General features: G+C 40.4%; 1 protein-coding gene across 1 annotated transcript; it reads left to right on the plus strand.

Moving 5' to 3' along the window:
• Positions 1–2,600: 2,600 nt before the first annotated feature.
• On the plus strand, positions 2,601–43,160 carry LOC142166118 (secreted RxLR effector protein 161-like). Its single transcript, XM_075224537.1, has 2 exons — positions 2,601–3,068; positions 43,068–43,160. Exons 1-2 carry the CDS (start codon positions 2,601–2,603, stop codon positions 43,158–43,160), a joined length of 561 nt encoding a protein of 186 aa, XP_075080638.1.
• Positions 43,161–72,089: the final 28,929 nt, after the last annotated feature.

The following is a 72,089-nucleotide window of genomic DNA, read 5'->3' on the forward strand; positions in this document are numbered from 1 at the left end:
TGATATGAGACATCGAGTTTGAGATGGCTAAAATTGTGCATTAGAAACGATATGATTTATTGAGATGACATTGCCTTCCTTGTTTGAGTACATTTTTACTTGTCTGTGTTCCAGCTATGTTGATGTTAAGTTAATTGGTTATCATTCGTTTTCATCCATGTTTCTCTTTATTGTTTTTAGTGATTGTAGTTTGTTCTTTCCCTGCTGTTGATATTACCTATCATTTTTTTTGGTTGTTAGTTTATTATCAAATTTTGTTCAATCTAATTGACCAGTAGGTGTCTGGACTATTCCTCGTCACTACCCCACTAAGGTTAGTCTTGATACTTACTGGGCATCGCCGTGGTGTGCTCATACTACATTTCTGTATATTTTTGTGTACAGATCCAGGTATTTGATCGATAGTAGCTGTGCGGGTCGTGGCGGTAGAGACTCAAGGTAAACCTGCTGCAGCGTCTGCAGGCCTCGGAGTCACCTTCATTTGTACTTATTTCCATTTGTTCCTCTTGTTTCGGAACAGTGATGTATTTATTTTATGTAACTACTCTTAGAAAGGCTTATGACTTGTACCACTGGTTTTAGGAGTTGTAATTTGTTAAGAGTTATTTAATTTAAATTTAGCAAATATAAATGTAATCTCAGCAAGTGTTAGGCTTACCTAGTTTAGAGACTAGGTGCCATCACGACTCCTTCGGGGGGATTTTTGGGTCGTGACATGAATAGATGCTCATGAACTCAGTGACACCCTGATTTAGGATTTATCTTTCCGTAGTTGTATTTTGGGTTTCACCCATATTTATGAAAACCTTGCTTATTTAAAATTTCTTGATTTATTTTCTGTTAAGTTTTGGAAGTATTTTTGAAAATTGTTTGCTTGCCTAATACCATCGATAGGCGCCATCACGACATGTTAGGATTTAGGTCGTGACATTACCTCTCAATTATCTGCACCTAGAACTCCACAACAAAATGGTGTAGTTGAAAGAAGAAATATGACTCTTATCGAAATGGTTAGATCAATGATGAGTTATTCTAGTTTGCCTTCGTCCTTTTGGGGACATGCCTTAGAAATAGCAAATTACGTTTTGAATTTAGTTCCTTCAAAGTCAATACCTTTGACCCCTATAGAATTGTGGACTGGGCGCAAGACTAGTCTGTGGCATATTCGAGTTTGGTGTTGTCCAACACATGTGATAAAAGGGAAAACGGATAAATTGGATGCGAGAACGGATGTATGTGTGTTTGTGGTGCATCCTAAATGGATGAAAGGTGGTTTATTCTATTGTCCTAAAGAAAAGAAGGTAATTGTTAGCACAAATGCCAAGTTTCTTGAAGAGGACTATTTGATGAATCATGTTCCTAGAAGTAAACTTGTTTTATAGGAACTTAGCAAAGGAATGGAGAGTCATCTGAAAAACAAAATGACCAGATGTAAACCCTGGAAGTCGATTTTGACATACCATTGCATTTTAATAGTGGGAGAAATGTCAATAGACATGATGTCCCGCAAGAACAAGTGCCCGAATTCATACTACCACAAAGTTGTGGGAGTTATGTTGAGCAGACTGCACAACAGGAAGAAGTCGTTTATATCCCTGTGAATAACATGGAGACTCAGGTTCCTGATAATGATGTGGTTCAACCATAAGATCATAATGGTGTAGTTGCAACTAAAGTAGTGCATAGTCGTAGTGGAAGAGAAATAAGACAACCAGTTCGTTATACGTTCTTGGGAGAATCATATGATAGGATCCCTGAGGAGCCAACTTTCGAACTTGTCAATTACAACCAAGCACTACACGATAAAGATGCTGATAAGTGGGTAGCTGCTATGAAATCAGAGATGGGGTCTACGTACTTTTATCAAGTCTGGGATCTTGTAGAACCACCTGATGGGGTTAAACCCATTGGATGCAAGTGGATCTATAAGAAAAAGTGAGGTGTAGACAGAAAAGTGCAAACTTTTAAAGCGAGGCTTATAGCGAAAGGGTTTACTTAGAAAGAAGGGATCAATTATGAGGAAACCTATTCGCCGGTAGCCATGCTTAATTCTATTAGGATTCTCTTATCCATTGCTGCTCAACGTGATTATGAGATTTGTCAAATGGATGTCAAGATAGCTTTCCTTAATAGAAGTTTTGATGAGTGCATCTATATGATGCAACTAGACAGTTTCGTGGAAAGTGGAAAGGAACACATGTTGTGTAAGCTTAAAAGGTCCATTTATGGACTGAAACATGCATCTAGAGCATGGAACACTTCTTTTGACAAGGCGATTAAAACTTTTGATTTTGATTAGTGTCTTAACGAGTCTTGTGTATACTAGAAGTGGGATGGGGACAAAGTGGCATTTTTAATCTTATTTGTAGATGACATATTTCTCATAGAAAATAATGTGGGCATGTTGGGTTCAGTTAAACAGTAGTTGTCCACGCACTTCAATATGAAAGATTTGGGAGAAGCGGCTCATATCATTAGGATCAAGCTCTTGCGAGATCGCAAGAAAAGGATATTAGGCTTATCCCAGGCTCTTTATATTGAGATAATACTCTCCAGGTTCAGCATGCATGATTCCAAGAAAGGATTTCTCCATTTCAGGCATGGAATTTCTCTATCTAAAGATCAATCTCCAAACTAATGAAGAGATAGAAATGATGAAGGCGGTCCCCTATGCATATGTTGTGGGGAGTTTGATGTATGTTATGTTATGTACTAGACCTGATATCTGCTTTGCCATTGGTGTTGTTAGCAGATTTCAGTCTAATCCTGGGAGAGAGCATTGGATCGCGGTTAAGCATATAATCAAGTACCTAAAAAGGACTAGGGATTACATGTTAGTCTACCGTTCGGATGACCTTGTGCCTATTGGATACACTAATTCGGATTTCCAATCAGATAGAGATTCTACAAAGTCTACCTCAGGAAATGTGTTTACTCTGGGAGGTGGAGCCATAAGTTGGAGGAGCATCAAGCAAACTTGCATTTCTGATTCCACCATGGAAGCCGAATATGTGGCAGCCTCTGAGGCAGCCAAAGAAGTGGTTTGGCTCGGGAACTTTCTAAGAGAGGTGGGTGTGGTTCCCTCGATTAAAGCACCAATAACACTTTATTATTGTGATAATAGTGGTGCAGTTGCAAATTCGAAGGAGCCCCAAAGCCATAAAAGAGCAAAGCACATTGAGTGTTGTAACGATCCGACCGGTCGTTTTGAGATTTTGTACTTCGCTCACCAGTTATCGGGCATGACTTACCCCGTGTGGGATATTATGACTTATGTAAATCGTTGGTGTTGGGTTTCAGGTTAATCAGAATGAATTTGGAAGAACAGTCTCAGTTGAAAGCTTAAAATTTGAAAGGTTTGACCAAGATTTGACTTATGTGTATTTGATCTCGGATTGAAATTTTTATGATTTGGTTAGCTCCGTTAGGTGATTTGGGACTTAGGAGTGTGATCGGAATGCATTTTGGAAGTCCGTGGAAGGTTTAGGCTTGGATTGGCGAAATTGAGATTTCGGCGCTTTCCGGTTGATAGGTGAGATTTTGATATAAAGGTCGGAATGAAATTCCGAGAGTTGCAGTAGCTTCGTTGTGTCATTTGGGATGTGTGTGCAAAATTTCAGGTCATTCGGACGAGATTTGATAGACTTTTTGAGCGAAAGCATAATTTAAGAGTTCTTGGAGTTCTTAGACTTGGATGCTATGTTAAATTGGTGATTGGATGTTGTTGTGAGAATTCCGAAGTTTTGAGCAATTTTGAACGATGTCATGGGATGTGTTGGTACAATTGGTTTGAAGTTCCGGGAGTTCCGGATAGGTTCCGGGATGTTTTAGTGCAAATATCATAGCCGTAGCAGGTCCATAGGGGTTGCAGGCCCCGGAACTTACTCACGCGGTCCGCACAAAAATAAGTGCGCCCGCGGTGAGTGCTGTGCAGACCGCACAAAAGCGGAAGCGGCCGCGGTAGGCGTCGCGCGGACCACACAAAAGTGGGCGCGGCCGCGGTGAAGAACCTTCCCACTAGTCCTACTTCGGAAGCTCATATCTTTTGATCTACAGGGAATTTTGAGGGTATTCAAAAACAAAAGTTGTAGCTCTTCAAGTTTAGTTCCCCGAAAGGTAAAGATATCTCAATTTGGACATCTGTAGCAAAAGTTATGATCAAAATACTAAAGCATGTCACTACAGAGGAAGGCCAGTGCGGCCGCAGTTGTTTTTGCGCGGACCGCACTGGCTAGCGCGGACCGCAGTGTTTATGTGCGGACCGTGGAGGTGGAAACCTGTGGGGGTACTCTATAAATATGAGGTTTTGGGTTTTATTTGATATTTTGACCTAGAGAGCTCGGATTTTGGTGATTGTTCGAAGGTTTTTCAAGAAATTCATCGGGGTAAGTGATTCTAACTCAGATTTGGCTAGAGTACATGAATCTATCATAGAATTCATCATTTAATCCGTGATTTGGAATAGAATTTGTGAAGAAAATGGTGAAACCTTTCAAAAATGTAAAATGATGATTTGAAGGGCCAAATGGTATCAGAATTGGATAATTTTCGTATGGTTAGACTCGTGAGAGCATAAGGATTCTAGTTTTGTGAATTTTGTCAAATTTCGAGACGTGGGCTCGGGGCTCGTGTTTTGGTAATTTCAGGAATCGTGCCCTTTATTGATTGTTTTCGCTTGGGCTTTGTTCCCTTAGCATATTGTGACGTATTCGTTTTGATTTTGGATAGATTCATCGAAGCATGAATAATACAACGAAGGCATAATAATCACAATATAAGAGTCACAGACATGCTTGACACCAACGTATAGATACTCGTCACCGTGCCTATCCATCGTACTCGACAAATACCACTTAGCAAATACGACTCGACTCCTAATTCCTCAAGCTAAGGTTAGACCAAACACTTACCTCGATGCCACGAATACAATTCAAGTCTCTACTATCGCTTTACCTCTTGATTTCACCACCAATTCGCTCGTATCTAGCCACAAGTTACTTAATTACATCAATAAATGCTAAATGAATCAATTCTAATGCATGAAAATGAGTTTCCTAAAGTTTTACCCAAAAAGTCAAAAATCGCCACCGGGCCCACATGGTTAAAACTCGAAGTTTGAACCAAAATCTGATTACCCATTCCCCCACGAGCCCAAATATATAATTTGTTTTAAAATTGGACCTCAAATCGAGGTCCAAATCCCTTAAGTAATTTTTGAAAAACCTAGGTTCTTGTCACGACCCAAAATCTAACCATGTCGTGATGGCACCTATCGTGTTACAAGGCAAGCCTATTTTCCAAAATATTACTACTAAATCAATTATAAGAAATTAATAAAACATTTCAACATTTAAATTTTTCATAAACTAAATCAACTCTAAATATAATATAGAAAAATATGGAAACTAGCCCCAAACATCGGGGTGTCACTAAGTCATGAGCGTCTAAAACTACAAACTAAGATATATAAACTGTCTAACTGTCTAAAAGAAGAAATGACAACAGAAATAACAAGGTCCTGCGGACACAAGCAGCTACCTTGCAATCTCCACAGATAGCCGGCCTGAACTCAACGATCGTCGCGCTCTAACTCACCTGGATCTGCACATAAAGTGCAGGGTGTAGTATGAGTACAACCATCTCAGTAGTAACAGAAATAACTAAGGAACTGAGCAGTAGTGACGAGCTAAGTAAAACAATCCAATTATTTATTTTCACAATTTTAAAAAAATAAACATGAATAAACAGGTAAATTTCATAACTCGATAAATGCCACAAAGAAATTAACAGGTAAAATGTAGCAACAACAAAAGTAAATGCAACCTCACTGCAGTGTCCCTCCATCCCTCATCACTCACACTCAACACTCAACACTCTGCGTTCACTGGGGGTGTGAACAAACTTCGGAGGGGCTCCCAAAGCCCAAGCGCTAAGCACGGACAACTCATGTGCTACCATATCAATACCTGGATCAGCACGGTCAACTCACGTGCTACGCGGACAACTCACGCGCTATGGTATCAATACCTGGACCCGCACGGTCAACTTACGTGCTACGCATACAACGCATGTGCTATGGTATCAATATCCTTACAACCAGGCCCTCGGTCTCACTCAATCATGTACCTCACTAGCCTCACCATCATCAACAAATAAGGGGACACAACCCACATCAGTTATCACAAAATATTAGAAAACAATAGAGACTGAGATAAACATTTACAATAATTTGTATGACTGAAAACAAATAATGTAAGCACGAATAAAGCCTAAGCATGATCTCTAACATAAGAGTAAACAAGTTCACCAAGTAAATGCATAAACACAGATAATGGTTATTAGGCCTCACAGCCACACACGACGGACCAAGTCTCAATTCCTCGAGGTATACACCCACACGCCATCACCTAGCATGGGTATCACCTCCAAACAGTCACACGATATCAAATTCTCTGGGTTTATACCCTCAAAGCCAGAGTTAAAACTGTTACTTACCTTAACCGCGCAAAATCCTACTCTGCGATGCCCTCGTCTCTCGAATCGGTCTCCAAAAGCTCCAAATCTAACCATAATTAGATTAACACCATCACCATATGCTAAAGAATCGAATTCCACAATAAAAACTACAAAATATGCCAAAAATCCGAAATCGGACAAAATTCGACCCCCGGGGCCACGTCTCACAATCAGTCAAAAATGGCAGAATCATAAATCTCGTTCTCTCCTGAGTCTAACCATATAAAATTTATCAAAATCGGACTCCGTTTGGTCCCTCAAATCCTCAATTAAAACTCTCCAAAATTCAAAACCTAACTCCCTAAATTTCACTTTGAAATCATCAATCAAATCCCAAAAACGATGATGGATTCATGAAATATAACCAAAACCAAGTAGAAAACACTTACCCCAATCCATATAGTGAAAATCACCTCCAAAATCGCCCAAATCCGAGCTCCCCAAATCAAAATATGACTGAATGAACAAACCCTAGTTTTATATATTTTTCTGCCAAATATTCTGCCTCGTTTCTCATGCCAAACAATTCTGAAACTCGTATTTTATGCCTCCAATGGATTTCTTGTGATATTCTAGTCAAGTTAGAATTTTGAATCACTCAATTTGACCTTATAATGAATGAGATATGTAGGTTTTAATATTTGCAAATAGTGCAGATTTTTAAATACGATGCTAGTGGCAACTTCGTAATTACTCTGAAAAATTTAGCAACCTAATTCTTAGTAAAATGACCATAAAATCCTCATACGATGTCCAAATTTGATGATTCTTTTTTCTACTAAAATTACGATATGGATCTAATGCTTCAATCAAAAAAGAAATCAGAGCTCATTTGTTCAATATGATGTCATTTATGCTTGAAGAAACAACGCTGAAACATAAGAAAAACGAGCGCAACACAACCCAAACCTATCTGAAACTCACCCGAGGCCCTCGGGACCTCAACCAATAATTCAAACAAATCATATATCAACTACCCCAACTTACTCGGACCTCCAGAACACCCAAAACAACACCAAAATACCAAATCAATCTCGAATTCAAGCCTAAGAACTTCTAAACTTCCAACTTCCGCCAATTCAAGCCTAATTCTACCACGGACCTCCAAATTACATTCTGAACACACTTCAAAGTCTAAAATCACCCAACGAAGCTAATCGAATCATAAAAATCCAAATCCGAATTTGTTTACTCATAAGTCAACTTCCGATTGACTTTCTAACTTAACTTTGTAACTAAGAGACTAAGTGTTCATTTCACTCCAAAACTACTCCGAACCCAAACCTACCAACTCAATACAACTCAACATAGCTGAACAATACATAAAGAAGCATAGATGGGGGAAGTGGGGCTATAACTCTCAAAACGACAGGCCGAGTCGTTACAGTTCTACCGAAAACACCCAATTTTTCCCATGAAAATCATTGATTTTGAGTTGAAATCATGTGAAAAGATCTTAATGATTGAAGAAAACGAGTTCAAATTGACTTACAATCGATTTGGAAGAAGAGTTGTCTTTGAAAAATCGCCCAAGAGTGTTTTGGTTTTGAAAGAGTGTAAAAAATGGGAGATTTTTGGTTAAGTATAAAATTGCAAGTTGCTGATATGGGAATTGCGAAACCAGACCTCTGCTATGTTCGCATTTGCGAAGGGGTTCTCGCATTTGCGACGACTGGCTAAAAGGGGGAGTATCGCATTTGCGATAGAATCCTCGCAATTGCGAGGTAGGCTGGCATGGGCTTCTTTCGCATTTGCGACATGCCTCTCGCATTTGCGAGCCAGGCTTCGCAAATGCGAAGCCTACTGGCCTGTAATGCAACAGCTGAAAGTCTGTAATTCCTCAAGTCCAAAATCCACTCTGTGGCTTATCCAAAACTAACCCGAGCCCTCAGGGCTCCAAACCAAACATGCACACCAACCTAAAAATATCATACGGACTTGCTCGTGTATTCAAATCACCAAAATAACATCAACAACTATGAATTTAGTATCAAAATCATGAAATTTTCTTAAAAACATCAAATTTCCAATTTTCTCAAAAACGATCCGATTCACGTCGTTTCAAGTCCATTTCTTACCAAATTTCACAGACTTATCTTAAATCACATATAAGACCTGTACCGGGCGCCGGAACCAAAATACGGGCCTGATACCATCGAGTTTTAAACTCCTTTCATTTCCAAAACTCAGAAATATTTTTAGAAAATAATTTTCTTTAAAAAAATATTTCTCGGGCTTGGGACCTCGGAATTCGATTCCGGGCGCACGCTCAAGTCCCATATTTTCCTACGGATCTTCTGGGACCGTCAAATCATGGGTCCGGGTCCGGGTCCACTTACCCAAAATATTGACCGAAGTCAACTTAATTCATTTTACAGTCAAAATTTATCATTTTTCATAGATTTCACATAATGGCATTCCAGCTACGCGCCCGGACTGCACACACAAATCGAGGTGATGCTAAAAGAGGTTTTTAAGGCCTCGGAACGCAGAATTCACTTTTAAAACAAGTGATGACCCAAAAAGGGTCATCACACACGATCTTCATCATAACTCCGGAACCACTAATAGATTAATACTTCATCATATAGAAATTTTTCACTTAGCTCATTTCAGGAGAACCATAGCAACGCACAAGTGAATTCTCATAACCGCAAAATACGCCAATTTCTAAGTAGTGGTCTAAGCCACCATAGTCCTTCCGGGATCCGCCTACACATAACAGGTCATAATAGCAGAATACTTCTGAATAACATCAACTACGGCGGCCGACAAGCCTCACACGTACCGTCACAAATCACTTGCATATCTTGATCATGCTGAAGGAACTGATCACTACCACCAGTATGCCAATTCAACTATGGCTAACCAATCTATCTTCTTCCAATTTATCCTTGATTACCTTAGAAATAATAATAACTCTAGTCAACACATAACACAATCCATCCGCACTCATCCTGAGTGACCTTGAATCACGAGACCATGTTGTCTCAAATACCATGAACCATTTCATATTTCCCAAATACCACACTGCAAGTCAAAACTTCATAGAACATTCTGGGACTCTCTACTCATAAGCTACTACAAAAGCTTGATTCTTAACCGCACCTATAGGCTCAAAATTATTAGGCACCACACTTTACCCCTTTGAATCCACTAGGATCGTTGTTGAGAGCCACTCGCTCTGACTTGGCCCCGAATATAATCAACTCCATGAATCTTCTAGCACATAAATACCCTTCTCGATGAAGCACCCGGTAGAATCACTTTCCTTGAAACCCGCATCTATACAAGGCATAAATCCTGAATCCTTCCCCAAGTTTGAACATGAGCCAATAAGTCCAACCATGGTGCACCTTTAACAATCCATTTGCTCAAATTACCACCTATGTTCTTTTTCCGTAGCTGAAATAACTTGCCAATACGCCGATAACCTAAAACCTCACAAGAAGATAACCAACAACTGAATCGTAGGTGGCAGGGCTCTCCCACTTAGCTTGAAGCAACCATTAAACAAATCTATGACCCACCAAGATTCTTTCTTCATTGTTGGCATGCTCTTGCATAACCAGCCCGCAATATCCTTCGAAATCTTTCTGTAAAACCCTTTACGAATACTCTGAATCATTAACCACATTCACATGACCGATCTCTTTACCGTATAGCTAGTAGAATTCTTCGCAGAAGCTTCACCAACCACGCGATCGCTAACCTGCTCAAAGGGAATAACCCCCTATGGAAATTACTCTCCGACATCTTATAGCATCGCTGAACGGGGTACAATCACTACGACATCAATAACCCCTCCTGAGCCCGTGCTCCTTCACCAGCTGCACAAGTTCATTCACTCATCGTAGACATCAACTAGATGTTCGAAAATATCCTCTAATTCAAAGTTATGTTGTACCCTCCTTCATATCAAGCAGCTCATTTCCATCATATTAAGTCTCCTACCTTATAATAGTCGATATTTCCAATTAAGCCCGTAGACCCACCCACTGAATCCACATACTGCTCTGCCGCTCTCCAACTTTGGGCAAACTCACTTCTTTAAGAAACTACTCTACCTCCACTTCTTACACCGGGCCTTCTGTAAGTTTAACCACTGCATGACACTCCCCACACGTCCTTTCTCATCCTTTGCTGCTCAGCTAATGCCTTAGATCGAAATTTATCTCGGTAGCATTTGAACCAATAGACCGCTACTCACTTTTAAACCTTTCCGAAGATCATCTTTCTCGAGCCGTCAGTATTAGGAATACATATTCAATCCTGAACCACCGCACCCCGCAATCTCTGACAGTCGTTTCTCCAATATTATTTCATAATATCTTGCCTCAAAGGCGAATTGCAGAAAATCATAACACCGGCGGACTTAACACACTCAATCGAGGACAACAATACCACGTCGCATATGAAAATCCCACCACACTTGAAAATACCAAGTCTCGTTACTCCATCGATCCAAATCTGGACATTCATAGGCCAATTGCTTTTCCCTCGCCGGAGATGAAATACCAAATCTTAGAATCATGCATTGAGAGAACTCCCTTCCAAATCATTCACTGCCCCACATATAGGCAAGTATCCTACTATCATGTCGATACTATTCGATAACCAATCATGAGCAATCATAGCGATTTGTGCATAGTCTCAAAGCTCTCAGGAATACTGATACTGAGCTGAAATGACAAGATATCCTCTAGCAAGGCAACGATAATAGCCCAATCAACAATACCGGGAGAAACATCCCGCACCACATCTGTAATGCCATTACAATCCTTCAATTCTCGATTTATAATAAGCGATTCACGTCGCATAAGATTGAGTAGGAAAGAAACAAAGGCATAAGCCTCAAAGGAATCAAACCGCACGATGAGGAATCAAGACAGAAGGTGCTCCTAACAAACTTATAGCCTCTCGAAGATAAGTACAGACGTCTCTGTACCTATCCGCGAGACTCTACTAGACTTGCTCATGACTCGTGAGACCTAAGGGAACCTAGTGCTCTAATACCATGTTTTCACGACCCAAAATCCACTAAGGGTCGTGATGGCGCCGAATACCAATGTCAGGCAAGACAACCAAAATACTTGATTAAGTTCTCGTTTTAACAATTTTGAAAAACTATGATCTTCCTTCAACTTTTACTAGTAAACGACAATCTTTACAATATCAATAAAAGAATGTTTGGAAGTAAATACAAGATACACAATAATCATCCCAGAACCCGGTGTCACAAGTGCATGAGCATTTACTAGGAATGAAATAAAATACAGTAACTGTCCGGAATACAAAGTGGACAAAAATGAAAATACAGTACAATACTCTGAAGGGGACTTTGTTGGCTGCGGGTCGTCTCGATAAATGCAGCTCACCTAAGTCTCCATATCAACCGTGCCGCTATGCCACTAAGCCATTAGCCATATATGAACCTGTACAACAAAAATGCACAACAAGTGTAGTATGAGTACGAAAATAACGTATACCCAATGAGTATCCCATCTAATCTCGAAGAAGTAGAAACGAGAGGTCGACTTCGATACTTACTAGTGATCCAATAATGATACGCCCGTAATATAATGAATCGAGGATTTATATAAACATGATTTGTAATTCAATAGGGTGAAACATGTAAACAATTCTTTCTTTTATGTGAAATTTCCAAATTTCCTTTTTCATCATTTATACACATATTCTCAAGCCGGGAAGGGCTAATAACAACTTCAATAAGTTTCAAGGCAAGCAATACAAGCATGAGCAAATCATGCCGAGGACGTACGGCCCGATCCAACAATATTTAAACTGTGCACTGCCAGAGGGTCGAATGGCGCGAACCATAGATGCATCTATTTAATCTGCCGAGGCGTTCAGCCTGTTCCAGAATTTAACACGCATAGACAATCAATCAAGAAGTCATTAGGAAACAATTATCCAAAGAAAACCAATTCCCTTTTAACAATTTAGAAAAATGAAGTTTAATTCTTTTTAGAAATCTATTTACTAATTCGATATGATTTAAGCAATTCATCTATCAATAAGGTTACAGATATTCAAAGTATAGCATGCTTTTGGGTCCTAGACTATCCGGACTTACACATATTTGTAGCTACGCACGGACTCTCATCACCTCGTGCGTATGTAGCCCCCACAAATAGGAGCACATAACCAATTATTTCACCTATGGGGACAATTCTCTCCTACAAGGTTAGAAAGGAGACTCACCTCGCTCCGAAGATCCATAACCAGCATTCCACGCCCTTCCGAAGACTCGAATCGATGCACAATGCTCCAAAACTAGCCAATAATTATGCAAATCCATTAATCTATGCTCAATTACTCATTACAATCCAATTTATAATAATTCCTAACCCCGATCAAAAAGTTGACAAAATTGCCCTCGGGCCCAAGTGCCCGGATTCCTAAATTTTTCGAAGATAAAGTTTACCCATGAACTCACGAACTCAAATATATGATTTTCTCTTAATTTCATGTCCAAAATCGTGGTCAAAATTCAAGAATATCAAATTTCTAGGTCTTCCTCAATACCCCAAATTTCCACTAATTTCCATGTCTAAATTCATATATAAACCTTGTATTTACTCAAAACTAGTAGAAATCACTTATCTCATGCTTGGTGGTGAAAGTGGCACTCCAAAGTTGCTCCAAAAATCGGCTCCCATGGAAGAAATGAAGTGAAAATGAGCCAAAACTCCGATTTTAAAAAACACTGCCCTACCCAGACGACCCTTCTATGCGATCGCATACTATGCTCCGCAATCGCATAGGCCAATCCCAGGGCCTCCAAATTCTTGCACAATGCGATCGCAAACACACCCCTGCGATCGATCGCATAAGCCAAAACCAACAGCCTCCAATTTCTTCCTCTACGCGATCGCACATACACCCTTGCGATCGCATAAGCCAAAACCAACAGCCTCCAATCTTGCACTATGCGATTGCAGACCCACTCACGCAATCGCATAGAGTAAAAACCTGTTGCACTCGCACCAGAAAACCAGCAATCCTCACGAAGCAAGAATCGACCCATTGAGCATCCAAAACACACCTGAGTACCCTGGGACCTCAACCAAACCTACCAACCAGTCGCAAAGCACATTATGAACTTGCTAGAGGCCTCAAATCATATCAAACAATGCTAAAATTTTGAATCGACCTCCAATCCAAGCTTAATGAACTTTAGAAATTCAAACTTCTACATTCGATGCTGAAACCTATCAGATCACGTCCGATTGACCTCAAATTTTGCACACAAGTCATATTCGACATTATGGACCTACTCCAACTTTCGGAATTGGATTCCGACCCCGATATCAAAAAGTCCACTTCTGGTCAAACTTCTCAAAAACTTTCAAATTTCTATCTTTAGCCAAATGACTCCAAAATGACCTGCGGACCTTCGAATTCATTTCCGATCGCGCTCCCAACTCCAGAATAACTATACGGAGCTACTGCCAGACTCAAAATCCCAAACGGACATCGATAACACTGAAATGCACTTCAATCCAAACTTATGAGATTCTCCCAAAAATGCTAACTTCCACAATAGGTGTCGAAACGTTCCCAGGTCTTCCAAAACATAGTCCGGATATACGCCCAAGTCCGTAATCATCATATAAACCTGCTGAAACCTTCGAATCCTGATTCTGAGGTCGTTTACTCAAAAATACAACCTTAGTCAATTCTTTCAACTTAAAGCTTCCGAAATGAGAATTCTCTTTCCAAATCAACTCCGAACTTCCCGGAATTCAATTCCGACCGTGCGCACAAGTCATAATACCTGAAGTGAAGTTGCTCATGGTCTCAAACTGCTTGACGACGCGCTAGATCTCAAAACGACCGGTCGGATCGTTACACTAACTTTTCATCACCAAACATTATAAAGAATATTCATAAGCATTATAGAATTAGAAGAGGAAGAGAAAATCGAGAGGATGGTATAAATGGGGCAACTTGGTAAGTAGTATATTTTAGAAATATTTATAAAGTTCAAAATATTGGGCTAGAGATTTATATATATTTTGAGTTGCTACATATTAGTAGTTTTACTTAGTTAAAATATAGAAAGCATTAATGATCAACCTATTTTTAAAATTTCAAAATCCTAAATATTAGGATTTCAAATTCCTAAATATTAGAAAAATATCCTAAATAACAATTTAGTCCAGTATGAAATCAACAAATAAAAGGTAAAAAAGCGACTGATATTATATCCAAACAATAATTTCTTACTTATTCTTTGTTGACTTTGTTATTTTTGATTTCCTTGATCGTCATTATATCCAAACTCATTTTTCTCATTTGAACTGATGATATAATAATTTTGATTGAATTTTTCAATCAAAAGCGAAGATAATATATCTTGATATTCTTGATTATTCTTTGATCCAAAGAAAAATTATTAAAGTGTGTGCAACTTAGTTTGGTGATATTCAACATTCACGATTGTTATTAGATCTTGATAAATAAGGAATTGAATTTAAATTTTTTCTTTTTTCTTAGGATATGAATTTGACTAAAGATTATTTTACGCAATTCAGATAAGAAAATAAATTATATAAGTTAAAATTTTATTCGATGTTGAATTTTTAAATATTAAAACTCCCTCCGAATAATCCAAATAAATAAAGATTAATAGCAAAATGTTAGTTAATTTTAAAGTTTTAATGTTATAAATATAATTTGAATGATATAATATCTGACATAAAATATAACTTACATGTTATCCATCATTAATGATTAAAAAATTTATATTAAAAGTCTTGTGTTATAATTCCAAAAGTGTGAAATTACTTTACTTTTAATGAATATACAATTTTTAAAATTATTTAATGAATATATAATTTTTAAAATTATTTAACTATAATACTGAACAGTGTATTTATAATTTAATAAAAATTAAAAAACGGAAGAAAGTAGCCTATGATTATAAATTAAAAGTTAGTAGTTTTTTTCTTTGGGTGTAATTGCCACCTTCATTATTCTATAAAGATTTTTCTTTTTTGCTTTATTTTTTATTTCATATTAAAGGCGATGTGATAAATTACATATAATTAAATTTACTATTTTTGTGTGAAGATTCATAGACTATTGTGAAATACAATCTGATTAACTAAATAAAGGTACAATTTGTAGGTTAAAGCTATAATGTAAACTTTGAATAAATTATTATTTAAGATTTTGAAGTAAATCATGTATTTGTCACTCCAATTCTAAGTCACGCAAAAATAAGTAAGAATCTCTATTATCATTGGGAAAACCTATTTATGGAAAGGAAAAGAAAACCTTCTGATAAGTGGTCATCATCAAAAATAATAATATATTAATTATCTATATTGTATTAATTTTAAATTTTTAAACAGTAAGACTTCGTACATACGGTAATATTTTGTGAATAATTACAGTTGTTATATTCAATGGTAATTATAATTTACATACAACCAAAAATACCATTATTATGTTTTTTTTGTTGATTCAAATTGTTAATATTAGATGATTATAAGTTTTAAATAAAGAAATAATTTAATATGCAATATTTTAGTTGAATTACATTGAATCACTCATTAGTGAGATTTGATCAGCAATATAAATTACATCGAACCTCAATTTTACAATAAATTATTATAATCAGGTTCAATCATATTTTTCTTTTTCTCGTATTTGGACAACCACCTTTTTAAGGAAATGAATTATAATATATAAAATCTTGGTTGACTTAAAATTCTAAATATTAGGACTTCCTACCTTGTTGAATAAAGAGATATTTAATAACTAAAATCTTAATTTATTTCAAGATCCTAAATATTAGGAAAGTAAATTTTTACAATTTTGTCCAATGTAATATTTATTTTTAAAGGGTAAAAAAGGCAAACGATATTTCACTAAGAGCCTTCGTGCTTTTTCAGATTTTGTTTTGATGTAAATAATTTTTTCAAATCTCAATATAACCATTAAAAAGTGTAGAGTGAATTTTTGTTCCGTGTAAAACGTTTCACTTTAAGTTAATCTTATGGTTAAAACTACAATATGAAAAGACACGAAATAATCTATATTATTATTGATATAAACTAATAATTACCTCTTTCTCAACTAATGTCACAATTTTTCGAATGCCTTGATTTATTTTATTGTTGAACTCTTTTACTATTCTACTCCCAAAAACTAACACTCGTATTACCTAACATGAATCAGATATGCGATGACCCAAAAGGTCATCACTTGTTTTAGAAATAAATTCTGCATTCCGAGGCCTTAAAAACATCTTTTGGCATCACCTCAATTTACGTGCGCAATCCGGCCGCGTAGTCGGAAAGCCATTATGTGACAATTTGTGAAATAATGACGAATTTTGACTTTAAAATGAATTTAAGTTGACTTCGGTCAACTTTTTGGGTAAAAGGACCCGGACTCGTGATTCGACGGTCCCGGAGGGTCCGTAGGAAAATATGGGACTTGGGTGTATGCCCGAAATCGAATTCCAAGGTCTCAAGCCTGAGAAATGAATTTCTAAAGAAAATTATTTTTTGGAATTATTTATGAGTTTTGGAAATGAACTATGTTTAAAATTTGATGGTATCGAGCCCGTATTATGGTTCCGGAGCCTGATACAAGTCTTATATGTGGTTTAAGTCGAATCTATGAAATTTAGTAAGAAACGGACAAGAAATGACGTGAATCGGACCGTATTTGAGAAAAATTGGAAAATTTGAAGTTCTTAAGTGATTTCATGATTTGATGATAAATTCATAGTTGTTGATGTTTTCTTCGCGATTTGATCGCACGAGTAAGTCCGTAGGGTATTTTTGAGGTAGTGTGCATGTTTGGTTTGGAGCCCCAAGGGCTCGGGTAAGTTTCAGATAGGCGTCAGAGTGTTTTTGGACTTAGAAATCTGGTATTTCTGCTGTTGCTGGTGTCTGAGTTTTTAACTCTATGTGATCGCGTGGTAACCCTCGCGAACGCATAGCATAAATTGGGAGGAGGAAGGTTTGCACTATGCGATCACATAGACTTGGGTGCGAACGTGGAGCTTTGGGAATTTACTCTACGCGAACGCACCGGGTCAGTCACGAACGCATAGAGTAGGAACGGGCCTGAGGGCTGGGTAGTTTTAACCCTATGCAAATGCGGCCCCTAGCTCGCGAACGCGTAGGTCAGGAGAGTCAAACCTATGCGATTGCATAGGCTTGTTCGCGATCGCGTAGTGTCTTTTTGCCCTGTCATTTAAAACAATAACAGAAACGAGAGTCTTCATAATTTTCATAACTTCTTCTTCCAAACTCCAAATTGGGCGATTTTTGAAAGAGAACTTCACCACAAATTCATAAGTATGTAATCTTAGACTCATTTCCTCAATTTCCATTAACACCCATTAGATTTCTAGGCCTAAATCATGTTCTTAAGGGTAGAAAATTAGGGATTTGGGTAGAGTTAGGGCTTTTTGTATAATTGGGATTTAGACCTAGTTTTGGGGTCATATTTTGGAACTAATTACATATTCGGGCTTGTGGGTGAATGGGTGATCGGGTTTTGGTCCGAACCTCGTATTTTGACCAAGTAGGCTTAGTGTCGATTTTTGACTTTTTGGGAAGAATGATAAAAAGTCAATAATTAAGCACTGGAATAGGATTATTTATCATTTATTAATGTTATTAAGTCGATTATGTCTAGACATAATTGCTTTAGAGTCAAATTCAAAAGGAAAAGTGGTGTTTGAGATTTAAGTTGGTGGTGGAAGTTCGAGGTAAGTGTTTGGTCTAACCTTAGCTTGAGGGATTAGGAGTCGTGTCTTATTTGCTACGTGTTAATCGTGGAGTACGACGTATAGGCATGGTGACGAGTATCTATAAGTCGGTGTCAAGTATGCTCGTGAGTCTTGTATTGTACTTATTATGACTCTGTTATGGTTTATTGCACTTCATATGAGAATTATCATAAGTGTTCCCTTGCGGGATGTTATTATCATTATTGTTTCCTTGCCGGGATGTTATTATCATTGTTGTTCCCTTGCTGGGATATTATTATCATTATTGTTCCCTTGTCGGGATGTTATTATCATATTATTGTTCCCTTGCTGGGATGTTTGTTTTGATATTATTGTTCCCTTGTCGGAACCCTTTTATGGTTGGTGTTGATAAAAGAAATGGGAGCGGGTTGCAAGCCTGCAATGGTAATATGTGAAATGGGAGCGGGTTGCACGCCTACAATGGTAATATAAGAAATGGGAGCGGGTTGAGTGCCTGCAACGGTATCATATGAAATGGGATCGAATTGCACGCTTGCAACGATATTACGTGTGTACCTGTTTCTTCTATTTCCTTATTTTTGCTGGTGATTGATTTATGGCATTCCTTATGTTTCTCTACTGTCGTTCTGTTTACCTGTTACTCCCCGCAACATGTTTCCCCTGCCCAATTTTAATTGTAATTATCTGCTTCTATTTCCGCTGTATATGATTTAACTGCACAAGTTTATTTAGTAGTCTGATCCTTGCCTCATCACTACTTCGCCGAGGTTAGGCTAGGCACTTACTAGCACATGGGGTCGGTTGTGCTTATACTACACTCTGCAATGTGTGCAGATACTGATATCGGAGCACTTGGACTGCAGTGAGGGTGCTGTCTTCAGTCCACACAGGCGACCCAATGTAGTCATGCAGACGTCTGTGGGCCTTGGCGTCACCTCCTACCTTTCCTCTTTCTATTTTTACTTATTCAGAGACAGACTTATGTATTTCATTCACACTTTGTTTGTAGTATTCTTAGACTGTCTGTGAAGCTGTGACTCCAGTTCTGGGTAGTCTTGTTTAAACAGTTGTATTGTATATACTCAGTAGTTTTATTATTATTTTTCAATTTTGTTGTCTTTAAATTATTTCTCATAATTGCTAAAGGATTAAAAAGGGAAAAAGGGTAAATTGATCAAACAGTCGGCTTGCCTAGCTCACATTAGTAGGCGCCATCTTGACTCCCGAGGACGAAAAATCCGGGTCGTGACAAGTTGGTATCAGAGCTCTAGGTTACATGGGTCTCACAGTTCACAGATAAGCTTAGTAGATTCTGATGGATCGGTACGAAGACATCGGTATTTATCCCCCAAAGGCTACAAAGTTAGGAAAAACTTCACATTTATTCTTTCATGTCGTGCGGTTTGGTTTCTTAATGCTAATTGAATTTCTACTCTGTTCTTTCGCAGATGGCGAGAACACATACTTTCTCATCCACTAACCAGTATCCCGAGCCCCCAGTAGCAGCGCCTACGAGGGGCAGAGGACGAGGCCGAGGTAAGGGCAGAGCTCAACCTAGAGCAGCAGCACCAGCGGCGGAGCCTCAGGTTGACTTTGATGATGAGGTTCCGGCCCCTATAGTCCCGCTGGGCCTAGCTCAGGTCCCAGAGGGGTTTATTGCTACCCCAGTACTCCAGGATGCTCTGATATGTCTAGTGGTCCTTATGGAGAGCGCCACCCGGGCAGGTTTGCTTTATGTAGCTCCAGCCTTCTCCCAGGCTGGAGGAGGAGCCCAGACTCCTGCTACTCGCACTCCAGAGTATATGGCTCCCCAGTTTCAGACTCTAGCAGCTCAGCAAGTTGGAGCAGTTCAGCCGAGTGTGGTAGCCCAGACCGGTGATATAGCAACTTTGTCTGCCGATGCTTTGTGGAGATTGGACAAGTTCACCAAGCTCTTTACTACTACTTTCAGCGGTGCATCTTCTGAGGATCCCTAGGATTATCTAGACAGTTGTCATGAGGTTCTCAGGAACATTGGGATAGTGGAGAACAATGGGGTCGAATTTGCTACTTTTCGCTTGTCTAGTTCCGCCAAGACTTAGTGGAGAGATCATTGTTTGGCGAGACCAGACGGATCACCAGCTTTGACTTGGGAACAGTTTACTCAGCTATTTCTGGAGAAGTTTCTCCCCATCACTCATAGAGAGATCTATCGGAGGCATTTTGAGTGTTTTTGGTAGGGTTCTATGACTGTTACTCAATATGACACCAGATTCATAGACTTGGCCCATCATGCTCTTATCATACTTCCCATCGAGAGAGACAGGGTGAGAAGGTTCATTGAGGGACTTATCCAGCCTATTCGACTTCAGATGGCTAGGGAGTTAGGGAGTGAGATTTCTTTTCAAGAGGCGGCCAATGTGGCCAGGAGAGTGGAGATGGTTCTGTCATAGGGAGGTGGTCAGGGGTACGACAAGAGGCCTCGTCATTCAGGGAAATTCAGTGGCGCCACGTCTGGAGGCAGGGATTCGTATGGTAGAGGCCATCCTCCTAGGCTTTTTCAATCAACACTTTAGGTTTCTCATGGTGCTTCAGGTTACCGTGGTTCTCATATGCATTATTCTGATCAGCAGTCCTAAAGTGCACCACCAGCTCACTGGTTCAGAGTTTTCAGGGTCGTCAGCCCCAGCAATCGAGGGCTTGTTTTACTTGTGGTGACATGAGGCACATTGCTAGATATTGCCCTCTTGCACCGAGTAGTTCTCAGCAGCAGGGTTCCTATGCCATGGTTCAGGCACCGAGTGTTCCACAGCCCGCCAGCCAGCTAGAGGTGGAGGTAGAGGTATTAGAGGTGGAGCTCAGGCCGCTAGATGTGGAGGCCAGCCAACAGCAGGCCATCCTAGAGATGTAGTTCAGGGTGATGGGTCCCAACCCCGATGTTATGCTCTTCTAGCCAGGCCCGAGGTTAAGGCTTTCGATGCAATTATCATAGGTACTGTTCTGGTTTGTAGCAGAGATGTTTCAGTTTTATTTGATCTAGGATCTACATACTCCTATGTGTCGTCTTATTTTGCACTATATCTAGTCATTCCTAGTGATTCTTTGAGTGCTCCTATTTATGTGTCTACACCGGTGATTCTATTGTGGTAGATCGTGTCCATCGTTCATGTATAGTTGTGATTGGGGGTCTTGAGACTTGTGTAGATTTGCTTCTGCTGGACATGGTTGATTTTGATGTCATATTGGAGATGGACTAGTTATCACCTTACCACGCTATCTTGGACTGTCATGCCAAGACTGTAACCTTAGCCTTGCCAGTTTTTCCTTGTTTAGAGTGGAGAGGGACTCCTGGTCATTCTACCCGTAGTGTTATCTCTTATGTGAAGGCTCGGCATATGGTCGAGAAGGGGTGTTTGGCCTATTTGGCATATGTTCGTGATTCTAGTGCTGAGGTTCATTCTATTAATTCTATGCATGTTGCTCGTGGGTTCTCTAAGGTATTTCCTTTAGACCTGCCGGGTATGCCACCCGACAGGGATATTGACTTTTGCGTTGATTTGGCTCTGAGCACTCAACCCATTTCTATCTCGCCGTATTGTATGGGCCCGCCTGAGTTGAAAGAGTTGAAGGAGTAGTTGCAAGACTTGCTTGAAAAAGGTTTTATTAGACCTAGTATTTCGCTTTGGGGTGCGCCGGTGTTGTTTGTTAAGAAGAAGGACGGATCAATGAGAATGTGTATTGATTACTGGCAGTTGAACAAGGATACAATCAAGAATAAGTATCCATCACCGATAATTGATGATTTGTTTGATCAGCTTCAGGGTGCCAAGGTATTTTTGAAGATTGACTTGAGATCGGGCTACCATCAATTGAGGATTAGTGCATCCGATGTCCCTAAGACAGCTTTCCGCACTCGGAAAGGGCATTATGAGTTATTGGTGATGTCATTCGGGTTGACAAATGCCCCAGCAACTTTTATGGATTTGATGAACCGAGTGTTCAGGACTTACCTGGATTCGTTCGTGATAGTCTTCATTGATGATATTTTGATCTATTCCCGCAGCCGGGAGGAGCACGAGTAGTATCTTAGAGTGGTTCTTCAGACTTTAAGGGATAGTCAGTTGCATGCCAAGTTTTCGAAGTATGAGTTCTGGTTGAGTTTAGTTGCATTCCTGGGTCATGTGGTATCAGTGGAGGGTATTCAGGTTGATCCGCAGAAGATTGAGGCAGTTAAGAACTAGCCTAGACCAGCATCAGCTACAAAGATCCGGAGTTTCTTGGGATTGGAAGGCTATTATTGTCGGTTTGTGGAGGGGTTTTCGTCTATTGCAGCCCCGATGACCAAGTTGACCCAGAAGAGTGCCCAGTTCAGATGGTCTGACGAGTGTGAGGCAAGCTTTTAGAAGCTCAAGACAGCTCTAACTACGGCACCGATGTTGGTATTGCCCACAGGTTTTGGGCCTTATATAGTATATTGCGATGCATCTCGTATTGTACTTGGTGCAATGTTGATGCAGGATAGCAAGGTCATTGCCTATGCTTCACGATAGTTGAAGATTCATGAGAAGAACTATCCGGTTCATGATCTGGAGTTGGCAGCCATTGTTCATGCGTTAAAGATTTGGAGGCATTATCTGTGTGGCGTGGCATGTGAGGTGTTCACGGATTATAAGAGTTTACAGTACTTGTTCAAGCAGAATGAGCTAAATTTGAGGCAGAAAAGGTGGTTGGAGCTGTTGAAACACTATGATATCACCATCTTATATCATCCGAGAAATGCCAATGTGGTGGCCGATGCTTTAAGTAGGAAGTCAGCCAGTATGGGCAGTCTTACTTACATTTCGGTCGGTGAGAGACCGCTCGCTTTGGATTTTCAGGCTTTGGCCAATCAGTTCGTGAGGTTGGATGTTTCTGAGCCCAGCCGGGTGTTTGCTTGCACAGTCGCTCGTTTATCGTTATTGAAGCGTATCCAAGAACGGCACTATGATGATCCCCATATATGTGTCCTTAGTGACACGGTGTAGCACGGAGGTGCCTAGCAGGTTACCTTGGGAGATGATGGAGTTTTAAGGTTGCAGGGTCACATTTGTGTTCCTAATATGCATGGACTCCGAGAGTTGATTTTAGAGAAGGCCCATAATATCCCGGTACTCTATTCATCCGGGCGCCGCTAAGATGTGCCAGGATTTGCGGCAGCATTATTGGTGGAGGAGAATGAAGAAGTACATTGTTGCATATGTGGCTCGGTGTTTGAACTATCAGCAGGTTAAGTACGAGCATCAGAGGCCTGGTGGTTTGTTTCAGAGGATTGAGCTTCCTGAGTGGAAGTGGGAGTGGATCACTATGGATTTTGTTGTTGGACTCCCACAGACTTAGATGAAGTTCGACGCAGTGTGGCTCATTGTTGATAGGCTGACCAAGTCAGCACATTTCATTCATGTGGCAGTCTCCTATTCTTCCGAGAGGTAGGTGAGATCTATATCCAGGATATTATTTGTCTTCATGGTGTGCCCGTGTTTATCATTTCGAACTGAGGTATGCAGTTTACCTCACGTTTTTGGAGGGCAGTTCAGCGAGAGTTGAGCACACGAGTTGAGTTGAGCACAGCGTTTCATCCTCAGATGGACGGACAGCCCGAGTAGACTATTCAAATTTTGGAGGATATGCTCTGAGCTTGTGTCATTGACTTTGGAGGCTCGTGGGACCTGTTTTTGCCTTTAGCAGAGTTTGCCTAAAACAACAGCTACCAGTCGAGTATTCAGATGGCTCCTTATGAGGCTTTGTATGGTAGGTGGTATCAATCGTCGGTTGGATAGTTCGAGCCGGGGAGGCTCAGTTGTTGGGTACGGATCTAGTTCAGGATGCCTTAGACAAGGTCAGAATTATTCAGGATAGGCTTCGTACAGCTCAGTCCAGGAAAAAGAGTTATGTCGACCGCAAGGTTCGTGATTTGGCTTTCATGGTCGGTGAGTGGGTATTGCTTCAAGTGTTGCCTATGAAGGGCGTGATGAGACTTGGAAAGAAGGGCAAGCTTAGTCCTAGGTTCATTGGCCCGTTTGAGATTCTCGATCGAGTGGGAGAGGTGGCTTACAGACTTGCGTTGCCGTCGAGTTTATCAGTCGTGCACCCAGTGTTTCATGTGTCCATGCTCCGGAAGTATCACGGCGATTCATCCCACGTGTTAGATTTCAGCACTGTCCAATTGGACAAGGACTTGTCCTATGAGGAGGAGCTGGTAGCTATTCTAAACCAGCAGGTTCGTCAGTTGAGATCGAATAGTTTTTCTTCTATTCGTGTTCAGTGGAGAGGTTAGCCTGCTGAGGTATCAACCTGGGAGTCCGAGTTCGATATGCGGAGCCGTTATCCCCATCTTTTCCCCGACTCAGGTACTTTCTTCTTATGTCCATTCGAGGACGAACGATTGTTTTAGAGGTGGAGAATGTGATGACCCAAAAGGCCATCACTTGTTTTAGAAATAAATTCTACGTTTCGAGGCCTTAAAAACCTCTTTTGGCATTACCTCAATTTGCGTGCGCAGTTCGGGCACGTACCCGGAAAGCCATTATGTGAAAATTTATGAAACATTACAAATTTTGACTTTAAAATGAATTTAAGTTGACTTCGGTCAATATTTTGGGTAAACGGACCCGGACCCGTAATTCGACAGTCTCGGAGGGTCCGTAGGAAAATATAGGACTTGGGCATATGCCCGGAATCGAATTCCGAGGTCCCAACCCGAGAAATGAATTTATAAAGAAATTATTTTTTGGAATTATTTATGAGTTTTAGAAATGAAATATGTTTAAAATTTGATGGTGTCGGTCCCGTATTATGGTTCTGGAGCTCGGTACAGGTCTTATATGTGGTTTAAGTCGAGTCTGTGAAATTTGGTAAGAAACGGACTTGAAATGACGTGAATCGGACCATATTTGAGAAAAATTGAAAAATTTGAAGTTCTTAAGTGATTTCATGATTTTGATGCTAAATTCATAGTTGTTGATGTTATCTTGGCGATTTGATTGCACGAGTAAGTCCGTAGGGTATTTTTGAGGTAGTGTGAATGTTTGGTTTGGAGCCCCGAGGGCTCGGGTGAGTTTTGGATAGGCGTCGGAGTGTTTTTGGACTTAGAAATCTGGTATTTCTGTTGTTGCTGGTGTCTGAGTTTTTAACTCTATGTGATCGCGTGGTAACCCTCGCGAATGCACAACACAAATTGGGAGGAGGGTAGGTTTGCACTATGCGAATGCATAGACCTGGGTGCAAATGCGGAGCTTTGGGAGTTTACTCTACACGAACGCATAGAGTAGGAAGGGGGCTATAGGCTGGGTAGTTTTAACACTATGCGAACGCGGCCCCTAGCTTGCGAACGCATAGGTCAGGAGAGTCAAACCTATGCGATCGCATAGGCTTGTTCGCGATCACGTAGTGTATTTTTGCTCAGTCATTTAAAACAGTAATAGAAATGGGAGTCTTCATAATTTTCATAACTTCCTCTTCCAAACTCCAAATTGGGCGATTTTTGAAAGAGAACTTCACCACAAATTCATAGGTATGTAATCTTAGACTCATTTTCTTCAATTTCCATTAATACCCATTAGATTTCTAAGCCTAAATCATGTTCTTAAGGGTAAAAAATTAGGGATTTGGGTAGAGTTAGGATTTTTATATAATTGGGATTTAGACCTCTTTTTGGGGTCGGATTTTGGAACTAATTACATATTCGAGCTCGTGGATGAATGGATGATTGGGTTTTGATCCGAACCTCGTGTTTTGACCAAGCGGGCCCGGGGTCAATTTTTGACTCTTTGGGAAGAATGATAGGAAATCTATAATTAAGCATTGGAATTGGATTGTTTAGCATTTATTAATGTTATTAAGTCGATTATTTCTAGTTACAATTGATTTGGAATCAAATTCAAAAGGAAAAGTAGTGTTTGAGACTTGAGTTGGCGGTGGAAGTTCGAGGTAAGTGTTTGGTCTAACCTTAGCTTGAGGGATTAGGAGTCGTGTCTTATTTGCTACGTGTTAATCGTGGAGTACGACGTATAGGCATGGTGACGAGTATCTATAAGTCGGTGTCAAGTATGCTCGTGAGTCTTGTATTGTACTTGTTATGACTCCGTTGTGGTTTATTGAGCTTCATATGAGGATTATCATAATTGTTCCCTTGCCGGGATGTTATTATCATTGTTTTTCCCTTGTAGTGATATTATTATCATTATTGTTCCCTTGCTGGGATGTTATTGTCATATTATTTTTCCCTTGACGGGATGTTTGTTTTGATATTATTGTTCCCTTGTCGGGACCCTTTTATGATTAGTGTTGATAAAATAAATGGGAGCGGGTTGCACGCCTGCAATGGTAATATGTGAAATGGGAGCAGGTTGCACACCTGCAACAGTAATATAAGAAATGGGAGCGGGTTGCATGCCCGCAACGGTATCATATGAAATGGGATCGGGTTGCACACTTGCAACGGTATTACGTGTGTACCTGTTTCTTCTATTTCCTTATTTTTGCTGGTGATTGATTTATGGCATTCCTTATGTTTCTCTACTGTCGTTCTGTTGTTACCTGTTACTCCCTGCAGCATGTTTCCCCTGCCCAATTTTAATTGTAATTATCTACTTCTATTTCCGCTGTATATGATTTAACTGCACAAGTTTATTTGGTAGTCTGGTCCTAGCCTCGTCAATACTTTGCCGAGGTTAGGCTAGGCACTTACCAACACATGGGTCAGTTGTGCTAATACTACACTCTGCACTTTATGCAGATACTAATACCGGAGCGCTTGGACCGCAGTGAGGGTGTTGTATTCAGTCTACACAGGCAACCCGACGTAGTCCTGAAGACGTCTGCAGGCCTTGCCGTCACCTCCTATCCTTCCTCTTTCTATTTTTACATATTCAGAGACAGACTTATGTATTTCATTTAGACTTTGTTTGTATTGTTCTTAGACTGTCTGTGAAGCTGTAACTCCTGTTCTGGGTAGTCTTGTTTAAACAATTGTATTGGATATACTCAGTAGTTTTTTTTTTCTTTCGCTTGACTTAAATTCCGCTGTCTTTGAATTATTGCTCATAATTGCTAAAGGATTAAAATGGGAAGAAGGGTAAATTGATAAAATAGTCGGCTTGCCTAGCTCACATTAGTAGGCGCCATCACGACTCCTGAGGGCGCGAAATCCGGATCGTGATAGGATACTCTTAAACTATTTATTGGGACACGTTGGTCTGATAATTCCTTTTCACTAGCCATTGCATGTGTACCTAAAATAAAGCATAAGAGTTTTATACGTTATCAAAGTGACTAATTCAATAATTGGTTATTTTTATGATATAATGAAGATTCTTTACCTGAACGGATATAATTGTTGAAATCTGAGTGATTCAAGCATGACAATTGCAAATAACGCAAATCATTAATATTACACTGAATTAAATCATATAGTCTAATTTTTAATTCTATTTAAAACAAGCAACTTGAGCTGGCATAAGAATAAGTATTTTTAATCATACAACAAAGAAAAAAAAATAATACTAATTTAAGTAATAAGAGTTAGATCGAATGTCTAACCGATTTTCTGTGCTGAATGAATTGCAATTGTTCAATAACCTGTATTAAATTTATAAATTATGTGAGTTGTGAAATTAGACACGTCCAAAACATGAAACAAAAATTATATAATAAAAAGTTGTTAATACAACAATAAAGATGACATTTCGCTTTTTTACCCTTTAAAAATAGAAGTCCACATTAGACAAAATAGTAATTTATATTATTTTCCTAATATATAGGATTTGAAATCAGCTAAAATACTCTAATAATTAGAGCTTTGAAATTAAAAAAATACAAATTTGTGTAAACTAATATTATTAGAATTCTAAAGTCGGTTATGAACATGCCACTTTGACATTCCATCTATAAAATGGGATTTTTACATTCCTATGCCATATAGTAAACTATATTACCCTTCATGCTTAACTTCTAATATAATTACCTTTTATATACCTAATTACCATTTATGTACATTTTAGGGGTTTTAATGGTATTAATTAGTCTCCTAATTTAACTCTACCGTATATTCCCACTCCCCCCAACTTTCTCTCTCCAAATCTCACCCTCTTACCCACGTATCAAACCACACCCCACAATTTCTTCTTCAATCACCCACTATTTCCTCTTCTAAAACCAGCGAAAATCTATAACCCCTCCACCATTGACAACCATTAAAATGATTTGAAGCATTGAATTTGAATTTGGGTTTTCAAAAGACATTGTTTGTTTGGATTGTGAGATGACCCAAAAGGTCATCACTTGTTTAAAAATAAAATTCTACATTCTGAGGCCTAAAAAATCTCTCTTAGCATTACCTCGATTTGCGTGCACAGTCCGGATACTTAGACGGAAAGCCTAAATGTGAAAATTTGTGAAAAATAATAAATTTTGACTATAAAATAAATTAATTTGACTTCGGTCAACGTTTTGGGTAAACGGACCCGGGCCCATAATTTGACGGTCACGAAGGGTCTGTAGGAAAATATGGGACTTGGGCGTATGCCCGGAATAGAATTCTGAGGTCCCAAGCTCGAGAAATGAATTTTTTAAAGAAAATTATTTTCTGAAATGGTTTAAAGGTTTTGGAAATGAATTTTTATTAGAACATGTTGGTATCGGGGCCGTATCTTAATTCCGGCACCCGGTACAGGTTTTATATATGATTTAAGATAACTTTGTGAAGTTTGGAAAGAAAGGAAATCCGTTTGACGTGATTCGGACCTTAAATGCAAATTTGATGTATAAAGGAGTTTTGAGAAATTTCATTGATCTTGAGGTCTAATTCAATGTTCATGATGTTATTTTGGTGATTTGAGTACACGAATAAGTCTGTAGGATGTTTTTGAGGCTGTGTGTATAATTGGTTTGGAACCCCGAGGGCTCGGGTGAGTTTTGGATAGGCCACGGGATTGGATTTTTAGACTCAGAAAGTTGCAGAAACTTTGCTTGTATGATCAGGCATGTAGGCTTCGCATTTCCGAAGCCTGGATCGCAAATGCGAAACTAGCCCAAGCCTGTCTTGCTCGCAAATGAGATTAGTCCTATTTCAGCCTTGAGTCGCAAATGCGACTCCCCTCTCGATAATTCCAACTCGCAAATGCGAGGGTCCCTTTTGCAAATGCGAAAGTCCGGCTTTCCTGAAGGGTTCGCAAATGCGAACCTTGTTTCGTATTTCCCAACTTAGCAGATGTCGGGGTTTGCAATTTCGAATCCTTGTTCGCATTTCCCATACCTGCGACCTGTAACTTTATACTTAGATGATTTTAAACCCATTTTCACATCTTTTCAAAATACAAACTCCTTTAGGCGATTTTCCAAGAACAACTCTTCTTCCAAATCGATTGTAAGTTAATTTTAGCTCATTTTCTTCAATCATCAACATCTTTTAACATGATTTCAACTTAAAATCAATGATTTTCATGGGGGGGGGGGAATTAGGTGTTTTAGGTAGAACCTAGGTTTTTCAAAAATTGGGGATTTAGACCTCGATTTAAGGTCATATTTCAAAACAAATTATATATTTGGGTACGTGGGGGAATGGGTAATCGGGTTTTGGTTCGAACCTCGAGTTTTGACCATGTGGGACCCGGGGCGATAAACTCATTTTTATGCATTCAAATTGATTCATTTGGCATTTATTGATGTAATTAAGTAACTTGTGACTAGATACGAGCGAATTGGTGGTGGAATCAAGGGGTAAAGCTATAATTGAATCGTTAATTGTATTCGTGGCATCGAGGTAAGTGTTTGTTCTAACCTTAACTTGAGGGATTAGGAGTTGAGTCCTATTTGCTATGTGGTAATTATTGAGTACGACGTATAGGCATGGTGACGAGTATTTATACGTTGGTGTCTAGCATGCCCGTGAGTTTTTATATTGTGATTATCATGACTTAGTTGTATCTTTCATGCCTTAGTGGGAGCTTCTATTTGTTTTACAAAGATTGTGGAAGGAAATTGTGACCTACGAACATTGAGGAGCGTTGGCTCAAGTTGCATAACGAATTGTGAAAGTGCAAGAGATAGTTGATCCTCTAGAGCATTGGCTCGAGTTGTGAAGTGAATTGTGAAGTAAAAGTGAGAAAAAGAAGGGACTATTATGTTTTCACCCTTGCCGAGATATTGTTGACTTATTTGTTATCTCTCTTGCCGGGATTCTTATTGCAAATTTCCTTTATTCCCTTGCCCTATTGTTTGTGATTGTTGTTTGGGTAAGGAAGAGAGTTAAAGCATGAAGGGTGATGCCGTACATTGTTTGTATTTTTTTGTGAGGAAAGAGTGTAAAGCATGAAGGGTGATGTCGTGTATGATTGTGAGCAAAGTGTGTAAAGCACGAAAGGTGATGTTGTGCCACACGATGTACCATTCCGTGCTGATTTTATAATTTATATGGTGAGGAAAGAGAGTAAAAGTACGAAGGGTGATGCCCTACACACTTTTATTATATAATTGCTTTGGTGAGGACTAGAGTAAAAGCACGAAGGATGATGTCGTGTATTTATGGATTTCTAATTCTTTGTTAATATCCGAGTTATGTTGTTCTTTCATTACTTGATGTCTTTCTATTTGGAATTGTTATCTCCTCCACAGCATGATCCCCCTCCCATATTGATTGGTTATTTCTGTATTTCTTTTCCGTTGTATACATTTGAACTGCATAGGTTTATTTGGTAGTCTGGTTCTAGCCTCATCATGGCTTCGCCGAGGTTAGGCTAGGCACTTACCAGCACATGGGGTCGGTTGTGCTGATACTACACTCTGCACTATGTGCAGATTCCGGAACAGCTTTTGGACCATAGTGTCGAGGCTACCATCAGTCCACACGGAGATCCAAGGTAGACCTACAGGCATCCGCAGGCCCTGTCATCTCCCTCTATCCCTACTTTCATGTTTCATTTTCCTTACATTCAGAAATAGTGTACTATTATTTCTTCAAACTTTGTACGTAGTAAATATTAGACCGTCTGTGATACTGTGACACCAGGTTTTGGGTGGCTAAGACTTAAGTATTTATAATAGATGCAGATTTCAGACATTTAATTGTTATCTTCCGCTTAATTATTTAAAGTTCCGTTGTTTTCATGTTATCAACTTATATTTGTTAAAAAGAAGTAACTGGATAATGAAGTAAGTAGTTAAGGATTGGCTTGCCTAGCTCTCACTAGTAGGCGCCATCACGACTCCCGAGGGGTGAGAAATCCGGGTCGTGACAAGTTGGTATCAGAGCTCTAGGTTACATGGGTCTCACAGTTCACAAACAAGCTTAGTAGAGTCTGAGGGATCGGTACGGAGATGTATATATTTATCCACAGAGGCTACAGAGTTAGGAAAAACTTCACATTTATTATTTAATGTCGTGCGGTTTGGTTTCACAATGCTAATTGAATTTCTACTCTGTTCTTTCGCAGATAGCGAGAACACGCGCTTCCTCATCCACTTACCAGCAGCTTGATCCCCCAGCAACAGCTCCCATGAGGAGTAGAGGGTGAGGTCGAGGTCGTGCTAGAGGGTGAGGTAGGGGTAGAGCTCAGCCCCGAACAGCAGCACCAGCGGCGGAGCCTCAGGTTGACTTTGATGATAAGGTTCCGGCCCCAGCAGTTCCGGTGGGCCCAGCTCAAGTCCTAGAGGGGTTTATATCTACCCCAGTTCTTCAGGATGCTCTGGTCCTTCTGGTGGGCCTCATGGAGAGTGTCACTCGAGCAGGCTTGCTTCTTGTAGCACCAGCCGTCTCTCAAGCTGGATGAGGAGCCCAAACTCCTACTACTCGCACTCTGGAGCAGGTAGCTCCCCAGATTCAGACTCCAGCAGTTGAGACAGTTGGAGCAGTTCAACCGGTGTGGTAGCTCAGACCGGTGATGGAGCGGCTACGTCTGTTGATGCTTTGTGGAGGTTGGATAGGTTCACCAAGCTGTTCACTACTACTTTCAGCGGTGCATCTACTGAGGATCCCTAGGATTATCTAGACAGTTGTCATGAGGTTCTCAGGAACATGGGGATAGTTGAGACCAATGTGGTCGATTTTGCTAGTTTTCGTTTGTCTGGATTCGCCAAGACTTGGTGGAGGGATTTCTGTTTAGCTAGACCAGACGGATCGCCAGCTTTAACTTGGGACCAGTTTACGCAGCTATTTCTAGAGAAGTTTTTCCCTATCACTCAGAGAGAGGTCTATCAGAGGCAGTTTGAACATCTCCAGCAGGGTTCTATGATTGTTATCCAGTATGAGACCAGATTCATCGACTTGGCTCGCCATGCTCTTATCATTCTTCCCACCAAGAGAGAGAGGGTGAGGAGGTTTATTGATGGACTTATTTAGCCGATTCGTCTCCAGATGGTTAGGGAGGCTGGGAGTGAGATATCTTTCCAGGAGGCGGCCAATGTGGCTAGGAGAGTGGAGATATTTCTGTCATGGGGACGTGGTCATGGGTCAGACAATAGGCCCCGTCATTCAGGCCGATTCAGTGGTACCTCATCTGGAGGTAGGGATTCATATGGTAGAGGCCATCTCTCTAGGTCTTTTCAGTCGGCACTTCAGGTTTCTCATGGTGCTTCAGGTGGCTGTAGTCCTCAGATGCAGTATTCTGATCAGCAGTCTTACAGTGCACCACCTGCTCCTATCAGTGCAACGCTGCTTCAAAGTTTCTGGGGTGGTCATTCAGGTTGTCAGGGCCAGCAGACTCAGCAGCCGAAGGCTTGTTACACTTGTGGTAATATAGGTCACATTACTAGGTTTTGCCCTCAAGCACCGAGTAGTTCTCAGCATTAGGGTTCTCATGCCATGGTTCAGGCACCAGGTGTTCCACGGCTCGTCCAGCCAGCTATAGGTGGGGGTAGAGGTGCTAGAGGTGGAGGTAGAGGTATTAGAAGTGGAGGCCAGCTAGCAGCAGGTCGTCCTAGAGATGTAGTTTTGGGTGGTGGGGCCCAGTACCGATGTTATGCTCTTCCAGCCAAGCCCGAGGCTGAGGATTCATATGTAGTTATTACAGGTATGGTTCTGGTTTATGATAGAGATGCATTTATTTTATTCGATCCAGGGTCTACGTACTCGTATGTGTCATCTTATTTTGCACTGTATCTGGTCATGCCTAGTGATTATTTCAGTGCCCCTGTTTATGTGTCTACACCGGTGGGTGATTCTATTGTGGTAGATCGAGTCCATTGTTCATGTATAGTTGTGATTGGGGGTCTTAAGACTCGCGTAGATTTGCTTCTTCTGGACATGGTTGATTTCGATGTCATATTGGGGATAGACTGGTTATCACCTTACCACGCTATCTTGGAATGTCATGCCAAGACTGTGACCTTAGGTTTGCCGAGTTTGCCTTGTTTAGAGTGGAGATGGACTCCTAGTCATTCTACTCGTAGTGTTATCTCTTATGTGAAGGTTTGGCATATGGTCGAGAAGGGGTGTTTGGCCTATTTGGCATATATGCGTGATTCTAGTGCAGAGATTCCTTCTATTGATTTTGAGCCTATTGTTCGTGAGTAAACTGAGGTTTTTCCTTCATACTTGCCGAGTATGCCACCCAATAGGGATATTGACTTTTTCATTAATTTGGCTCCGGGCACTCAGCCCATTTCAATTCTGTCGTATTGTAGGGCCCCACCAGAGTTGAAAGAGTTGAAGGAATAATTGCAAAACTTGCTTGAGAAGGGTTTTATTAGGCCGAGTGTTTTGCCTTGGGGTGAACCGGTGTTGCCTGTTAAGAAGAAGAATGGATCGATGAGAATATGTATTGATTACCAGCAATTGAACAAGTTTACAATCAAGAATAAGTATCAATTGCCGAGGATTGATGATTTGTTTGATCAGCTTTAGGGTGCCAAGGTATTTTCAAAGATTGACTTGAGATATGGCCACCATCAGTTGAGGATTAGGGCATCTGATGTCCCTAAGATAGCTTTTCGCACTCGGTACTAGCATTATGAGTTCTTGGTGATGTCATTCGGGTTGACAAATGCCCCAGCAACTTTTATGGATTTGATGAACCGAGTATCCAGGCCTTATTTGGATTCGTTTGTGATAGTCTTCATTGATGATATTTTTATTTATTCTCACAGCCGAGAGGAGCACGAGCAGCATCTTAGAGTGGTTCTTCAAACCTTGAGGGATAGTCAGTTATATGCTAAGTTCTCGAAGTGTGAGTTCTGGTTGAGTTCAGTTGCATTCCTGGGTCATGTTGTATCAACGAAGGGTATTCAGGTTGATTCGAAGAAGATTGAAGCAGTCAAGAACTGGCTTAGACCAGCATCAGCTACAGAGATTTGGAGTTTCTTGGGATTGGTAGGCTACTATCGTCGCTTCGTGGAGGGGTTTTCATCTATCGCAGCCCTGATGACCAGGTTGACCCAGAAAGGTGCCCAGTTCAGATGGCCGGATGAGTGTGAGGAGAGCTTTCAGAAGCTCAAGATAGCTCTAGCTACGGCACTGATGTTGGTATTGCCCACAGGTTTAGGGCCTTATACAGTATATTGTGATGCATCTCATATTGGACTTGGTGCAATATTGATGTAGGATGGCAAGGTCATTGTCTATGCTTTGCGATAGTTGAAGATTCATGAGAAGAACTATCCGGTTCATGATTTGGAGTTGGCAACCATTGTTCACGCGTTGAAGATTTGGAGGCATTATCTGTATGGCATGGCATGTGAGGTGTTCACGGATCACAAGAGTCTTCAGTATTTGTTCAAGCAAAAGGAGTTGAATTTGAGGCAGAGGAGGTGGTTGGAGTTGTTGAAACATTATGATATCACTATCTTATATCACCCGAGAAAGGCCAATGTGGTGGCCGATGCTTTGAGTAGGAAGTCAGTCAGTATGGGCAGTCTTGCTTATATTCCGGTCGGTGAGAGACCGCTTTCTTTGGATGTTCAGGCTTTGGTCAATCAGTTTGTGAGGTTGGATGTTTTTGCGCCCAGCCATGTGTTAGCTTGCACAGTCGCTTGCTCTTCATTATTTAAGCGTATCCGAGATCGGCAGTATGATAATACCCATTTGTGTGTCCTTAGAGACACGGTGCAACACGGAGGTGCCAAGAAGGTTACCTTATGTGATGATGGAGTTTTGAGATAGCAGGTTTGACTTTGTGTGCCTAATATGGATAGGATTCGAGAGTTGATTTTAGAAGAGGCCCATAGTTCCCGGTACTCTATTCATCCGAGCGTCGCGAAGATGCATCAGGATTTGCGGCAGCATTATTAGTGGCGGAGAATGAAGAAGGACATCATTGCATATGTGGCTCAATGTTTGAATTGTTAGCAGGTTAAGTACGAGCATCAGAGGCACGGTGTTCATTTCAAAAGATTGAGATTCCTAAGTGGAAATGAGAGCGTATCACTATGGACTTTGTTGTTGGTCTCCCACAGGCTCAGAGGAAGTTCGATGCAGTGTGGGTTATTGCTGATAGGCTGACCAAGTCAGCGCATTTCATTCATGTGGCTGTCTCTTATTCTTCCGAGAGGTTAGCTGAGATCTATATGTGGGAGATTGTTTGTCTTTATGGTGTGCTCGGGTCTATTATTTTGGACCGAGGTACGCAGTTTACCTCGCATTTTTGGAGGGCATTTCAATGAGAGTTGGGCATGCGGGTTGAGTTGAGCATAACATTTCATCCTCAGACGGACGGGCAGTCCGAGCGGACTATTCAGATTTTGGAGGATATGCTCAAAGCTTGTGTCATTGACTTTGGAGGCTCGTGGGATCAGTTTTTGCCTTTAGCAGAGTTTTCCTACAACAACAGCTACCAGTCGAGTATTCAGATGGTTCCGTATGAGGCTTTGTATGGTAGGCGATGTCGGTCTCCGGTTGGATGGTTTGAGCCGGGAGAGGCTCGGTTGTTGGGTACGGATCTAGTTCAGTATGCCTTGGACAAGGTCAGGATCATTCAGGATAGGCTTCGTGCAGCTCAGTCTAGGCAAAAGAGTTATGCCGACCACAAGGTTCGTGATTTAGCATTCATGGTCGGTGAGCGGGTATTGCTTCGAGTGTCGCCTATGAAGGGCGTGATGATATTTGGGAAGAAGGGCAAGCTTAGCCCTAGGTCCATTGGCCAGTTTGAGATTCTTGATCGAGTGGGGGAGGTGGCTTATAGACTTGCGTTGCCTCCGAGCTTATCAGTCGTGCATCCAGTGTTTCATGTGTCCATGCTTTGGAAATATCACGGCGATCCATCCCACGTGTTAGATTTCAGCACTGTCCAGTTGGACAAGGACTTGTCTTATGAGGAGGAGCCGGTAGCTATTCTAGACCGGCAGGTTCGTCAGTTGAGATCGAAGAGTTTTCCTTCTGTTCGTGTTCAGTGGAGAGGTCAGCCTGCTGAGGCATCGACCTGGGAGTCTGAGTCCGATATGCGGAGCCGTTATCCCCATCTTTTCCCCGACTCTGGTACTTCCTTCTTCTGTCCGTTTGAGGACGAACGGTTGTTGCAGATTTCAACTGTTGCATTGCAGGCCTGCAGGCTTCGCGAGTTTTTAAAAACATCTCTTAGCATCACCTTGATTTGCGTGTCCGAATGCGTAGCCGGAAAGCCTAAATGTGAAATTCTGTAAAAAAAATGGATAAATTTTGACTATAAAATGAATTAATTTGACTTCGGTCAACGTTTTGGATAAATGAAACTGGACCCGTGATTTGACGGTTCTGGAGGGTCCGAAGGAAAATATGGGACTTGGGTGTATGCTCAGAATCGAATTGTGAGGCCCCAAGCCCGAAAAATGAATTTTTTAAAGAAAATTATTTTCTGAAATTGTTTAAAGGTTTTGGAAATGAATTTTGATTAGAACGTGTTGGTATCGGGCCCGTATCTTAGTTTCGGCGCGCGGTATAAGTCTTATATATGATTTAAGATAACTCTGTGAAGTTTAGTGAGAAATGAAATTCGTTCGACATGATTCGGACCTTAAATGCAAATTTGATATTTAAAGGAGTTTTGAGAAATTTCATTGATCTTGAGGTCTAATTCGATGTTCATGATGTTATTTTGGTGATTTGGGTACACGAATAAGTCCGTAGGATATTTTTGAGGTTGTGTGTATAATTGGTTTAGAGACCCGAGGGCTCGGGTGAGTTTTGGATAGGCCACATGGTGGATTTTTAGACTCAAAAAGTTGCAGAAACTTTGCTGGTATGATCAAGCCTGCAGGCTTCGCATTTGCGAAACCTGGATCACAAATGTGAAACCAGCCCACGCCTATCTTGTTCGCAAATGCGAGGCTTTGATCGCAAATGCGATTAGTCCTATTTCAGCCTTGAGTCGCAAATGCGACTCCCCTCTCGCAAATTCCAACTCGTAAATGCAAGGGTCCCTTTCGCAAATGCGAAAGTCCAGCCTTCCTGAAGGGTTCGTAAATGCGAACCCTGTTTCGCATACCCCAACTTAGCAGAGGACGGGGTTCGCAATTGTGAACCCCTATTCGCATTTCCCATACCTGCGACCTGCAACTTTATACTTAGACGATTTTAAACCCATTTTCACATCTTTTCAAAACACAAACTCCTTTGGGTGATTTTCCAAGAACAACTCTTCTTCCAAATCGATTGTAAGTTAATTTTAACTCATTTCCTTCAATCATTAACATCTTTTAACATGATTTCAACTTAAAATCAATAGTTTTCAAGGAGAAATTGGGTGTTTTGGATAGAACCTAGGTTTTTCAAAAATTGGGGATTTGGACCTCGATTTGAGGTCCGATTTCAAAACAAATTATATATTTGGGTTCGTGGGGGAATGGGTAATCGGGTTTTGGTTCGAACCTTGGGTTTTGACCATGTGGGCCTGGGGGCAATTTTTTGACTTTTGGGGCAAAACTTTGGAAAACTCATTTTTATGCATTCAAATTGATTCATTTGGCGTTTATTGATGTAATTAAGTAACTTGTGACTAGATATTTGTGATTTTGTGGTGGAATCAAGGGGTAAAGCTATAATTGAATCGTGAATTGTGTTCTTGGCTTCGAGGTAAGTGTTTGGTCTAACCTTAGCTTGAGGGATTAGGAGTTGCGTCTTATTTGCTATGTAGTAATTGTTGAGTACGACGTATAGGTATGGTGACGAGTATTTATAAGTTGGTGTCTAGCATGCCCGTGAGTCTTTATATTGTGATTATCATAACTTCTTTGTATCTTTCATGCCTTAGTGGGAGCTTCTATTTGTTGTACAAAGATTGTGGAAGGAAATTGTGACCTATGAACATTGAGGAGCGTTGGCTCAAGTTGCATAACAAATTGTGAAAGTGCAAGAGATAGTTGAACCTCTAGAGCATTGGCTCGAGTTGTGAAGTGAATTGCAAAGTAAAAGTGAGAAAAAGAAGGGATTATTATGTTTTCACCCTTGTCGGGCTATTGTTGGCTTATTTGTTATCTCCCTTGCTGGGATGTTGATGTTATTGATGTTGTTCCCTTGCCGGAATTCTTGTTGCAAATTTCCTTTATTCCCTTGCCCTATTGTTTGTGATTGTTGTTTGGGTGAGGAAGAGAGTTAAAGCATGAAGGGTGATGCCATGCATTGTTTTTTTTGTGAGGAAAGAGTGTAAATGAAGGGCGATGCCGTGTATGATTGTGAGGAAAGAGTATAAATCACGAAGGGTGATGTCGTACCGCACGATGTACCATTTCGTGCCGATTATATTGATTATGTGGTGAGGAAAGAGAGTAAAAGCACGAAGGGTAATGCCCTGTACATTTTTATTATATGATTGCTTTGGTGAGGATGAGAGTAAAAGCACGAAGGGTGATGTCGTGCATTTATTGATTTCTGATTCTTTGTTAATATCCGAGTTATGTTGTTTTCCTTCGTTTATTTGATGTTCCTTCCATTTGGAATTGTTATCTTCCCCACACCATGCTCACCCTGATAACTGCGATTCCTACATGTTTTATACCCATTTTTACCTAAGCTTTGTGCATTAACTGTCAGAAATTAGTCCCAAAATGTTTACAAGTTGCGCTTGATTGCAGGTTTGAGCGACAAGACGACAAATACTAAAGATCGGCTCAAAAAGGAGTCAAATCTGCCAAGTGTTAAAAGACAACTGAAAGGGGGGATCAAAAGGACCTGCACGGTCCGCACTGTTTTGTCACGCGGCCACGCAGGAGAGTTCAGAAGCTGGACATCTTCAAGTTCAACCTGCGTGGTCCGCACTGTTCTGCCACACGGCCGCGTAGGAAAGTTCAGAAGACATGATATCTTCAAGTCAAGCTGCGCGGTCCGCGTCCCTTTTTACGCGGTCTGCGCCTAAGAGTATGAGAGACTCAATCATTCAAGGCAAAAGCCCACGCGGCCGCGCACCTAATCAGTGCGGTCCGCGTGGATGAAGTTCACGCGGCCGCGCGTCACTTTTGTGTGGTCCGCGCCCCCAGTCCCAGAAGCAAGATATGAAGGCCCAAAACCCTACGCGGCCGCGCATCATTTATGCGCGGTCCGCGCCAGACCCTCAGGGGTATTTTTGTCTGGTTTTTCCTGTGTAGTATAAATAGAACATTTTACTTTTTAGAAGTAGTTTTTTTTCGAGATCTGTTTTGAGAGCATAGAGCAGCTGAACTCGGGATTTCATGATTTTAGCCTATTTTGGGCAATTTTTCTAGTATTAACGTGGATTTGAGTAGATTAACATTGTAGTTAATTGTTATGTCAATTTCATCTATTATTTCTTCAATTTTTGTTTCTATTATGGCTAGCTAAACCCATTAGCTAGGGTTGTGGCTCAACCCTAGTGTGGGTAATTAATGGGTGTGATTGTTTAGTGCATGAATGATGTTGGGTATTTGTTATTTGAATTAATCTTATGTTTTCATTAAGATTTGGTGGTTGCAAACACTAAGTCTAGCTTAGTGAGTCTTGACTCTTCTTGAGAAAGAGAGTCTATGACCCCAAGATTAATTCCAACAAGGAATTGGGATGGACCCATGAGAATGGTAGTCCCAATTAACGGGTTAAACCTCGAGAGAGTAATTACCCAACTTGAACCATAAGTTGCTTGGGTAAAATGGCCTACCCATTTGGTCTCAAGAGAGGCAATTGGGCAAAATCACTCTCTCTACCGAGAGGTGTGAGAGTGAATGCAAAAGTGCAACGGTTATAGCATAAGTCTCATAGTCATCATTCTTGCATTAGGAATCTCTACCCGTTAGTTGACCACCTAGGTACATGCCACGACCCTAGTGCCTTTCTCTATATTGCATACAACTTAGAATCATAATTTTAGCATAACTTAGTTTTACAATTGTAGTTGATAAATTGTAGCTATTAATCAAAAGAAAACCAAAAATGTTAGAAGATCAATTAGGAGCTAAAACATAGTCCTAGACTATACAAACACGCAACTCCAAATTGAAGTTCCCTGTGGAAAATTGACCCCGATACCGCTATTGGGTAAAAGTATTAGCGCCCACTCTTCCTCAGGTTGAGTCCGTTGTGATCACTTTTTGGCGCCGTTGCCGGGGTAACGATATATGATGGAAATCTTCACTGACATGGTGGAGGACATTTTGGAGGTCTTCATGGATGATTTTAGTGTGGTTGGGGACTCATTTGGTGATTGCTTGCAAAACTTGGATCGTGTGTTGGCCCGATGCGAAGACACAATCTTGGTTCTCAATTGGGAGAAATGCCATTTTATGGTAGAAGAAGGAATTGTGTTGGGTCACAAAATTTCAAAAAGAGGGATTGAGGTTGATAAGGCAAAAATTGAGGTTATCTCAAGGTTCCCTCCCCCTACTTCTGTCAAAGGGATGAGGAGTTTTCTTGGTCACGCGGGTTTCTACCGAAGATTCATCAAAGACTTCTCTAAGGTAGTTAACCCGTTGTGTAAATTGCTAGAGAAAGATGCCAAATATGTGTTAGATGAGAAATGTATGGAGGCTTTCGAGCTTCTAAAGCAAAAGTTGACGACTACCCCCATCATTACTGCACCAAATTGGAGCTTGCCTTTTGAGCTCTTGTGCGACGCTAGTGATGTTGCGGTGGGGGCGGTCTTGGGCCAAAGAATCAACAAAATGTTCCATCCGGTGTACTACGCAAGTAAGACAATGAATGAAGCTCAAAGGAACTACATGGTCACCGAGAAGGAATTGCTTGCCATTGTTTTTGCCATGGAGAAGTTTCGACCATACCTTATGGGGGCCAAAGTGATTATTCATACCCATCACGCCGCCCTTAGGTATTTGATGACGAAGAAAGATTCTAAAGCGAGGTTAATGAGATGGGTGCTTCTTCTTCAAGAATTTGATTTGGAGATTGTTGATAGAAAGGGTAGTGAAAATCAAGTGGCGGACCACTTGTCTCGATTGGAGGAGGAAGGGAGGCCTTTGGACGGCCTTGAGATAAATGATGCTTTTCCAGATGAACAACTCCTCTTGGTTTCAATGCTAGACATGCCATGGTTTATCGACATTGCCAATTATCTTGTTACCGGTGTGGTTCCGTATGAGCTCTCTTCTAACCAAAGGAAGAAGCTCAAGCGGGATTGCTTGGACTACTATTGGGATGAACCGTATCTTTTCAAAATTTGCACCGATGATGTAATTCGCCGGTGTGTTCCCGAAAAAGAGCAATTGAGTATTGTGCAAGCTTGTCACTCTTCGCCCTATGGTGGCCATCATGGCGGGGCGAGGACGGCGTCTAAAGTATTGAGTTGTGGTTTCTATTAGCCTTCTTTGTTCAAGGATGCCGGTGACTTTGTGAAAAGATGTGATGAATGCCAACGTGCCGGAGGGATTTCGAAGAAAGATGAGATGCCCCTTAACACGATTCTAGAGGTTGACATTTTTTATGTTTGGGGGATAGACTTTATGGGACCATTCGTAAGTTCTTGTGGCAACACTTACATCTTGGTAGCGGTTGATTATGTGTCGAAATGAGTTGAGGCCATAGCTTTGCCAAATAATGAAGCTCGAAGTGTGGTGGTGTTCTTGAAAAAGAGTATTTTCACGAGGATTGGTACTTCACGTGCTATCATCAGTGACGGGGGTTCTTATTTTTGCAACCGGGCTTTTGACTCTTTGCTATCCAAGTATGGGGTAAATCACAAGGTGACCACTCATTATCATCCTCAAGCGAGTGGCCAAGTTGAGGTGTCCAACCATGAGATCAAGAGTATTTTGTCCAAGACTGTCAATGCAAATAGGACCGACTGGTTAAAGAAATTGGATGATGCTCTTTGGGCTTATCATACAGCTTTCAAAACTCCGATTGGTATGTCGCCGTATCGTTTGGTGTTTGGGAAGGCTTGTCATCTTCCAGTAGAATTGGAACATAATGTTATGTGGGCTCTGAAAAAGTTGAACTTAGAATGGGATGTAGCTGCAAATCTCCGGGTTGAGCAATTGAATGAACTTGATGAGTTTAGGTTTCATGCTTACTCTAGCTCGTCCTTGTATAAGGACAAGATGAAGTACCTTCATGACAAGTATGCCCGAGGGAAGGAATTCAAAGTTGGTGACATGGTTCTTCTTTTCAATTCCCGGTTGAGGTTATTTCCGGGAAAGCTGAAGTTTAAGTGGAGCGGCACCTTTGAAGTGGTTGGTGTAACTCCCTTTGGTGCCATTGATCTCAAAAATAAAAATGGAGAAGTTTTCCGAGTCAATGGGCATCGTGTCAAGCACTATTTGGGAAAGATTGATGACAGCCACGTGGTGGCATGCATTCATTTGAAATGACTGTGATGGTAACATGCATCGTGCCGCGACGTTAAATCAAGCGCTTCTTGGGAGGCAACCCATGTCTTTTTTTTTCCTTTTCTTTGTTTTTCTGTTGTAGAGTAGGATTTTTGAGCTGATAATTTGTGAAGTGTTACAGGGAATAATGTTGAACCAGTGCAGGGCAAAAGTGCAAAAAATGGTCAGTCCCTGATAATGGCCTATGCGGCCGCGCACCAAAGCAGTGCGGTCCACGTGGGCTTGAGCAGCTGAGAGTTCATTCTCAGAAAATTCAACGCGGTCCGCGTCCCTTGCTGTGCGGTCCGCGTGTGAAAACTTAAAATGGCATGCTCTCTGATAAAATTCCTATGCGGCCGCGGTCCAAAGCAGTGCGGTCTGCGTGGGAAAAGCTGAAATCACCAAGTCTCTGATAACTTCCACGCGGCCGCGCACCAAAACAGTGCGGTCCGCGTGGGCTGAGCAGTCAAATGTGAAGGAATAAAAACCAGCGCGGACCGCGACCATTTTCATGCGGCCGCGCTGGTAGGTAAGTTGTGAGTCCCCAGGGTTTTTCTATAAATAGAAGCCTTGGGCCTCATTTGAACCTTTTCGCAAATTTTCATCTGGAGCTTTAATTTTCACTGTACATCCGCATTTCTTGCTCAGTTAGTTGATTTCTCATTAATCCCTGGTAACAACTCTTGTTTATTTTATTCATAGCCTAATTTTTGTTTCTTTTAATCACTCCCTACTAGTATAACTTCTTATTTTTGTCCTTTTTCTTCTTAGTTAACTGTTAGTTTAGATTTTTATTGTTTTGGTTGAATCATGGGGCATAAATGCATGTTAATTAATTGAGTAGGGACACTTAGGACTCAAATTGTGAACAAAAATGGGACTTAATGGAAAAATATCCCGGCTCAGTTATATTTGCCCTACGCGGCCGCGCAGCATTCTTGCGCGGTCCGCGTGGCCCCTTGTGTGCAATGACGAACCTTCTCAGCGTGGTCCGCGTGCCATTTCTATGCGGTCCGCGCTGAAGCCACGCGGCCGCGGTCCAAAACAGTGCAGATCGCGTCGGCTTATTCTGAGAAACATGTGTGGGTATCAGTATACTGCGCGGACCGCGTGCCTTTTGTTGCGGTTCGCGCCCCTCTGTCTGTGTAACTGTGTCTGCAACTATTGCATTCAACTGAACTGTTTATTTCATATTATGTGCTTCAACTAACAATGTTAGATACGTATTCCTTGCAGACAATGGTTCAAAAGCAAGTGGCTAAAAAATGAGCGGGCAAAAAAATACAACCAGGGAGAGGTGGTTCCTCCAGTGAGCCGTCACACCTCCTTTTTCCGCCCCGCGAGGGTACAAGGAGTTTTTTCCAATTAAAGGACAGTCGAAACGGGATTTGTTTATTTATTTCAGAGTCGCCACTTGGAGATTTAGGGTGTCCCAAGTCACCAGTTTAATCCCGAATCGAGGAAAAGAATGACTCTGTATTACAGTCCACGAACCAGAAATCCGGATAAGAAATTTTGTTAACCTGGGAGAAGGTGTTAGGCATTCCCGAGTTCCGTGGTTCTAGCACGGTCGCTCAACTGTTATATTTGGCTTGACTATCTGATATAATAAGTATTATAAACTTATGTGCAAATTTAACTTTTAAAAAAAACCGCTTTTATCATTATTTATTTTATACAAAATTGCAACGTCGTGAAAACGCATCTCGAGCCACGCCACAACCAGTGCACGCGTGATTTGTTGACGCATTTTGACTTCGTCAAGATCGTGATTTGGGTTACATAAATGTACACTCGTATTCAAGAAAATAACCTTATTAAATATGCGCCAAAATACTACGCGTTATGATATTATTAGGTAAGACCGTGAATTTTACTAAATCGCCCATCTTGAAATCTAGGTATTTTCTTATATAAAAATAAATAAATAAATAAGATAGGAGGACTACAATTTTTTGTATTATTTGTATTTGTTTATTTGCTAGCGAGATTCTCCCTTATTTTATGAATACCCTTTAATGACTACATCTTTATTATTACTAAGTTTGTCCATAATTATGAAGTCAATCTCTACATACTTAAAAATAACATATTAATTACTAATTCAAAACAAAATATTAATGGAAAGTAATATTACTAAAATGATAATTACGAACAAGATGGAATTGCCCAAAAAGTAAAAAAAAAACAAATTATCCCATAGCTGGATTAAAACATATTGTTAGTATGACTTAAGCTTATTGAAATTAATTATTTACAAATACTGAAAATTAAAAAAAATACTTGATTACTAAACCATATTTCTAAAAGTTAAACAATTTAAACTTAACTAACTTTGTTTTAATTCACATCATGTCCTAATACTTGATTCGCAAACTAATTCATGTTTTAACTGAAACTAACTACATGATTCCGATTAACTTAATGTTGACAAAAAAAACTTATGAATAAGGAATTAATCAATTTTTGCCAAACTAATTCAATAACGCCATTTTTTACGTTATTTCTTCTATTTTGATTATTAAACAGTTTTAATTAGTAATCCGTCTTGAATATATTTCCTAATAATCCGGTTAAGGCGTTATTTAATATATCGCTATAACATGTCTAATTATGCCAAATGACAGTGATTGACAAAATAATAATACATGAATAATCTAAATACAATACAAAAAAAATTAAAACTAAATTAAAAATTTAACATTCCGTTCTTCATTTCAGCTTACAAAATGCCAAAATTACAGTTGTGTACCTGGTATTGCCAATATAAGAAGAAGAAAGTCAGCCACGCAGTAATAACAATACAGCACAGCAACAAAAGTCCAATAGCAGTAACAACCCAGGAACAGAGTTTGCAAACCGGTGGAGTATTAAACTTGAAACAAAAGCTTCAAGCTTTGATGAAAAACAATTAATTCTGATTTCAAACAATGAAAGAAAGCAAAAGATTTTTTTTTTTTAAAGTTTAAATATTTTTTTTCGGAATTTTCTCTCTTATTTTCTTTCTGTTCAGATTCGTTCTTTCTCTTCTGTATTCTCTCGTATCCCTCTGTGTCTTGTGTTCAAGACTTCTTATATATAATCCAAACCCTTTAATCAATTAAATTCAATCCATTTTCTCTACCAAACACATTATCTTCCCACTTATCCCCATTACATTAAATAAATATATCACACCACCCCATTATTTTTTGTCCCCCATGCCTAACATAAATAAATACAAGATTCCTCCCCACTAAATTTTGTCTTGTCCCTCCTTTTATATTAAACAACTATATCACAACCCACCCCATTACATTTTGTCCCCCATGCTTCATATAAACAATTACAAAATGTACAATTCCTAAACTACCCCTCCGACCTTACTGAAATTACCAAACTACCCCTGAACGTACTGCAAATTACCAAACTACCCCATCAGCTATAACAAATCAATTAATCACACTCAACCAAAATATAGCCAATATGACCAATTTCTACACAAATTTAAACAACAAATCACATGAACATGATTTCTTCAACATTTCAACAACAAATCACATGAACATAAATTGAACAACAAAGAACAACTAAAATTTGATTGAACAATATTTTTTAGCAACAAACAATCTTATTTTCAGATTCAACAACAACAATCAAACAAGTATATTTAGATTTCCAAATTCAATAATATTGAACTTAAAATCAACTCTAACAACATCACAACAAACAATTCCTATATTAAACTTAAACAAGATTATGAGACAAATTCAAGAAATAATCATAAGTGATAAACAAGAAATCAAGCTATACAAATTTCGGATTCAAAATCAAACAAACAAAGTATGAACATGAATGAAAATATTCAATAACAATAACAAACAAACTTTGTTCAAACTTCGAATTAAACTTAAACAAAACAAATAAACATATTCAAATCACTAATCTTCAAATAATCAACTAATCTTTCTTAAATTAAATCCAACAAAACTTATAACAAAGATGCATGATCCAAAAATTAAAACCAAAACATAACTTCACATTAAATCACTGAATTAAAACCAACTTCAAAAAATGAATACGAATTAAATCTATAGTAACAACAAACAACGGATTCACATGATTTAAACAACATTAATAATTTCTGGAAAATACATAACACATGAAACAAATTGAAGAAATAATCAATTAAATTTCAATTTGAATCTAACAAACATCAAACTAATAAATTCTTACCTAAACAATAAAACAAACATGAAATAAACATGAAAAACAACTAATTAAACTTCCATTTGAAATCTGAAAATTAATAAAACAAAGCACATGAACGAACTAAAAAAATTAATTCAAACAATGAACAAAACAAACATTTGCCGATTTTAGATTCGAGAAATATCAAAACAAAATACGGACAAAATAAAACTCAAAATATACCAACCGGATTGAAAAGAAAAACAACGACCAACCGACGACGAACACGAACCTACGAAGCAACTGAGGCCGAAGCAGTAGTGATGAATCAGTTGGGGGTGCGTTTGGTTAGTTTGCGCGAAGAAGCTTGCGAGCAGAAGCAGCTGGCCATGGTGAGAAATGGACGTAGCAGCAGCCGGCTAAAGAAGCCATGGTCGACGAGGACGAAGCAGAAGCAGCAACAACTGGTCGACCATTGCAGCGGCAGTCCGTCGAGGAGGACGACGGGAAGACGTCGCACCGGCAGAAGCAGCGGCGAGCAGAAACGGGCAGCAGTGGTGCAGCAATGACAGCATCTATAGCGGCTTGTTTGGACGACGCAGCAGTAGGGGAAGCCATGGACGACGCAACATCAAGGTGACAATGAAGCTCGTCCATGGCTGGACGTAACAGAAGGAGCGGAAACTAGCTGAAACGCAGCGGGGAAAGCAGCAGCGCGCACAACGGAGGTTTGACGAAGAAGATGAAGCAACGGAGAAACCATGTACGACATCGACGGAAAAGATGAAGACGTGAAGATGGAGGGGAAGCCATGGTTGGGGTGTAAGGGGGGGGGGGAGGGCAGCCATGGTTGTGTTTTTTTTTAACTTGGGGAAGATGATGAAAAGAGAGAAAGAGAAGAAAGGGGGGGCAGATAGCTTAGGATAGTTTTAGGGTTTTTTCATTTTTTTTTTTTGTTTTCTTTTGTTTTATTTTTTGAAATGCAAGATAATAGGGTATTGGGTTATGGACCGGGTTGACCCGGTTTGAAATGGACCGGGTCGTGGGGAAGATTGGACAATTGTTTGGGCTTGGGGTTGAAATTTGAAGAAATGGTCCAAATCCAATTTTTCTTTGTATTTTCGCTCTCTTTTCTTCTTTTATTTCTCTAAAACTAAATTATAAAAATACTTAAACTATTATTAAGAACTAAATTAAGTTATAAATGCGCAAATTAACTCCAAATAACAATTAACGTACAATTAAGTAATAATTAAGCATAAAATTGTATATTTGGACATTAAATGCTAAAAATGCAAACGATGCCTATTTTTGTAATTTTTAATTTTTTGTAAAAAAAACTTAGTTACTAACAATTGTATAATTAAATCCTACATGCGAAATGCGACATATTTTGTATTTAATAATTTAACAAATAAACATGCATAGACAAACATACAAATAGTTACACAAAATATCACAAAAATTGCACACCAAGAAAAATTATTTTATTTTTGAAATTTTTTGGGAGTAATTCTCATATTGGGCAAAAATCACGTGCTTACAGCTGCCCCTCTTTGCCCGAAGACACGAAGGGTTTTCGTGCAAAGATAAAGCGAGCGATTTTTGCCCATCCGAGTACTCCGTATGAAGCATTTTTTTTTTTGAAAAAGATTTGACCGAACCTTTGCTTCAGAGGTTTCCTACATATCCTGGGCTAAACAGGAATTAGGTCAATGTAGTTCGGGAAGTTTTGGTAGCTGGGACTACCGTGGGACTGCAATGTTACTGTTGTTGCATGCTATTATTACTGCTTACTGATCTCCTTGTTACACCGTGCTTAAAAGAAAACAAGAAGCTAGGCTAAACTGCAATTTGTTTTTGTTGCCTTGCTTTCTTGTCTGCTTGCATTTTTTTTTCCGGTGCTTTTCTTCCTTTTGACACATGCACTTGAGTTTGTGCTGGGACCTCTTGTTGCAACCTTCTGCTTCCCAGTGTTGGGGAATTTTTTTTTTGTTTCCTGCTGGGGATTCCTATTGTAACCCTTTGTTTTTTTGTCCTCTGACTTGATCTTTAAATGTATTCCTCTGTTATGTGGGCGGGCTCCCAACTTCAACACTTGAAATGAAAATACTGAAATGCATTCCTCTGTTATATGGGCGGACTCCCAACTTCAACACTTGAAATGAAAAGACTGAAATGTATTCCTCTGTTCTATGGGCGGGCTCCCAACTTCAACACTTGAAATGAAAAGACTGAAATGTATTCCTCTGTTCTATGGGCGGTCTCCCAACTTCAACACTTGAAATGAAAAGACTGAATGTATGCCTCTGTTCTATGGGCGGGCTCCCAACTTCAATGCTTGAAATGTAAAGACTGAAATGTATGCCTCTGTTATCTGGGCGGGCTCCCAACTTCAACGCTTGAAATGAAGAGACTGAATGTATGCCTCTGTTATCTGGGAGGGCTCCCAACTTCAATGTTTGAAAATTAAAGACTGAAATGTATGCCTCTGTTCTATGGGCGGGCTCCCAACTTCAACACTTGAAATGAAAAGATTGAAATGTATGCCTCTATTCTCCAGGCGGACTCTTGATTGCTAACTTTGAAATGGAATGTCTCTATTCTTCAGGCAGACTCCTGACTTTTAAAATTTAAACTGTGTGTCTCTGTTCTTCAGGCGGACTCCTGACATCAAACTTGAAAAGTATGTCTCTGTCCTCCAGGCGGACTCCTGATTGCTAAATTTGAAATTGAATGTCTCTATTCTCCAGGCGGACTCCTGATTGTTGAAATTTAAACTGTATGTCTCCGTTCTTCAGGCAGACTCCTGACGTCAAACTTGAAAAGTATGTCTCTGTTCTCCAGGCGGACTCCTGATTGCTAAATTTGAAATTGAATGTCTCTATTCTCCAGGCGGACTCCTGACTTTTAAAATTTAAACTATATGTCTCCGTTCTTCAGGCGGACTCCTGACGTCAAACTTGAAAAATACGTCTCTGTTCTCCAGGCGGACTCCTGACAACTTGCATTTATCCTGATTAGTGCTTGTTTTTCCCTCTTGGAGAATTCCTCTTCAACAACTAACTTTTCTCCCCCTGCTTAATCAAAGAAAATTTTGTCAGTTTAAAACGGTGGTTAGTTGATGGCATTCTTGCTGAAAAATCCTTCCACTGCCTTGCTTTGTGTTGACTAATTTCCACGCACTGACCCTGAACCGCTTGACTTTCTGACCAACTTTTAAATTTCCCAACCTCTGGCGACCTAAATGCTTTATCCCCTACTGTTATTTCACTTTTCTGACCTTTTTGTTTGAGCTTTCGCCTTTCCCACGACATTCCCCAATCATTTCACCGATGAAACTTCCGTTAATTCCCTGTATTCCACTTGACATCAAGTTGTTTTTGACATGCTCTGACCACGTTGTGCTTTACAATTCTAGAAGCTGGTAGTGAACTTTGAAGTCCTTTCTGCTTGCATTGAACAAAACTGGCACTGAAACATCTCAGCTAGATAAAACCCTAAAAATAAAATGAAATGCAATGATTCTTGAGTTAAGGATAAGAAGAATCCAAAACCAGATGACTGTTTGAAAAGAGAAGGAAAAGAAACTTATCTGAGCGAGACAACTAGTACCAATGGTCATGACATGCATTTTAGATTAATCAGCCCAATCTGTCCAACCAAACAAACTCTCAATCGTCGTACCTCATTGCCCAAAACTTCCATCACTTGTTTGATTTATCCAGACCTTAACCTTGTTTCCATGCGGTACCGCGAAACGGTTTCTATCAACAGACCATTCTCAGTTTTCCATTTCTTATCTCACCTTCGCCTTGAGGTGCCCGTAAAGGTTTTCACCAACAAGACTCTCTCATTTATTTTTCTCTCAGCTCCCGTCGCCTTACGGTGCCCGTGAAGGTTTTCACCCATAAGACTCTCTCATTTATTTTTGTTCTTCTTGCTCGAACCAGAGTGTTGCCCCTGTCGTGGGTTATTCCTACCTGTTCATCTTGGCATTTCTCAAAACTGATCATAAGGTCTTTCTTTGGTCCGTAATGTAGGCTTTTGGATTGAGTTAGAAAGAAAGGTATAAAAGGCTCAAAACAATTCAAATGGGTTCAAATTACAACTTTCGGAATCCAACTTTCATAACAATCACCACTTCTGCCCCAGTTTCTTGCTTGGGGATTTTTGGATTTCTATTTGGTATGACTGAACCTCGGAGTAAGGCTGCCTACGTACCCTTTCGGGATCAAGTCAAATGTAGTTCACTTCATAGAGACTACGTTGTTATGTTTCTCTTCTTTCCCTTTTTTTCACTTTTCTTTCTTTTCCTTTTCTTCTTTTCTTTTTCTTTTTCTTTTCTTCTTTTTTTTTATTTTCTTTTCTTTCCTTCTTTTCTTTTTGTTCGTCACATGTGTTCTCTTATAGTGCCGCTGATTCCGAAAGAGGTGTATGAAAAATAAGTAAGGCTCGAAGGGGATAACAAGGGATAAGAGTGTTTGGATAGCAGAACAAAATGCCTTCATCATTTCAATCTTTAAGATATGCCAAATACGAACAGATACATTCAGAAAATAAAGAAATCATACATAATATCTCTTGACTGCATCGGAATTGATGGCCATTTCTACACATTCTCCTTCCATATCTGTCAAATACAATGCTCCGTTAGATAACACTCTGGTTACTACAAATGGTCCCTGCCAGTTTGGGGCAAATTTTCCTTTTGCCTCAGCCCAATGAGGCAAGATCCGCCTCAGTACTGATTGCCCGACTTCAAATTTCCTTGGACGTACTTTTTTGTTGTATGCTCTTGCCATTCTTCGTTGGTACAGTTGGCCATGACACACTGATGCCAATCTTTTCTCATCGATCAAACTCAACTGCTCAAGACGGCTTTTCACCCATTCATCATCATCGATCTCAGCCTCTGCAATGATTCGCAGAGATGGGATTTCCACTTCTGCGGGTATTACTGCCTCGGTACCGTATACCAATGAGTAAGGAGTCTCCCCTACCGAGGTACGCACGGTGGTGCGATATCCTAAAAATGTAAAAGGCAATTTCTCGTGCCATTGTCTAGATCCTTCAACCATCTTCCGGAGTATTTTCTTTATGTTCTTATTGGCCGCTTCAACCGCACCATTTGCCTTGGGACGATACGGAGTAGAGTGCCTGTGAGCAATCTTAAACTGCTCACATGTCTCCTTCATCAAATGGCTATTAAGATTAGCCCCATTATCTGTGATGATTACCTTTGGGATCCCAAACCGACAGATGATATTTGCATGCACGAAGTCAACTACAGCCTTCTTGGTCACAAACTTGAATGTCTTCGCTTCCACCCATTTGGTAAAATAATCTATAGCTACCAAGATAAACCTGTGCCCATTTGATGCTGCTGGATCAATTGGCCCAATAACATCCATGCCCCATGCAACAAAAGGCCATGGCGCGGACATCGTATGTAATTCTGATGGTGGAGCATGAATCAAATCTCCATGTATTTGGCATTGATGACACTTACGCACAAAACTGATACAATCTCGCTCCATCGTGAGCCAATAATAACCTGCTCGGAGAATCTTCTTTGCTAGAACATACCCACTCATATGCGATCCGCAAACTCCGGAATGTACCTCAGTCATGATAGTTGTGGCCTGCCGTGCATCTATACATCTCAACAAACCGAGCTCTGGCGTTCTTTTGTACAGTACTCCTCCACTAAGGAAAAACCCACTTGCCAATCGTCGAATTGTTCTTTTCTGATCACCGGTGGCCTGCGTTGGATATACTCCCGCTTTGATGTACTCTTTGATATCATGGAACCACGGCTCTCCATCAATTTCCTCTTCTATCACATTACAGTAAGCATGCTGATCACGGACTTGAATCTGCAATGGATCAACATAGGCCTTATCTGGATGGTGCAACATTGACGCCAAAGTAGCCAAAGCGTCAGCAACCTCATTATGAATCCTTGGAATGTGTCTGAATTCTATGACCTGAAAATGCTGGCAAAGTTCATGCAGACACTGCCGATACGGTATAAGCTTCAAGTCCCGTGTTTCCCATTCCCCTTGAATATGGTGTACCAGTAAGTCCGAGTCACCCATGACCAAGACTTCCCGTACACCCATATCCACAGCTAATCTCAATCCCAATATACACGCCTCATATTTTGCCATGTTGTTTGTACAGTAGAAGCGAAGCCGAGCTGTAACGGGGTAATGCTGACCTGTTTCCGAAATAAGTACCGCACCTATTCCTATGCCTTTCATATTGGCGGCCCCATCAAAGAAAATTTTTCATCCCGACTTCTCAGCTTGTTCTAATTCTTCAATGTGCATTACCTCTTCATCAGGGAAATAAGTTTTCAAAGGCTCATAATCTTCATCAATGGGGTTCTCAGCCAAGTGATCGGCTATTGCCTGTGCTTTCATGGCAGTCAGTGTCACATAGACAATGTCGAACTCTGTAAGTAAGATCTTCCACTTTGCAAGCCTTCCTGTGGGCATGGGTTTCTGGAAAATATACTTTAACGGGTCCAAGCGAGATATAAGGTAAGTGGTGTAAGATGACAAGTAATGTTTCAATTTCTGTGCCACCCAAGTTAGGGCACAACATGTCCTTTCCAGATGAGTATACTTGACCTCGTAAGATGTGAACTTCTTATTGAGATAGTAGATAGCCTGCTCCTTTCTACCCGTAACATCATGCTGCCCCAGTACACAGCCGAATGAACTGTCCATAACTGTCAGATACAGAATCAAAGGCCTCTCTGGTTCTGGTGGGACCAACACGGGTGGGTTTGACAAATACCCCTTTATCTTATCAAAAGCCTCCTGGCATTCATCAGTCCATTTGACCGCGGCATCTTTCTTTAACAATTTGAAAATTGGTTCACATGTTGCCGTGAGCTGAGCAATGAACCTGCTGATATAGTTCAGTCTTCGCAACAAACTCATCACCTCGGTTTTGTTTCTTGGAGGTGGCAACTCCTGAATAGCTTTGATCTTTGACGGGTCTAATTCAATACCCCTCCGGCTAACTATAAATCCCAACAACTTCCCAGATGGTACCCCGAAAGCACATTTCGCAGGATTGAGCTTAAGATTGTACCTGAGAAGCCTTTGAAAGAATTTTCTCAAATCTCTGACATGGTCGGATTGCTGTCTAGACTTCACGATCACATCATCCACGTATACCTCGATTTCTTTATGTATCATATCATGGAAGATAGTTGGCATGGCCCTCATATAAGTTGCCCCAGCATTTTTCAAACCAAACGGCATGACCCGATAACAATACGTTCCCCACGGCGTGATGAATGCCGTCTTTTCTTCATCTTCCTTGTCCATTAGAATCTGATGATAACCCGCATAACAATCCACAAAAGAGCCAATATCATGTTTGGCACAATTGTCGATTAGTATATGGATGTTGGGCAGTGGGAAATTATCTTTTGGGCTTGCTTTGTTAAGGTCTCTATAATCGACGCACACCCTGGTCTTGCCATCTTTCTTTGGCACAGGCACGACATTGGCTAACCAAGTGGGGTACCGTATAACCTGAATGACCCTTGCCTCAAACTGCTTGGTGATCTCTTCTTTGATCTTCACACTTATGTCTGTTTTGAACTTTCTCAACTTCTGCTTGATAGGGAGGAGTGCTGGATCAGTGGGCAATTTATGAACCACCAAATCGGTGCTTAGACCCGGCATATCACCATATGACCATGCAAAAACGTCTTTGTACTCATGCAATACTTTAATTATCTCCTCCTTGAGTTGTGGCTCCAAATGAACACTTATTTTAGTTTCACGTACATTGTCTTGGTCCCCTAAATTAACTGCTTCTGTGTCATTTAGGTTAGGTTTGGGTTTTTCTTCAAAGTGGCTTAATTCTTTACTAATTTTCTCATAAGCTTCATCATTATTACAATCCATCCCATCATCACACTCGATCTCTTGTATTATTACTTCTGAACTAGATTGGCCTTTAAAACTGGGCTGAAGATTCCTCATGCATGTCATGTCATTGATATCAGCATAAAAAGAACTGTACAAAGAAAAGAAAAGAAAATGGAAAAAGAATTAGGGACGAAGAAAATTGCATTTCATTAAATGTTAAGACAACAAGGTTTTAACTCATCCAAACGGACGGAACATAACAAACTGGCTTACAAACCCTGGAATAATCCAGGTGACAAAAAGGAAAACAAAACCCACTACCACGACTCCTCCGAACTGGAAGAGGAGTAGCTTCCCAATTGTTGATGTTAGCACGTGGTCCGATGTACTGTATGTCTGCTCTGCTTGACCCTTCCCCGACCTCAACCATGTTTACTTCAGCAAATACTTTCTCAAACACCTTATCCAAATTCCCATCCGCCTCAATTAACGAACCTGGCATCTTTGCCAATGACTGTTTCTTAATACTTGGTCTGACGAAGGACCTGGACAATCGAGGAATTGGTTTAGGGAGCACCCAAGCTTTCTTCTTCAATTTACGGGCCTTTCTGACATCTGCCGCTGTTGGTTTGAACCCTATCCCAAAGGTGTCCAGATTTTTGGGCAAAGACACAGGTTGAGTAATGCCCTGCAGTTCAACCCCCAAACCCTTCCCGGGCACGAACCCGTTATTCAACATTTCTGACACTACCATGACGGTCGCAGCTGACACCCTGGGACATGGCATGCTTTTACCCTCAGGCACCCTGCTCACCGGAACCGTGTCGAGGATCTGATACACCCATGGCCCCTTATCATCTTCGGTCTCTATAAAGGGTACAACGGCATCATTCATGGCGCATGTGGGATCTTCCCCCATGTAACACAATGTCTTGTCTGTCCCACTCGAATTTGATCATTTGGTGCAGTGTGGAGGGCACGGCTTTTGCCGCATGAATCCACGATCGACCCAACAAATGATTATAGGATACTGCAGCATCCAACACCTGAAATTCCATCGTGAACTCGACTGGGCCAATAGTCAATTCGAGTACAATATCCCCTACTGTGTTTGTTCCCCCTCCATCGAACCCTCGAACACAAATGCTATTTTTGCGGATTCTATCCTCATCAATCTTTAACTTGTTCAATGTGGATAACGTGCAAATATTAGCGCTCGACCCGTTATCGATTAGTGCCCGAGTAACCATTGAACCTTCACATTTGACCGTCAAATAGAGAGCCTTGTTGTGTTCTGTGCCTTCCATAGGCAATTCATCATCAGAAAATGCTATCCTGTTCACTTCAAAGATCTTGATGGCAATTGTCTCTAAATGGTTTACTGAAATTTTGTCAGGCACATGAGCCTCATTCAATATCTTCATTAAATCTCGGCAATGCTCATCAGAGTGAATTAATAATGACAACAACGAGATTTGGGCCGGTGTTTTTCTCAGTTGCTCAACAATGGAATAATCTTGCCCTTTCATCTTTTTCAGAAACTCTTCTGCCTCTTCTTCCGTTACAGCTTTTTTAACTGGCACTGGATTGTCTTTTGCGCCCTTAGCTTTTCTCAACTCTTCGGGGGCGAAACAACGTCCCGACCGGGTCAGTCCCTGTGCTTCACAACTTTCTTCCTCAATTTCCTTTCCTTTGTATGTCACCACTACTTTGTCATATTTCCAGGGTACGGCTTTGCTATCAACTATGGGTAACTAGATTACCAGTTTTATGACAACCGGTTCTACATAGATTCCCTTCACAACTACCACGGGAGCGGATACTGACTTTGGTACCACTATCTTGACTGGCTCCTGCTTTTTCTCGGCCGTAAACGGTCCCTTTTCCCATTACTAGCACTGGCTTGTCTTTTATTGATTTCAACTGAACCACTGGCCTTGCACTCACTGTCTTTTCTTTGGTTTCCGTAGAACGAATCACCATAACCTCCTGCGAAGGTTTCTTAGGCTCTGCCCCCTTATGTATCAGTTCGATCATGTTGGCTTCATAATGCGCTGGTAACGGATTTTGATTGATGTTCGGGGCCTCTGGAGCCTGTACCTCAATACGGCAATTATCAATGAGCTCTTGGATTGTGTTTTTCAACTTCCAACATTTTTCAGTATCGTGCTCCGGCATCCCTGAGCAATACTCGCAGCTAACAGAGTGGTCCAGGTTTCTGGGAAGAGGATTTGGTGCTTTGGATTCAACTGGGGTCAGCATCCCCAACTGTTTCAATCTGTGGAAGAGAGAAGTGTAAGATTCTCCCAGCGAGTAAAAGTTTTTTTGTTTGGGGCCTTCTCATTTCTAAAAGCTTGGTTTGGGCGGAAGCTGGTTCCTGGTCTGTTAGCCCTGGGAGGTAGATAGGTGTTTTGTGGGTGTGGCTGTGTATTTTGGGGACTTGGTGTACGCCATTGCGAGTGCACTGGGGGTTGAGTGTAGGTCTGGGCGTGGTGGATAGACAAGTGTGGTTCTGGTGGTGGATAATAGTGTTGCGGTGGACCATATGGGGTATATTGATAGTTTGGGTGGTGGGGTCTGGGTTGGTTGTAGTAGAGTGGACGATTATTGTGCCTGGACCAAATATTAGCTTCAACTGTAGCAACTTCTTCTTTCTTCTTCTTCCCCAGCACACCACCAGTACCGCTTTGGATAGCCTGGGTGGTTGCTTTCAACGCCAAGTAGCTCAAGATCTTGTTAGATTTCAATCCTTCTTCAATCATGGCTCCCATCTTTACCACTTCATTAAACGACTTCCCGACATATGTCACTAGATGACCAAAATAGGTAGGTTCCAATGTTTGCAAGAAGTAATCTACCATCTCACTCTCCCGCATGGGAGGATCAACCCTTGCAGCTTGTTCCCTCCAGCGGAAACCAAACTCTCTAAAACTTTCCCCAGGCTTCTTTTCTAGTTTCAACAATGACAGACGTCAGGGACTATCTCGAGGTTATATTGGAAATGGCCAATGAATGCCTGGGCCAAATCATCCCATGTATACCATCGGCCGGGGTCTTGCCTCGTGTACCATTATAGGGCTGACCCGCTCAGGCTTTCCCCGAAATATGCTATCAACAACTCATCTTTTCCCCCGGCCCCGCTCATTTTGCTACAAAAACCACGCAGATGGGCTACTGGGTCACCGTGCCCCTCATATAAGTCAAACTTCGGCATTTTAAACCCCGCAGGAAACTGTACATCAGGAAAAGGGCACAAATCTTTGTATGCGACACTAACTTGGTTTCCTAAACCATGCATGTTCCTGAAGGATTGCTCCAGGCTTTTGACTTTACGAATCACCTCCTCTTGTTCTGCATTCTTAATTGGTTTCTCAACTTCTCCCGGGATTTCAAAATGGGGAGAGGAGGTATATGGCTCAGGCGCTTTGAAAGTGGGTTTGGGAGGGTAATATTGGGTGTCGTGATCTTGGAATAACGGCTCACTAGATGATCTATGTAGTGGAGCTGGGGGAGGTGACACAAAGACGGGAACCATGGGTGGTGGAGGGTTTTGTTTGGAGGGTGGAGCTGGGGGAGCGTATGATGTGGTACCATAACCCTGGGCCTGATAAGGGAAAACTGAAGATGCGTGGGGAGTGATAGGCTCCTGAGCTTGAGCCAAGGGTGGGATGTAAGATGGGTTGGCAGGATATAGTGGTGCTGGGTGTCCCTGCGACCATGCCTGATGCATTTCAGCCATTTGTGCTTTTAATTTCCTCATCTCTTCTTTCATAGCACCCACATCTGTTACCTCAACCTCATTCGAAGGGTCTACGATGCTGATTTCCGAATCCTGCCCTGTCATTTTTACTTGATCTTTCGACCGGGTGTTGTAGGGATGAGTTGCCAGAATTGTCAATCAATTAACCACCTGCCTGGTATCACACATTTAGACAACCACTTTGTTAGCGATTAGGTCTTAACAGATTTAACAACCACACGTTGGCATGAATGCACTTATACAGTTATTCCTTTCTATTATGCGTTTGCCCGATTGCATGCGTCATCCCGGCATTTCATTCCTTGTTTCATTTTCCTTCTCCTCGCCTTATCCTTCTCTTGTGCTTTTTCTTTTCTCTCTCTTGTTTTTCCGCTCTTTTCTTTCTTTCTATTTTTCTTGGTTTTCCTTATATTTTCCTTTTCATTCTTTTTGTTTTCTTTTCGGTTATGGTTGAATCTTATGGAGATTGCCTACGTATCGTGACCCCGCACGAATCAAACCAAGTGTAGTTCATGAAGATAAATGTAAAAATAAAGGTGGAAATAAAATGCTCAACTTTCATTAATAAACAGACTCTTACAAACTCGACATCTTTTGTTTTGGAAAGAAACTAACAAACGCAATCTGAAAGCAAACAAAAAAAACTCTAATCTTGCAAACATACTCAATCCAGAAAGATAACGGACGTACAAAAGACTGTCTCGAAATGGTAGACACTTACAGACACGGACTATGCATATTCTAGTGCTTCAAACTTAGGTATCCGCGGGGCGTCGTTCGGCCTCGCCGCGGGTCTAGGATCCAAATCCCTTTCAAGCTGCTCTAACTCATTCATGGTTCGCTTCACATAGATCATCACTGCTGAGATAAAAGTAGTACGGGTCATGTCTTCACAAACCCGGCATCTCCTGACAATAGCATGAGCAATGGCTCTAATCCTGTCTTTTGTTTGCTTCTTTTCTATGAGCAAGCGTCTTATCTGATCGCTGCAAGTCTTTAAAGCTCGGGAGTCTTGCAAGTGCTGGTCTTGCAGCTGCTGCACTTCTGCCTTCATTTGGGCTAACAAGTTGTAACAATGTCCGTTTTCAGTTTCGAAGTCTCTAGCCTGCCTAACCGCTCTACCTTCAAGGGCAACTACTTTTCTCTTTAAATTGGCAACAATTTTCTCATGGTCCCTTTTCAACTGATTCAAGTATTGGCGACGCTCTTCGGTTCTTGTCGCCCACTGTGCTTTAAGTTCTTCCATGACATTTTCAGCTTTTCCTAGCTCATCCCGCCATTCTCTGACTTCGCTTTCCAATATTTTTACCAATTGTTCATCGGATCGGTTCCTCGGTTTCTTATCGATGGTTATCTTCAACTGTCGGACTTGGGCCTTAAGAGCGTCATTTTCTCTGGCTAGTCTATTTTTTTCACCTTGATCCTCGGCAACCTGTACACTATTCTCGAATTTCAGACTCTCGACTTGTTGCTTTAATTTACCAATCTCAACTCGATAGCTTTCTTCCTTTGCTAACCAATCCCACTGCTCTTGGGACGACTTGGCGAAATCTTCGAGATGAGGTCTTTTAGCCAGTCTCCCATATGCCACGTCACCTCTGAACCATTCGTGATACCCTGGAGCAATTTCCCCTCTGACCCTATCAGACACACAAGTGTTTGCCATCAGATATTGACACTCACTCCAAATTTGACGAACCTCTTCCTCGGGGAATCGACCGTCAGGACTAATTTCGACCACTTGGGTACTTAAATCTTCATCTCTCGGTATTACTTGATATCTACCGAGTTGCCTCAGAACCCGATACGGTGCATAAGGTTGTATGCTTTTGAGTCCCATTAACAAAAAATGCGGTCGGGCTGTTGGCATATATATGACTTCCTCGACAGACAACCATCCAAGCACCCACTGTATCTGGCTAGCCTCGAGGTTCCGAAATAATAATGCCCAAGCCGTGACTCCTTCAGGTAGACCAGACCCTTTGATTCTCGTACAAAATTCCCCTATACAAGTTTTCTCAGCCGAGCCATAACTCAATAACTGAGAGCGCGGGCACAAATGTTCAATCATCCACATTTGTAACAATAAGTTACATCCCTCAAAAAATTTGCCCCCAACTTTGCACGCAGTGAGAGCTCTGAAGATATCAGCCACAATCATAGGTGCTAAAGTGCTTTTCCCCATGGTTTGCAAAGTACTGACGACGCCTGATACTTTCAAATCAGTATTACCATCTTTCCTTAGGAATATTACGAGACCCAAAAAAGCTACCATAAATGCCACTCGCATGTGTTCCTCCCATTTTTGTCGGCTATTTCTGCTGCAAAGCTTAAAGTCTGGATTATTGAACCCGCCCACATGGCCATATCTATCATACACGAAGCGAAAACTGCAGAAACCCTTTGCAAAATCTGAGTGATGAACTGTCCAGGGTACTTTCAAGGAATCCAGGAATCGATGTATGGTAATGGCCCTAGGAGCAATCAAGTATTTGAATCTCAATGGAGCTTGGTCATTTCCAATGTACCCCGCTATTTCTTCTATTGTTGGGGTGAGTTCAAAGTCTGAAAAATGAAACACATTATGTGCTGAATCCCAATGGGCGACCAATGCCCTGATGATATCCCCCGAGGCTGAATGTCTAATAAATCCGGAAGGTCTTTCAAATATTTTCTCACTTCGTCTTGCCCTTCTTTGCCCAAATCATTCCACCACAATTGCAGCTCAAAAGGGATTTTGGTCATTATTGAAAAAGGCTCATTTATTGTCGTGCCCATCCCGCACATTTATTAAAGTGTTTAAGCAAAAGAAAACTTTTATTTAACTCCAAAAACTACTATCTATATTATCGACTCAAAATTAACCCTATATTTCAAATGAAGAACTCAATTCTTAATTCTAATATTTTTAGATAAAAGACCCGATATTGCGACACGGCCTTCCTGCGCCTCAGGGGAGAAAATTTTAAGGCTGTGAGGGTCAAAAATCAAAATACGACCAAAGGTGGTTGTTTATGCAAAGTCAGCCCTCAGGTGCCCCGTTTGGGAATATTTGGCTATTTATGACATAACAACATCACCTGACTTATTTATGACTCTTTTTTTATCGTTTTTCAAATTAGGAAACTCAATATTGCAAACACGGCCTTTCAACGTCTAGGGGACGAAGATTTTTAAGACTGTGTGGGTCAACTAGACCAAATCTTAAATATGACCCAAAAGTGGCTGTTTATGCAAAGTCAGCCTTCCGGCGTCCCCTTCGGGAACATTCGTCTATGTCTTCATAAAACAGCGTCACCCGACTTCTTAGAAATTTGACATATATATTTTGCTATTATTATTATCTTTTTTGTAAAAGGGGAAGTTGGACATCACCCGACTTATTTATGACAAAATTAAAAATCTTGACATGTTTTTTTTTTGTTTTTTTTATTTGTTTTTGGCTTTTTTTTAGCAAAAGGGGGGTTGGACCCGATGAGGGTTGCCTACGTATCTCACATCCGGTGAGAATCAAACCCGCGTAGTTCGGGCAAATTAACCGAACTATTTTAAAACATGACTCTTTTCCATTTTTATTTTTTCCTGGCAAGATAATCTATTTTCCTTTTCTATTTTTGAAAAAGACAAAATAACGATTTTTTTTCCATTTTCAACAAACAATAAAACAATCTATTTTTCCAAAAAAAAAATAAAAGACTCTTTTTTTTCTATATTTTTTAGTAAAACAAAATAAAATATTTTCTTTTTTTTTCTTCAAAATTTCGTCAGAGTTTCGCCAGTAATTGGTCATTGATTTTTTTTTTCTAAAATAATCAATTAACTCCCTAACTGATATATTCTTTTTTCCTTTTTTTTTCTTCAATTTTCCAACATTCCCGAGATTCAGAAATCGGTCAACATGCAAGTTCGAAACAAATATATGTACAGAGCAAGTAGGATGCATCAGAATGGTCTTTTCATTTCAGGTTGCTAGTCCTAGACGGACCCAACCCCTGTGTTGAGTCCCCTAAGTCAAATGCAACGTGATGCAAATAAGCGTTCCTACTAGGGATCCGGCATGAAGTCACGTTATTCTATATTCAAAACCTGGGTCAGTGTACTAGACTGTGTACCCGAGCGGACAACTCGAGTCGAGGAGGGGGCAACTTACCGGGAACCAAAAGGCCATCCGGCTTCGTAACTTGTCCGACCTCTTTCTTATTTCAGGGTATAACACTAACAGAATAGGGAGTCTCAACCAGTAAGCACATCCCCAGAGGTGAAGAGAGAAGGGTTCGGCACAGTTTATATATACAGTCAAATAATATCAAAGCGGTAAAAGCAGCATTTAGCACATTAGGCTCAAACATGTAAAAATCAGATAAAGCCAAATATAACAATTTATCTAAGCTCGAATCTCTAACCCCGAACCAGTGGTTCTGGGTTACCATAAAAAATTCCCCAGCAGAGTCGTCAGAGTAGTCACACCTCCTTTTTCCGCCCCCGCGAGGATACAAGGAGTTTTTTCCAATTAAAGGACAGTCGAAACGGGATTTGTTTATTTATTTCAGAGTCGCCACTTGGGAGATTTAGGGTGTCCCAAGTCACCAGTTTAATCCCGAATCGAGGAAAAGAATGACTCTGTATTACAGTCCGCGAACCAGAAATCCGGATATGGAATTCTGTTAACCCGGGAGAAGGTGTTAGGCATTCCCGAGTTCCGTGGTTCTAGCACGGTCGCTCAACTGTTATATTTGGCTTGACTATCTGATATAATAAGTATTATAAACTTATGTGCAAATTTAACTTTTAAAAAAAACCGCTTTTATCATTATTTATTTTATACAAAATTGCAACGTCGTGAAAACGCATCTCGAGCCACGCCACAACCAGTGCACGCGTGATTTGTTGACGCATTTTGACTTCGTCAAGATCGTGATTTGGGTTACATAAATGTACACTCGTATTCAAGAAAATAACCTTATTAAATATGCGCCAAAATACTACGCGTTATGATATTATTAGGTAAGACCGTGAATTTTACTAAATCGCCCATCTTGAAATCTAGGTATTTTCTTATATAAAAATAAATAAATAAATAAGATAGGAGGACTACAATTTTTTGTATTATTTGTATTTGTTTATTTGCTAGCGAGATTCTCCCTTATTTTATGAATACCCTTTAATGACTACATCTTTATTATTACTAAGTTTGTCCATAATTATGAAGTCAATCTCTACATACTTAAAAATAACATATTAATTACTAATTCAAAACAAATATTAATGGAAAGTAATATTACTAAAATGATAATTACGAACAACATGGAATTGCCCAAAAAGTAAAAAAAAAAACTAATTATCCCATAGTTGGATTAAAACATATTGTTAGTATGACTTAAGCTTATTGAAATTAATTATTTACAAATACTGAAAATTAAAAAAAATACTTGATTACTAAACCATATTTCTAAAAGTTAAACAATTTAAACTTAACTAACTTTGTTTTAATTCACATCATGTCCTAATACTTGATTCGCAAACTAATTCATGTTTTAACTGAAACTAACTACATGATTCCGATTAACTTAATGTTGACAAAAAAAACTTATGAATAAGGAATTAATCAATTTTTGCCAAACTAATTCAATAACGCCATTTTTTACGTTATTTCTTCTATTTTGATTATTAAACAGTTTTAATTAGTAATCCGTCTTGAATATATTTCCTAATAATCCGGTTAAGGCGTTATTTAATATATCGCTATAACATGTCTAATTATGCCAAATGACAGTGATTGACAAAATAATAATACATGAATAATCTAAATACAATACAAAAAAAATTAAAACTAAATTAAAAATTTAACATTCCGTTCTTCATTTCAGCTTACAAAATGCCAAAATTACAGTTGTGTACCTGGTATTGCCAATATAAGAAGAAGAAAGTCAGCCACGCAGTAATAACAATACAGCACAGCAACAAAAGTCCAATAGCAGTAACAACCCAGGAACAGAGTTTGCAAACCGGTGGAGTATTAAACTCAAAACAAAAGCTTCAAGCTTTGATGAAAAACAATTAATTCTGATTTCAAACAATGAAAGAAAGCAAAAGATTTTTTTTTTTTAAAGTTTAAATATTTTTTTTCGGAATTTTCTCTCTTATTTTCTTTCTGTTCAGATTCGTTCTTTCTCTTCTGTATTCTCTCGTATCCCTCTGTGTCTTGTGTTCAAGACTTCTTATATATAATCCAAACCCTTTAATCAATTAAATTCAATCCATTTTCTCTACCAAACACATTATCTTCCCACTTATCCCCATTACATTAAATAAATATATCACACCACCCCATTATTTTTTGTCCCCCATGCCTAACATAAATAAATACAAGATTCCTCCCCACTAAATTTTGTCTTGTCCCTCCTTTATATTAAACAACTATATCACAACCCACCCCATTACATTTTGTCCCCCATGCTTCATATAAACAATTACAAAATGTACAATTCCTAAACTACCCCTGCGACCTTACTGAAATTACCAAACTACCCCTGAACGTACTGCAAATTACCAAACTACCCCATCAGCTATAACAAATCAATTAATCACACTCAACCAAAATATAGCCAATATGACCAATTTCTACACAAATTTAAACAACAAATCACATGAACATGATTTCTTCAACATTTCAACAACAAATCACATGAACACAAATTGAACAACAAAGAACAACTAAAATTTGATTGAACAATATTTTTTAGCAACAAACAATCCTATTTTCAGATTCAACAACAACAATCAAACAAGTATATTTAGATTTCCAAATTCAATAATATTGAATTTAAAATCAACTCTAACAACATCACAACAAACAATTCCTATATTAAACTTAAACAAGATTATGAGACAAATTCAAGAAATAATCATAAGTGATAAACAAGAAATCAAGCTATACAAATTTCGGATTCAAAATCAAACAAACAAAGTATGAACATAAATGAAAATATTCAATAACAATAACAAACAAACTTTGTTCAAACTTCGAATTAAACTTAAACAAAACAAATAAACATATTCAAATCATTAATCTTCAAATAATCAACTAATCTTTCTTAAATTAAATCCTACAAAACTTATAACAAAGATGCATGATCCAAAAATTAAAACCAAAACATAACTTCACATTAAATCACTGAATTAAAACCAACTTCAAAAAATGAATACGAATTAAATCTATAGTAACAACAAACAACGGATTCACATGATTTAAACAACATTAATAATTTCTGGAAAATACATAACACATGAAACAAATTGAAGAAATAATCAATTAAATTTCAATTTGAATCTAACAAACATCAAACGAATAAATTCTTACCTAAACAATAAAACAAACATGAAAAACAACTAATTAAACTTCCATTTGAAATCTGAAAATTAATAAAACAAAGCACATTAACGAACTAAAAAAATTAATTCAAACGATGAACAAAACAAACATTTGCCGATTTTAGATTCGAGAAATATCAAAACAAAATACGGACAAAATAAAACTCAAAATCTACCAACCGGATTGAAACGAAAAACAACGACCAACCGACGACGAACACGAACCTACGAAGCAACTGAGGCCGAAGCAGTAGTGATGAAGCAGCTGGGGTGGTGCGTTTGGTTAGTTTGCGCGAAGAAGCTTGCGAGCAGAAGCAGCTGGCCATGGTGAGAAATGGACGCAGCAGCAGCCGGCTAAAGAAGCCATGGTCAACGAGGACGAAACAGAAGCAGCAACAGCTGGTCGACCATGGCAGCGGCAGTCCATCGAGGAGGACGACGGGAAGACGACGCACCGGCAGAAGCAGCGGGGAGCAGAAACAGGCAGCAGTGGTGCAGCAATGACAGCATCTATAGCGGCTTGTTTGGACGACGCAGCAGTAGGGAAAGCCATGGACGACGCAACATCAAGGTGACGATGAAGCTCGTCCATGGCTGGACGTAACAGAAGGAGCGGAAACTAGCTGAAACGCAGCGGGGAAAGCAGCAGCGCGCACAACGGAGGTTTGACGAAGAAGATGAAGCAACGGAGAAACCATGGACGACGTCGACGGAAAAGATGAAGACGTGAAGATGGAGGGGAAGCCATGGTTGGGGTGTAAGGGGAGGGCAGCCATGGTTGTGTTTTTTTTTAACTTGGGGAAGATGATGAAAAGAGAGAAAGAGAAGAAAGGGGGGCGGATAGCTTAGGATAGTTTTAGGGTTTTTTCATTTTTTTTTTGTTTTCTTTTGTTTTATTTTTTGAAATGCAAGATAATAGGGTATTGGGTTATGGACCGGGTTGACCCGGTTTGAAATGCACCGGGTCGTGGGGAAGATTGGACAATTGTTTGGGCTTGGGGTTGAAATTTGAAGAAATGGCCCAAATCCGATTTTTCTTTGTATTTTCGCTCTCTTTTCTTCTTTTATTTCTCTAAAACTAAATTATAAAAATACTTAAACTATTATTAAGAACTAAATTAAGTTATAAAAGCGCAAATTAACTCCAAATAACAATTAACACACAATTAAGTAATAATTAAACATAAAATTGTATATTTGGACATTAAATGCTAAAAATGCAAACGATGCCTATTTTTGTAATTTTTAATTTTTTGTAAAACAAACTTAGTTACTAACAATTGAATAATTAAATACTACATGCGAAATGCGATATATTTTTGTATTTTAATAATTTAACAAATAAACATGCATAGACAAACATACAAATAGTTACACAAAATATCACAAAAATTGCACACCAAGAAAAATTATTTTATTTTTGAAATTTTTTGGGAGTAATTCTCATATTGGGCAAAAATCACGTGCTTACATGGGGGGAAAAGGAAAAAGAATTGTAAAGTTTAATCCTCAAACCAGGGAAGCGATAAAGAAAAACCGGAAGATAATCCGGGAAGCTGATAGAGCTGCATCTCACTCCACGGGGAGTGAGTATGCACCTTTGAGGAGTGTCACTTCAGAGTCTTCCCCACACACATGTCCACATCTTTTCAGCTACGGGATTCCCCATCTCCTAGACGTGCTGATGTAGCCACTTCCAAAAAGCCGGTAAATGTCATCTCGGACTCGTTTGATGAGTACGGAGCAGAAAAAGCAAATGAGAACACTTACTCCACTTCTCCCACAGCTTCACTATTAGGGGAAAGTGAAGGATATGCCGAAGGAGGTGCACCACAGGTTGGAGGTATAGAGAGGACCAGGAGACCGGAGGCATGGAAAGATAGGTTTGTCAGTGAGGTCGCTTTCCACAAATTCAGGGAATGGTGGCCCAAGAGAAAGTTGATTCCGGAAAGGCGGTTCATAGATGTCGATCTTGTCCCACTCAACCCTCATGTGCAAGCACAAATCCGCACTAGAGAGGGTTGGGGATTCTTCAAAGGGCGAGTTGAAATTGCAAACGAGCACATGGTGAAGGAGTTTTATTGCAATGTCCACCACACAGTTCGGGACTCCAAAGCAACAAAAGTGAGGGACAAGATCGTGATATTTGAGGGGAAGTCGTTGAATGACTTCTTGGGGTTTGAAGAAGAGGATGAGTCTCAGTATCTTGAGAAGCTGGCAATGAAAGAGGAGGTTCGTCCGTGGTTGGCCGAGCATTTAGCAGCTCCAGGTACAGTCCCTGTGTGGTTGAAGGCACAGGAAAAGATTTTTCGGAACACCCTCAACTTTGAAGCAAAAGGGTGGTTGACCTTCGTGTGTAGTCGACTTGACCCGTCTACACAGATCACTCTGTTCCCCTTCCTCGGGCTGTCTTGGTAGTATCTATCATGGCGGGTTTCCCTCTGAATGTAGGTAATATAATGTCAAGAGTGATTTCTACTGTCGGTAATGAGACAAAAACAAACTACCCCTTTCCGAACATACTCTCCCTTTACTTCAAAGAGTTGAAAGTGAAGAAGAAAAGATATGATGTTACGGTACCTCTAGTGGCCTCCTACTCGTGGTATGATTAGTTGGGTCCGGACAACCCAAAGAGAGGCAAAAAGACTCAAGCTTCTACCTCCTCCGCACCTGGCCAATCTGAAGAGTTAGTTGCTACTAAGCAGCCCCCTGAGCCTACTACTAATGAGGCACTGCCCCCAGGCCCTTCCTCCACAGCTGGTCCATCTGTCGCAGCTGATCCGGTGATTCCTTCATCAAAGACTCACCGGTTCACTGCCAACCAGCTTACTCACTCCCTTGCCAGTTTGAACAACTGGATGTCAGTTGCGACATCCAAGTTGTCTACTTTGACCACTGTTGTGCAGGCACAGGGAGCAACAGCTACTGTTGAGATTCCCTCCTCTATTGAAGATGCATTGAAGAAGATCCTGACCAACCAGGAAAAGATGATGGCGACGCAGGATGCCTTGACTAAGGCGGTTGGGGCACATGGAAAGGCATTGGAAAAGTTGGCTCAGGAGCACAAGAAGCTAAGGAAGCAGAAAGCTTCCAAGGAGTCAGTTGCACAGTTGAAAGTGGATATGGACAAGCTGCTAGTGGATCAGATACCACTCAACTTACTATTTGGAGATCCAGCTGGAGAGCCAACAGCAATGCAGCCACAGGCAGAGGAGGATAGGCCAAGGAAGAAGAGAAAGCTCCCTAGCACAGAGGGAATAGTGATCGAGGTGGCTCCAGTTCAGGTGGGCCCTTCTAGTACTGCAGATGTTGAGCCCTCTTCAGTTCCACCAGTTGATGAGCCGGATCAGGAGCAGACATCTGTCCCAGCAACACAGCAGCAGCAGGCTGGGGACCAGTTTGATGAGGCTTGAGGGGCCGCTCTATATCCTTTGCTGATTTTTGATGTTTTATTTGGTAGTTAGCATTAGGGACAATGCTAGCTTTTATTCGTGGGGGTGTGGCCCTACTATTTTGATTAACTGCTGGATTACTGTACATATTATCTTTACATTTAGCTTGTTGACATTAGTAATTGGTAGATGGTTTGTATATAACTGTTCATTCCAGATGCTCTTCAGATTCTATGTATATATTCATTCCCCCTGGTTGTATATTCTACTCCCCTTTTGTACATATTCATTCGGTTTTCATTTTGTTTTTCTATTTTTCGATAAAATTTTTCGTTTTAGTTGCATGTTTTTCTATTTCTCGTTAAAATTCTTCGTCTTAGTTGCAAAGTTAGGCTAGTAGCCTTTTTGTCTTATTTTGGCGTTTGCAATAAGCCCTTGGTTTTCTTAATGCCACGGTTCTTTCCAAGGGTAGATGTTGTGCGAACCGGGTGGCTCTTCCCAATGATAGATGGCGTGACAACCTTCTTAAGGGTTTGAGTCCGTTTTTGATTTTTCTTTTTTTGATTTTCAAGTTTTTATAGTTAATGGTACCTCAGGCAAAGCCTCACTTGGACCTAGCACATTTGCCTTTGATCCTATGGTCAAAGACATTATGTTGTATTTAGGATGGTGAAAGTTGTGGCCTCGAGACTCTTGTGTTGACCAAACAATCATCATGTGGTCATTTTGGGCCATTGTGCGCTTGAATCATATCTAAGGTCGTTGTGGGCCCTCGATTCCGTCTTAGGCAATCCTTGAGTGTGTGTAGTGGGAATTCGAATAGTGAGCCCAAGTACCGAGCCGATGGTCTAGAACTTTCCCTGAATGTTTGTTGAGGCGAAATCAAAGGTGGAACTTGACTTGAGACGTGATTATAGGCTCTCCTTGATCCAAAATGCAAAATTTGAACAATTTCCATGACCTACCAATGAAATAATCCCTAGTTCAACCCTTTTGAGCCTTAAACCTTTTTCGTTCATGAACCAAGCTACAAGCCTATACCCGTTCTTAATGAAACCCTCTCTTGGCACCCAAATTTTCCCTTGAGTAAATGGCAAATGTCTAAGTTTGGGGGTGAGAGACAATAAAGGCATCAATGTGGTAAAAAGGCGCAAAAGCAAAAGAAAAGGAAGGCAATGAAAAAGAGAAAAAGACAAAAATAAATAAGAACCAAAAAGGGAATCGAAGGACAACAATAAAGTGAAAAAGGTGTGGAAAAGGGATAAAAAGGAGAAAGGATTTGAATTGCAAAAGAAAGAGTGACAATGCGTCTCTCTAACCCCTTGAGAGAAGTGAATTACTCAATTGAGTCAAGAAAGTGTGCCAAAATAAATCAAAAGAAGTGTTTGAGGGAAGATTGAACCCATTTGAACAAAAACACGTCCTACCTTTACCCAAAGCCTTCACAATGACTCCTCAAAAGCCCTATATAATCTTGAGTTGAGGGAAGCCTACATTAGTGGATACTTACATAAGGGGCAAGCATATGGTACTTAGAGCCGGACTTAGGGCCTTTTCTTTGTGAGAGATGAGAGAGAAGTCAATTCACCTCGATTTGTGTGCAAATACTCTAAAAGGTGAGGTTCACTCAGGGAAAGTCGAGGATGTGTGAGTTTGGGTTCCACAATGACTAAAGAAATTGAGAAAGGTTCCTTGATGAAATGTGTCAACTCTTGATGCTCTTGCGTCGCACTTGATCCACAAGTTTGCAAAGTTTAAATGTGTTAATGATGCATTCGCATTAAGGGCAATTGTTAGTCCCAAGTAATGCTTGTTGAGGTTATTTTAGGATAAACAGGAATTACTCGAGTGTTGTCCATTGAAGGGTAGGTCTCATTTTATTTGCTTGAGGACAAGCAAAGGTTTAAGATTGGGGGAGTTGATAACTGTGATTCCTACATGTTTTATACCCATTCTTACCTAAGCTTTGTGCATTAACTGCCAGAAATTAGTCCCGAAATGCTTACAAGTTGCGCTTGATTGCAGGTTTGAGCGACAAGATGACAAATACTAAAGATCGGCTCAAAAAGGAGTGAAATCTGCCAAGTGTCAAAAGACAACTGAAAGGGGGGATCAAAAGGACCTGCGCGGTCCGCACTGTTTTGTCACGCGGCCGCGCAGGAGAGTTCAGAAGCTGGACATCTTCAAGTTCAACCTGCGCGGTTCGCACTGTTCTGCCACGCGGCCGCGCAGGAAAGTTCATAAGCCATGATATCTTCAAGTCAAGCTGCGCGGTTCGCGCCTCTTTTCGCGCGGTCCGCGCCCCATTTTCACGCGGTCCGCGCCCCTTTTTACGCGGTCCGCGCCTAAGAGTATCAGAGACTGAATCATTCAAGGCAAAACCCCACGCGACCGCACACCTAATCAGTGTGGTTCGCATTGATAAAGTTCACGCGGCCGCGCGTCACTTTTGTGCGGTCCGCGCCCCCGAGTGCCAGAAGCAAGATATGAAGGCCCAAAACCCTACGCGGCCGCGCGTCATTTGTGCGCGGTCT

Source organism: Nicotiana tabacum, chromosome 11, assembly GCF_000715075.1.
Source record: "Nicotiana tabacum cultivar K326 chromosome 11, ASM71507v2, whole genome shotgun sequence".
In the NCBI taxonomy this organism is placed as follows: Eukaryota; Viridiplantae; Streptophyta; class Magnoliopsida; order Solanales; family Solanaceae; genus Nicotiana; species Nicotiana tabacum.

Coding starts and splice junctions, on each gene's coding strand:
- LOC142166118 (XM_075224537.1), top strand. CDS start 2,601: ATGGAATTTCTCTATCTAAAGATCAATCTCCAAACTAATGAAGAGATA. Junction 3,069..43,067: donor TCGGGAACTTTCTAAGAGAG/GTGGGTGTGGTT, acceptor TTTCTGTTGTAG/AGTAGGATTTTTGAGCTGAT.